General features: G+C 48.2%; 17 protein-coding genes across 17 annotated transcripts in view; 10 read left to right on the forward strand and 7 right to left on the reverse strand.

Annotated features, from left to right (window-relative positions):
- H6S33_003034 (uncharacterized protein) overlaps positions 1-329 on the reverse strand; it is a gene marked incomplete at both ends in the record, with an annotated part of 2,313 nt that extends 1,984 nt beyond the window's left edge. Inside the window, 2 exons of the mRNA XM_044834380.1 lie at positions 1-14; positions 131-329. The exon at positions 1-14 is cut by the window's left edge and continues 135 nt beyond it. Of these exons, the coding sequence (XP_044692241.1) occupies positions 1-14; positions 131-329 (213 nt within the window). The remainder of the gene's footprint in view (positions 15-130) is intronic.
- A 1,346-nt stretch (positions 330-1,675) lies between these two features.
- H6S33_003035 (uncharacterized protein) lies at positions 1,676-3,824 on the forward strand (the record flags this gene model as incomplete). The annotated part of the gene is made up of 6 exons (XM_044834381.1): positions 1,676-2,113; positions 2,570-2,664; positions 2,724-2,843; positions 2,899-3,147; positions 3,218-3,512; positions 3,570-3,824. 6 exons carry the CDS (start codon positions 1,676-1,678, stop codon positions 3,822-3,824), a joined length of 1,452 nt encoding a protein of 483 aa, XP_044692242.1.
- Positions 3,825-8,740: 4,916 nt separating this feature from the next.
- H6S33_003036 (uncharacterized protein) lies at positions 8,741-9,274 on the reverse strand (the record flags this gene model as incomplete). The annotated part of the gene is made up of 4 exons (XM_044834382.1): positions 8,741-8,826; positions 8,891-9,027; positions 9,083-9,156; positions 9,230-9,274. 4 exons carry the CDS (start codon positions 9,272-9,274, stop codon positions 8,741-8,743), a joined length of 342 nt encoding a protein of 113 aa, XP_044692243.1.
- A 2,967-nt stretch (positions 9,275-12,241) lies between these two features.
- Positions 12,242-14,126, forward strand: H6S33_003037 (uncharacterized protein; the record flags this gene model as incomplete). The annotated part of the gene is made up of 4 exons (XM_044834383.1): positions 12,242-12,518; positions 12,579-12,941; positions 13,006-13,545; positions 13,771-14,126. The coding sequence occupies 4 exons, from the start codon at positions 12,242-12,244 to the stop codon at positions 14,124-14,126; spliced, it is 1,536 nt and encodes a 511-aa protein (XP_044692244.1).
- A 1,246-nt stretch (positions 14,127-15,372) lies between these two features.
- Positions 15,373-16,495, reverse strand: H6S33_003038 (uncharacterized protein; the record flags this gene model as incomplete). The annotated part of the gene is made up of 5 exons (XM_044834384.1): positions 15,373-15,478; positions 15,545-15,640; positions 15,986-16,065; positions 16,159-16,412; positions 16,480-16,495. 5 exons carry the CDS (start codon positions 16,493-16,495, stop codon positions 15,373-15,375), a joined length of 552 nt encoding a protein of 183 aa, XP_044692245.1.
- A 1,466-nt stretch (positions 16,496-17,961) lies between these two features.
- On the forward strand, positions 17,962-19,332 carry H6S33_003039 (uncharacterized protein; the record flags this gene model as incomplete). The annotated part of the gene is made up of 1 exon (XM_044834385.1): positions 17,962-19,332. The coding sequence occupies one exon, from the start codon at positions 17,962-17,964 to the stop codon at positions 19,330-19,332; it is 1,371 nt and encodes a 456-aa protein (XP_044692246.1).
- A 1,067-nt stretch (positions 19,333-20,399) lies between these two features.
- On the reverse strand, positions 20,400-22,758 carry H6S33_003040 (uncharacterized protein; the record flags this gene model as incomplete). Its single annotated transcript, XM_044834386.1, has 4 exons — positions 20,400-20,543; positions 20,805-22,283; positions 22,331-22,596; positions 22,659-22,758. 4 exons carry the CDS (start codon positions 22,756-22,758, stop codon positions 20,400-20,402), a joined length of 1,989 nt encoding a protein of 662 aa, XP_044692247.1.
- Positions 22,759-24,130: 1,372 nt separating this feature from the next.
- Positions 24,131-25,469, forward strand: H6S33_003041 (uncharacterized protein; the record flags this gene model as incomplete). The annotated part of the gene is made up of 4 exons (XM_044834387.1): positions 24,131-24,489; positions 24,545-24,805; positions 24,863-24,989; positions 25,251-25,469. 4 exons carry the CDS (start codon positions 24,131-24,133, stop codon positions 25,467-25,469), a joined length of 966 nt encoding a protein of 321 aa, XP_044692248.1.
- A 986-nt stretch (positions 25,470-26,455) lies between these two features.
- Positions 26,456-27,038, forward strand: H6S33_003042 (uncharacterized protein; the record flags this gene model as incomplete). The annotated part of the gene is made up of 6 exons (XM_044834388.1): positions 26,456-26,573; positions 26,650-26,699; positions 26,762-26,780; positions 26,825-26,829; positions 26,886-26,978; positions 27,036-27,038. 6 exons carry the CDS (start codon positions 26,456-26,458, stop codon positions 27,036-27,038), a joined length of 288 nt encoding a protein of 95 aa, XP_044692249.1.
- A 241-nt stretch (positions 27,039-27,279) lies between these two features.
- H6S33_003043 (uncharacterized protein) lies at positions 27,280-29,473 on the forward strand (the record flags this gene model as incomplete). The annotated part of the gene is made up of 7 exons (XM_044834389.1): positions 27,280-27,293; positions 27,359-27,409; positions 27,465-27,623; positions 27,683-27,719; positions 27,779-27,822; positions 27,877-27,931; positions 28,550-29,473. 7 exons carry the CDS (start codon positions 27,280-27,282, stop codon positions 29,471-29,473), a joined length of 1,284 nt encoding a protein of 427 aa, XP_044692250.1.
- A 931-nt stretch (positions 29,474-30,404) lies between these two features.
- On the reverse strand, positions 30,405-31,783 carry H6S33_003044 (uncharacterized protein; the record flags this gene model as incomplete). Its single annotated transcript, XM_044834391.1, has 2 exons — positions 30,405-30,826; positions 30,892-31,783. 2 exons carry the CDS (start codon positions 31,781-31,783, stop codon positions 30,405-30,407), a joined length of 1,314 nt encoding a protein of 437 aa, XP_044692251.1.
- A 913-nt stretch (positions 31,784-32,696) lies between these two features.
- H6S33_003045 (uncharacterized protein) lies at positions 32,697-33,237 on the reverse strand (the record flags this gene model as incomplete). Its single annotated transcript, XM_044834392.1, has 3 exons — positions 32,697-32,854; positions 32,960-33,058; positions 33,180-33,237. 3 exons carry the CDS (start codon positions 33,235-33,237, stop codon positions 32,697-32,699), a joined length of 315 nt encoding a protein of 104 aa, XP_044692252.1.
- A 3,034-nt stretch (positions 33,238-36,271) lies between these two features.
- On the forward strand, positions 36,272-37,523 carry H6S33_003046 (uncharacterized protein; the record flags this gene model as incomplete). The annotated part of the gene is made up of 2 exons (XM_044834393.1): positions 36,272-36,665; positions 36,754-37,523. The coding sequence occupies 2 exons, from the start codon at positions 36,272-36,274 to the stop codon at positions 37,521-37,523; spliced, it is 1,164 nt and encodes a 387-aa protein (XP_044692253.1).
- Positions 37,524-39,078: 1,555 nt separating this feature from the next.
- Positions 39,079-39,934, forward strand: H6S33_003047 (uncharacterized protein; the record flags this gene model as incomplete). The annotated part of the gene is made up of 6 exons (XM_044834394.1): positions 39,079-39,131; positions 39,229-39,244; positions 39,306-39,405; positions 39,469-39,538; positions 39,597-39,610; positions 39,801-39,934. The coding sequence occupies 6 exons, from the start codon at positions 39,079-39,081 to the stop codon at positions 39,932-39,934; spliced, it is 387 nt and encodes a 128-aa protein (XP_044692254.1).
- Positions 39,935-43,362: 3,428 nt separating this feature from the next.
- On the forward strand, positions 43,363-45,607 carry H6S33_003048 (uncharacterized protein; the record flags this gene model as incomplete). Its single annotated transcript, XM_044834395.1, has 3 exons — positions 43,363-43,461; positions 43,572-45,377; positions 45,440-45,607. The coding sequence occupies 3 exons, from the start codon at positions 43,363-43,365 to the stop codon at positions 45,605-45,607; spliced, it is 2,073 nt and encodes a 690-aa protein (XP_044692255.1).
- Positions 45,608-53,730: 8,123 nt separating this feature from the next.
- H6S33_003049 (uncharacterized protein) lies at positions 53,731-54,543 on the forward strand (the record flags this gene model as incomplete). Its single annotated transcript, XM_044834396.1, has 5 exons — positions 53,731-53,799; positions 53,917-53,970; positions 54,064-54,208; positions 54,269-54,432; positions 54,505-54,543. The coding sequence occupies 5 exons, from the start codon at positions 53,731-53,733 to the stop codon at positions 54,541-54,543; spliced, it is 471 nt and encodes a 156-aa protein (XP_044692256.1).
- A 2,207-nt stretch (positions 54,544-56,750) lies between these two features.
- On the reverse strand, positions 56,751-58,822 carry H6S33_003050 (uncharacterized protein; the record flags this gene model as incomplete). Its single annotated transcript, XM_044834397.1, has 5 exons — positions 56,751-56,914; positions 56,975-57,127; positions 57,186-57,645; positions 57,709-58,630; positions 58,698-58,822. 5 exons carry the CDS (start codon positions 58,820-58,822, stop codon positions 56,751-56,753), a joined length of 1,824 nt encoding a protein of 607 aa, XP_044692257.1.
- Positions 58,823-60,948: the final 2,126 nt, after the last annotated feature.

Consider the following 60,948-nt stretch of genomic DNA (forward strand, 5'->3'; position numbering starts at 1 on the left):
GGTTGAACGCTTGCCTATCGAGTGAAACAGTGTAAGAATATTTCTCCATCAACTGCAGCGCTGAAAATGATAGAAAACCATCTCAATTCATCATGTGCACTAAGCTATTCATCAAGGTTAGGACACCTACAAATAAAGTCGAAATCCAGCATTCCCTGGCATGCTTTGGGCTGCAGTCCATAGACAAAAGCACGAGTTTTGGGGTGGAAAAGAGTGTGCTCTGCTTGGGGAGATCTCGGACGGGAGGGAGCGGTGAAACGGCGAATGTTGTCATTTGCAGAGGCTTGCTTGCCATCAGCAGAGGGGGGAGCGAGAGTTGCAGCAGACATCTCGAAAGCTCAAATCTTAAGATTGGAAGGGTCAGCAAAATCAATGGCGAAGGTTGAAGAGATGAATTGAAGCTTGGTGTAGATAATGGATGGAATTGAAAAAGAGCAAGCAATGGTGAGAAATAGGAGTGAGGTGGGGGGAATAGCAAGGTCAATCTAGCGCGCAATTGCAACCAGAAAGAACACCCAATGCAAGTACAACAATGCACTGCATACACACACACTCTTCTTTACTCCTCGAGCTTTCCAGCTGAACCCCTCACTTGGTCTCATGCAAGTCCGACACCTCACAGAAAACTCAAACGGGGAAGCGGGGAGATTCTCAACTTACCAATTCAATTCGTTTTAACAAGTCAAAGAAGGAGGTGGGAATGATGGGGTGGTGTGAAGAATTAGATAGTAGACTGGTTGTAGCCTCGAAGTCAGTGAAGGTGCGGGGAGGAAGTGGATGGGGTTTTGAATGCCAGAACTCACAAGATGTATGCCAGGACAACGAGGTGGAGAAAGACGAGGGGCGAGATGAGAAGAAGAGTAGGATGGAGAATGGAGTGAATGGAAAGAACGGAGAAATAGGAACGAGGTCGGGGACGTGAAGGAGTCTTTCTTCTTTTTTCGGCTGTTGAATCCAAGCCCAGATCGTTGGGGACATTGGACCCGGAGCGTCTGGCCCGTTGGTCGCGAACCTGGACCTGCAAGGCATGCGCTACATTCCAAAAATCACTGTGTTCTGTTGGGACCCGTAAAACACCCTGAGCCAAACGACGAATAACTCGTTTTGGTGATAACGCGGGGGTTCTATCGTGGCGTAGGTGTGGCTTTAACGCACTAGGATGTCGATCCTAGCCCAAAATAGCTATAGTGGGGTAGCAGGGTCCGAGGTGGGCTAATAGTGGGCTTACTCGGGGTTGGTACACCAGACCCATATGAGCATAAGTTTACCCCGAAATGGGAACATACCGAGACCCAGCTTAATTATCTGACCAAAGTAGGGGGATAGTTTCCCTGTCCCCAACTTGTTCAATTTGGGGGGCCGCGAAAAAAAAACTCGAAGCCCAACGAATTGAATCGGCGTAACTGCAGTTTGCTGTCTCTGCAGCTCTCAACCGAAGTCCCGTATTTCTCCCAGGGTAGGCTGTTGCTTCACACCCCTCCCGTTTTCTCAAAGACTCAAGACCAGCCCGCCAACCCCACACCTCTCCTGAACTTCATCAATTGACCTGTTTCCTCCTCCTCTTCTTCCCCCTCTTCAATCTCCAATTCAATTCCATCACCTCCATTTCCATCTCCATCTCCATCTCCATCTTTCTCTTTCCCGTTGCTTTTGACATTTTATCCACCACTTCACAATGTCTGCTAAATCCATCCACGAGGCCGACGGGAAGGCCATCCTCAACTACCACCTCACCCGTTCTGCTGTCATTGCTCCATCAACTCTCCCTCCTCCCCCTCACAATGCTCCACCAAAGCTTGCTTCTCTGTTCTTTGGTGAGGGATCATCCCCCTCCGCTGTCTGCGATGCCGCCGAGCAGCAGTACCCATGGCTTCTTGAGCAGGGTGCCAAATTCGTCGCGAAGCCAGATCAGCTTATCAAGAGACGTGGAAAGGCCGGATTGTTGACTTTGAACAAGACTTGGGCTGAGGCACGTGCTTGGATTGAGGAGAAGGCCGGGAAAGAGGTTCAGGTCGAGACTGTCAAGGGCTACCTAAGGACATTCTTGGTTGAGCCATTCTGCCCACACAAGTCTGAAGAGGAATACTACATCAACATTCACTCAGTTAGAGAGGTTAGTTTTTAGTTCTCCCCTTGTTCCGTTATTCCTACAACCAAGCACCGTCCTTTCCGTTCTCTTTTTCGTATATAGCATGGCGTCGTATTTCGTGTTTTGCATGTTTTGTTGTTGGTGGTGGTCGGGTTGCCGTTGGATCGCGGGAGCTTAAAAGCTTTATGTACTCTCGGTCGAGCGGATGTCTCCCTTCCAACGGCGATTTCTTCGGAAGGCTGCACCATCACTTCCCTGTATAAGACCCTGCATTGCAGCCGTTTTCTCGCTTATCGGGCTTCTTTCAGTTTAATTACCCGACATAAATGGCCTCGATCTGCATTTTTATATATTTGTCTTTTCCTCATTTGTCTTGTTTTCTAGAAGCTTTTTGGTGGCTTTCTGTTGCTAAAAAGTGGTGATGATTTATTATCATGCCCGAAACAAACAACTAAACAACCACTAACATGCGTTATATAGGGTGACTGGATCCTCTTTACTCACGAGGGAGGTGTAGATGTTGGTGATGTCGACGAGAAGGCCGAGAAGCTTTTGATTCCTGTTGATCTGTCACAGTCAGTTTTACTACCAGAGTCTGCACATTATCTTTATTTTTACTAACTCATTGTTCTAGATACCCATCAAATGAGGTTATTGCTCAGACCCTCTTGAAGAACGTTCCTTCAGGTGTGCACAACGTCCTTGTAGACTTCATTACAAGACTTTATGCTGTCTATGTCGACTGCCAGTTTACGTCAGTTCCCTTGCACTCTCAGACTATTGATATAATTCTAAACTGAACTTTATAGTTACCTTGAGATCAACCCCTTGGTCGTTATTCCCAACGAGGATAAAACCTCCGCCCAGGTCCACTTCTTGGACTTGGCGGCAAAACTTGATCAGACTGCCGAGTTTGAGTGCGGTGCCAAATGGGCTATTGCCAGAAGCCCTGCTGCTTTGGGACTGAGGCCTGTTGGGAGCGACACTGTTTCTATCGATGCTGGTCCACCAATGGAGTTCCCGGCTCCCTTCGGCCGTGAGCTGACCAAGGAGGAAGCGTAAGTCATTGTCCACTTTGAAATCTAAATATGATTAAAATCAGACAATGGAGATTAACTTGTTCATTAGTTACATTGCATCCCTTGATGCTAAGACCGGTGCTTCCCTTAAGCTGACCGTCCTTAACCCGGTCGGACGAGTGTGGACTCTCGTTGCCGGTGGTGGTGCATCAGTCGTTTACGCCGACGCCATTGCCTCATCTGGTTTCTCCAGTGAGTTGGCTAACTACGGAGAGTACTCTGGTGCCCCCACTGAGGGACAGACATACCTCTATGCCCGCACTGTCTTTGATCTTATGTTGCGCGCACCTATCCACCCCGAAGGCCGTGTTCTCTTTATTGGTGGTGGTATTGCCAACTTCACAGTAAGCCTTCTCCTATGTTCCGGTAACCTTTTGCAAAGCTAACATTTTTTACTATAGAACGTTGCATCTACTTTCAAGGGTGTTATTCGCGCTCTTCGTGAATTTGCTCCCGTGTTCATTGAGCACAAGGTTCAGATCTGGGTCCGTCGTGCTGGTCCCAACTACCAGGAGGGATTGAAGAACATCAAGGCTGTTGGACAGGAGCTGAAACTGGACATGCATGTCTATGGACCAGAGTGCCACGTTTCTGGTATCGTGCCCATGGCTCTCCTTGGCAAGAACATTGGAAACATTCAGGAGTACAGCGGTTAAATCAGGTGTTTTCTTTGGACTATTGGGAGAAAAATAAATATAGTTAAATCGGATCATTAGAGAAAAAATATCCTGGCTTTCTTTTTTCAAGCGAATATGGAATTCATGGTTTCTTTCATTATTCAGAACTAGTGATGGTTTATGACAGATTAGGGGAACTATCACCCTCAATTAGATACATGTAGCTTTAAGATACCCAAAGATACCATGCCTTCGAATTATTGCTACTTCTACCGGTTGTAATACTGGTAGATGGTTAGCTTCATGGATTATCACCCGCTGTTGATAGATAGTTGAGGTCTATTAAGGTAACATGACGTCTTTCGGCTACGATCTTATTATAAAGATTTTCTTATGTTGACAACACGCCCGAAGTGGTGTATTAGGCTATATTACTTACGCTCATCGTCTTGGCACCAAACCTTAGCTCACACATAAATATGACGTTCACATATATCTCATTGTTAGATATACAGCTAGCCTTGGCATTGATTTTAAGACAAACTTCAAGATCTCGAAAGAGGACAATAGCGCATCTAGCCATAACCCATTTAACACATGTACATACAAAACCTTCACGTTCACACCTTGTACCACCGCGCAATGTCTCTATCCCGCATCTGGATATCCCTCTACCCCCACCCCTTAAAAAAAAGGCCTCATTTCCATTGCATTCCATCCCATTCCGATACAGTCACCCGTGTAGATAAGGTAAAAAGACGGTCAAGAAGCTCACCAGCCACAGTTGGTATTAACTCGGGGTTTTTATTATTTTATTATTCTCAACACCGGGTGACATCCCTCGGGCCTCGGTCCACCTGAATACTCCGATCCTACACGAGTTCATCGGGAATAGGGCGGGTGCTGGCGAGCTGACTGAGGACAGAGTAAGTACATGAGGGTACTTTGGTACATGTGAAACCTTGGCGTTCACCGGTTGGTTGATGTATGTTTCGTTTCGGCCCGGTCATGGGTGGTCACTCGGGGTAATTTCAGCTCGTGATGTAAGTCAGGTATTTTAGATACAGGAACAAGGAACAACGGGTATGATATAAACATGGGGACCATCCCTCATTTCTTTCGCGCTATTCTACTCTATCAAACTACCGATCTTGAATTGTGTGTCTTTTCCAAAAATGCGGTTCGCCGATCACCTCAACCATCAACCACCAACGATTTCCTCCGGGCAAAAGTCTATCAATAACATCCCCCATACCAACCCTCAAGGAAAAGGTTATGGAGATGCGGGGAATCGAATCCCGGACTGCTTCTATGCTAAAGAAGCATTATACCCTAAACCACATCCCCATTGAAACAAACCGGCAATATATCAAACTTCAACTTTTTTCAAACAAACCTCGAAGAATTTTAAGCATAAAATCCGTCAATGGAGCCCTCATAGATTCTCATACACGATTGCAGCACCCGAATTACTAATTTCTTAAAAGTCTTGGCACAAAGAATACTGAGTAATGTCTATTATTAGACGAATATTACCGCATGCGGATATAATGTCGGGATCCATGTCTTTCTCGTATTCATCAAAGGAATTAAGATAACTGTAGCATGCCGTGTTGGATGTTACTAAACATTCACCACGACCGTATGATAGTCGAAATTAACGTGGTACAGAGCCAGCTCGACTTTCGAGGGTGGGGACTCAGATGTTGGATGAAAGGCCCGTGAGCTCGTGCCAAGGTCAATGATTGGAATGCAGAATATTTGGTGTAGGATGCAACAAATGCGTAAGTACAGACCCGAGTGATCAAAAAAGCCGTCCAATTGGACAAAATAGTTTGAATTACGTTTGCCGTTGCATTGCGGCGATGATGATGACGGTATTGTGGTTTCGAAGGCGCCTTGAGGTGGGATAGTGGGGTTCGTAGATCGTTCGTAGATCACTCGTCTCATCCTATATATAAGTGGATCAAAATGCATAAGGTGTTAAATGATACACTTAGACTTGTGTATTTAAATATTTCAATGTCCAGTGAAAATTGAGGATTTATATGATGATGTTTTAATGTGGTACACGGAGCCGGGGGGGAGGCAAAAGAGGCTGCCTCGAGGTGCGTCCGATTCAAGGAAAAACCTTGCTCTATTCAAGAAAAGAGGGGTGATTCTTTGAGCGCTGAAAGCTTTCAAAGCAGATATAAACTATCTATAGGGCAGCTAGTGATCTATAATTACTGTTATAGAAGCCACCACCCCGAGTTTATCAAAGCATCGATGCATCCAGTGTACAACGATAAGATGCATGACCCCCGTGACTTGACATATGTCATAGGTGTTTTATATCGTGGCGATGCATATGCGTCGGGAAAGCTAAGAGGATTTCGAGTTGTCCAATTCTTATTATAGTGCGTAATTTGAGGTTTTTGTTGGAAATATAACTCGAGACCCGGGGGTGATCATATATTCTCAGTACTTAGAAGAGTGTCGTGCGTGTCACAGAAGTTTATGCGCAAGCCGGCTAACACTTGTTTGTAGTGCGTTCTCCCCCTGAGACAGAGGCACCTTAGAGATGTAGTTAACATGTTGCATTTAAATACGTATACATAAGAGCCACGCGGCCTCATGGACCACTGTGCAGACCAACCGATAATCCGGATCTCTAATTATCTCCCTCTCCATATTCACTCCCGATAAGTCACCCGGCCCCACTCTAATCTCCAATACACAGCTGCATGCTATCCAACCACAGAGATAAAACAATACCGAATACCGTGAATTCTCGGCCCGGCCCACAGACAACACTGGTCTGAGCTGATTCTAGCTTAGATTCAAAACGACCTGCCCGACCCCCTACAGCTGCTCAACGGGCTATTAATGAATTAAACAAAAAAAAAAAGGCTGCTCAACGGGCCGAAATTGGCAAGCACCACATCCCGCCGCATCGACATATCGATCAAGATGACAAATAAGCTTCCACTTCGGTTTGCAGTTGTGGGCTTTTTAATTTAACGAGTTACTGGTTCGTTATTCTATATTATCGAGTGAGCGGTAGAGATGTTGACCGAGTAGTTCTAGCTGTCCGATAATTTTAACGTTTGATCGTTTTACAAGTAGCTAGCCTCAACTTTTGTAACTTCAATATCCAACATTAACACCTCAAGAATTACATAAGTTTATCCTCTTTCAAGACCAGGCCAAAGCAGACACCAAAGTCTCAAAATGCCGCCAAATGTCTGAAATAGCGAGACATCGTCTACTAAAAATCTAAACCCTCCCGAATCACAAAATATCAACCTCAGCGTCGGGACCCTATTTTTAGACACCCATGATCTCATAGAGCCTAGAAATCCCAGATATTCTATATCGTGTCGATACTCTAAATTAAAATCATATAGAGTAGGTGTATGCCATCAATTTCCATAGTCTCGTGGGTCGTACCTGCCTCGAGTTGAATTATTTAAGTTGGGCTCATACGGCAAAACAGGTATGCAGCCTGCACATAGCCTGCATCGGTGAGCAAGAGCTAGAGAACATGGCGCATCGACCATGCGATGCCACGAGACTCTACACCCGTTTCCTCGTTCGCTCTCGAAAATCAAGATATTTAGAGCAGTATGTGGCGGCACTAGTCTTAAATAGACTAGCTAGACTTGCGGTGCTCACCTGAAGGGGCGCAACTTGCAAGCCATCGACGCCCTCGATCGATCCAGGGCTACCCTATCTTTCTAGAATTCGAGCTAGAGTCTAGAAAATTGATAATATCATGATTGATTCGTGAGGCGATGACGAGGCATAAAAAACATGGTCAGCGGGGATGGGGATATGAAGAAAGAGTAAATGAGCGGAGGGGATGGAAACGTTTTTCTAGAGCACAAACAACGTGAAAGAGAAGAAGACCTAGCAACGAGGCTTAGATATACTAATTCGCATGGAAAACCGGCCACTTCTGCACCATTCGCATGACGCGCGTATAATGACGACACGGGGTCATCTTTGTCAATGGACAGAGATTCGTTCGTAAACGATCTGTTTAACGACCCCAAAGCCTCTCGTGGAGCCATCGGCGATAAGGGGGGCTAATGATTGATTCGCGGACATCATGATTAACCACTACGAGTGATGATCCGTGATCAGTGCTGCCAAACATTCATGGACAGTCACTCGCACCTGATCCGAACGGAGTGGTGGGGGTGTGTGGTGAGACTGTCTAAGCTTTTTTCTGTCTATGGCCGGATAACTACCACCACCGACGCGAGGGAGGTCTTTCTTTCCGTCGGTCCATGAAAAAATATACCAGGTGTCTCCGAACACAGGTACGATCAACAACCCTACCTTCCAAAACCGCAGTGCTTCCGGGTCATGTCTCCCTCCCCGCACGCCCGCCCGGAGAAAGAGCCCGAAATCGATCTTCTTTTCTTCTTTCTTTCAACGATGGGATGGAAAAGGTGAAGTGTATTATTGTATTTATAGGCGGCTCGAGATCGACGAAGGAACATACATAGTCACACCTTTAGTAGGTTCGCATGCAGGAGCGGAGATATCCGTGTCTATTGATATGATGACGAGCTCCACATGAGTGCGATGTACTCTAGTTTGTAGAGTACCTACTCTAGATACATACAGAAGACGAGTCGATCGGTCTTCGAGGAGTTTGGGAGATTTTTCTTGTAATGACAACATGTATGTAGCTTATTGGGTTTGGCAGTTCCGGGATACGGAGGTGCGGAGTAGAGTAGAGAGATAAGGCTGGCCAGCGAGTGAGCTATTCGTGGCTCTGGGTTCCTATGCCCGCTTAGGCAGAGTAAACCGTAGATACTTGTGCTCTAGAGTGGCCAAAGTACTCTTCTGCAGCGGCGAGGTGAGAAGATACTCTACCTCTCCTGTACGAGACAAGACATGTACAGTGGTTCCCGCTGGGTACACACATCCAGTTATCTTTTGTCTTGTCGCGTCACCAGATCTCAGCCCTCGATCAGGTCAGGTACCCACTCCACCATTTTCACTATCTTATCTGCATCCCGAATGAAAAGTGCACTTTGACAAGTTGCTACAGCAATCATTACCCAGCTACCCAAACTCAGCAGTGGGGATGGCATGTAGGTACAACATACATACATACATGTACTCCAATTCACACATCGTCACTCGCCTCCCTCGCTCGCCATGCTGAACCGAACCGAAAACGAACACCAACCCCCTGTTTCGAAATGTCTTACGCGCCCGCATTCGGCCGAGGAGCGCGCCCAATCTAGCCGAAACGAAGCGAGGGCGTCCTCTAAAGGTCTCACGACCCGACCACTCACTGCTGCTGCTGCAGCAGGATGGTAGTTTTTATTGAAACACGGAAACAATCTGATTCTTTGTCTTCGAGAAACCTCTATGCGAGCGAGGCAGAGTTAGAGTAGGCATGTAGAGTTGTAGATAGGGCGCCCAGGTGCAAAAAAAGGTACCTTCCTGTTTCTATGGAACAGGGGAAGGGTTGGTGTTCCTTGCATTGCGGCCGGCAACGGACGGAGGTTTCAAGGGCAAAAGCGGGTTTGGTTTGGTTTGGTTTGGTTTGGTTTGGTTTCTTGAGTAACGGGACCTTACTTGAGGCTCGGTATCGACTTGCAATTGGCTGAGGGGGCGGAATTGGCAACAAGAGTGGTGGACGAGTGAGGATGTGAGGAATGAATGGATGGAGAGTAAGATGTACTAGTTAGCTACTAATTACTTTGCCACTCAGGGGACGTTAATGAGCAAAAAGAAGATGAATCTCAAGTACGTAGCAAACGTTCATAAGTGCAGGTAGGATATCGGTACTGTTTGTAGCTGACTGCAATATGCATTGAATTCATGGGCCATGGCTGGCTGATTTCCTCGCTCGATACGCAACCGCAGACTCGATGCGGACTGGGCGGCCAGGGGTGGTGCTTTTGGGAGCGTCGTTAGCGCCAAAAGTTTAATGAACGAGAAAAAAAATCTATTTTCGAACACACACCACCCTCAACCACACATCCCAGGGGGATTGTGCTGCTGCACACACACACCACACACGTCGCCGCGCGCAGAGGAAATTGCGATTGGGCGAGCGCTATCCCGGGTGCGGTGCGGAGGTGGCTTGCAGGTGAGTGGATGGTAGGTGCATAATAATGGACGAGCCAGAGCAAAAGATCAAAGATAGATAAATAAATTTTGAACGGTGTACCGTACGTACCTAGACAGGTAGCTGGGTTTTAACGACATCAGTATCTAGACGTACTCAAGAGTAAAGTAAAGGCGTAAACGAGTACTTCTAGAGGCACATGCACCTGTTGCTGCTACGCACGGTGCCGCCTATAGGGAATTTCAAAATCTGTGTACAGCCAGAGATACATAGAGTAAGTACTCTATTCTACGAGTCTACGAGGGTAGAGTACATGTAGGCTACATGATTGTACCTACATACCTGAGGTGCAATCTAAGGAACATTATCAATGAGCCTACTACTTGACATGGGGAACGGTCGGTTCGTCTCAATCTTGAATGGAGAGAGTACTAACTCCTATTTCATGCCTCATGCGTTCCCTTCCACCCCCCAAATCCCAGGCACTCAGCCGTCATCGATCATAGGCAATTGAAAGGATTACATATTTATTACAGAGTGACAACGGATGATCGCGGCCGCAAAAGAAAACGCTAAATTTCCAACCCAATTAATTACATGTATTATTGACGAGACCGGCTTCAGCCCAACAAGAAAGACAGGATTTGTGTAGATTTTCCCCACACTCGCAGCAGGTACAGATAGACACGTTAAAAGTTTGAGACCCCCCAGTAACTGCATTGTCTTGTTTGACAAAGGTTTCTTAAGAACATAGTCTTCTATAAAGTTGTGGTATTTCGAAATTCCGTTTCTTCGGGCTCTCGATCTCCATTCTGGTTTAATTTTGGCTCTGTAGTAGAGTTACGTAGACCGACTCTAAATACATTGGGACGGGTCGCTGCTTGCGTCGTTCAAGAACAACAAACACCACGGTCACAGTCTCTCCTCCCTGACTTAGCATAGCAAGCATAGCAAGTAGCAAGTAAGCAAGCAAGCAAGCACAGGCATACAGTGCACGGCAGCAGTATCAACAGCAGCACCAATTGCCCCCTGTCCAGAGGCTCCCCCCCCCCCCCCCCCCCGGACTATCTTTTTTCGTCCCATCTCCTGCCTGTCCCTGTCCCTGTCGCCGTCACGCTGCTGCTGCTTGTTCACACTCCGTCTGGTGCTCCCCCCCCGCTGGTACGTTCGTTCGTTCTCTCCCGCTCACTCGTTACAACCTACTCACTTCTCTCACCACCCTTTCTAACATATTTGCTTGTTAACTTACTCACCCCCCCTCCACCCCCCCCTCATCCCCTCCTCTCTTCTTTTTCTCCCTCCTCCTCCCTCGTTTTTTTCGCTTCCTTTCGCTCGCTTCATATCCCAGGTGACCGTCCATTACGGGGGCTTCTGTCCGGTACAAGGAGATCGGGTGTTTGTGATAGACCTCAGAGAAGGACTCACTGCCAGCCACGCTGTCGGATAAGCCTCTCAGCCTCTCTTTTTAACTCAACTCAACTTAGGGCCCCTTCCCGCCCAGCAGCCCCCATACCATACCATACCAATACCCTTTCACTGGATTGCATTGTACGTACATGCATCGCCAATTCACGGTTCGTTGCCAATACCACCCGCTTGCTGCTAATGCATCCCGCTCTGCATCATTATTATCCTCTCTTCTCTTTCTCTCTCCTACTACCTACCTACTACCTACATACTACTGCCCTCCAGGTCAGAGCCCACTGACAAGGTTCACGTTCGCTTTTTCTATTGTCCAACAGCTAGTTCCCGGCAGCCAAAAGGAAACAACCCGTTCACTCTTTTCGAATTCCAACTACTGCAACTCAAAACATAACCATTCGACATCGTACCGGAGTACCGACTCGGATATCACAGCGACCTCGCGCCCGCTCCTAGGCACTTGCAAATAACTACCTACCCGCTACTACAACTATCACTCGGGGGAAAAAAATAAGACGCCAATTTTACTAAAGAATAATTCATTTATTTTTTTTGATAATCAACTATTTCTGTCTTATCTACTGCTACTACTACCCAACACAAAAAAAAGGAAGATCAACTATTCAACTTTTAGTTTTCTTCACTCTCTGTTCTTTATTCTTGCTGATTGCCAACTCAATTATTCTGTGTGTATTGTATCTTATTCGGCAAAAAAGTCTTACAACTTTCTTAGGGGGGAGGCGCTACTGGAACAACGCTTCATCTTAATTTAGCCATTAATAATAGAATCTGGTTGGGGAACTTTTGGGGAACTTTTGGGGATCAATAATCGGTTTGACGGAAATCACGAATACAAACGACTTTTTTTTCCAAAAAAAATCATTCCCCGTCGGTCGGCAATCTGTGTCCCAGTTCTCGTACGAGGTTACATTTGTTTAAGGCTGGGGGAAAGGAGATGGGGGTTTCAGCTGGGAGGGTTACGGTGGATGACGGAGAGGGCATGGGCGGGATCGGCATAAGAGCTGGGAAAACTACAGATGACGATGAGGATTTGCGACTGGATTATGGGGACCACGGCGGAGGAGGAGAAGGAGGATTGTTGGAAGGGGAGTTGGAATATCACCAAGCAATTGAGAAAATCAGGATTATTGAACAGGTTCGGGAAAACTTGGCCTACACACGACCCTCACGACTGCAACCCCGACAAGTGGAGAGTGGTTCATCATCAATAGGTGCGGTGGCTGTAGGACTTCTAGATTCCGTGTTTTCGAAATTTTCTGACATTCTGGAAGGGGCCTCCGATGCTTCAATAGTTTCGAACTCGATAGTAGTGTCGACAACCCTAAATTCGATAGGGTCATCAACAAGCGCTTTGTTGGATACTTCCTTGACTTCGGTCCCATTAACGAGCCTCCTTACAGATGTAACATCCTCGACTACGCTGCTGACAATCTCGAGTACGAATTCTCCTCCTCCGTCGCCAGCGGAAACATCCGCTGGGATGTCCATCCCACCTACAACAAGTTTAACGTCATCATTATCATCATCAATTACACCTCGGCCTCAAAATACAGGTTCCTCAACTACCCGGTCTTATACGACGATCACTTCCTACTTGACGTCGCAAACATCAAGAAATAATGGAACTACAACAAGTAAGTCAACGGGACATTGCATAGGCCCTATTGTTTTGAGGAGGTTCTAATGTTATTTTTGTAGGTAATACTAGGTCCACAGGTTCAACGACCCTTACCTCATCACAGCCTAGTGCGTCAACAGTTACTGTTGATGGCACTGTTATTGTTTACACGTATTCAACAAGCACGCAAGAATTGAGTTCTTCCTCAAGCACTGGTAACAGCTCCACCCGAACATCCACATCTTCCGTCTCATCAAGTAGCTTGAACAGCACAGCCACTTCAACCACTTCTTCCGAGTCGCTCGCGACGTCTTTACTAGGATCCGGGACTGACATAGCTGAAGGTGGAGGTGGTGGTGGATATGTAGCACCGACAAGTAGTACTTCTGCATCCGCAGTTCCGACATCAACAACTACACCTTCTGATAATAGCCCCCCTGTAAGCCCAAGTCTTCTTGGAGGCGTTCTGGGGGGTGTAGCAGGAATTGCGTTCATACTGGTGGCCATATTATATTTAGTACGACGACACAAGAGAGCGGTTGCTGCACAACAAAGAGATGATGCAGGGTATGGTGGCCCGCTAGAAGGGGCCGAGGGGGATCAGATGATGCAAAGGTCAGGTGTGGCTCCTTTTGCCCTAGCTGGGTCATTTTTCAGGAACCCACGAACACCTCGTGTCAGTCAATCTTCCGACACACCCACAGTACCCTCAACGTCAGAAGTGGGCTTCTATAAGGTCTCTGGCAGGAAATTGGCACCGGTCCTTGGTGGTCCACGCCCTGGATATGGCTCCACGCGGTCTGCGGGAGGATCTTCATATTACCCTGATGATGATGGAATAACAGTAGCTTCGACACCCAGTGTAATAGGACCCTCGAGATATTCGTCAATGACGGCTAGCTCAACGTCACCAACCGGCTCAACTGCTCCTATGAACTTTTCTTCAGCGGTACCACCTGCACCACCATCAACTCATATGCCGCCACATATTGGCAGCTCGATGGCGCCTCCGCCACCTCGAATACAGGAAGAGGCCGTGGAGAGTGATAATGAATCTACAGACAAGCTTCCTAGACCACCGCCATTCCCCAGACAATTGAGTGCAGTCAGTGTCGGGAGTGTTGGCAAGGATGGAGTGGGTAGATCATTGCCATCACATGATGGTTCACGAGCCTCGCGGTTTACTGAGGATATCGTGTAATAAGGTACCTTTTTTTGTATCGTCTAATGTTGAAAAGTTAGCTGGCAGGTTGGGGAAATGCATGGAAGAATTTGTGTCCCGATTGCGAATGTCCTTCGAGTGTTATTTTTTCTTTTTATCTTTCTCTCTTTCTTTTATGATACCTTTTTCGATTTGCCTGTAGAGTCCAACCTTCTTGGATAGGCCAGTACTGCTACCATCTTTTTTACTATAGTTATGTAACCTTTAATGTCTTCAGAATTCGGCGTCACGTTTTTTTCTTCTTTCTTCGGATTCCCCCATTCATACTTCGTTGTACATTTTTGAGGTCTTTGTTACTGTCTTGCTTGCGCCTACACAGCCTACAGAGAGCAACTAGCCCTGGGCCTGTATGTCACTTTTTATTATTATTGCATCTTTCTCTTCATCTTCGTGTTATAGGTTTCTTTTTTTTGGCTTCTCGGTCAAGTCAGTCATTTTTCTTTCATTAATATGCGATCTGGAGTTTGTTGATCTTGTACTACTACTACTACCCACACCCACCTTTTTTTCTAGATATGTAGCTAGCTCATGGCCACCAATATCTCTCTTTCTTTTTTCTTTTCTTTCTAGCTACAGTTTTTTCTTTCCTTCTTTCCTTGTTTCTCCCCCCACTTTGGGTTTTGGATTCCTCGTAGGATTCTTAACATGTCATTGTGCACGTGTGGGGGAGCTAGCTGTTACTAAAAGCTTAAGTTAAGCTAGCTAGCTACATGTACTTGCTATAGGCCCAGCAGGCATGCCCTCTTCTTTTTTTTTGATCAAAAAGTATAAAGCATGCTATTTTTATTTTTTGACATTTATTGTGCATTGGGGTTTCTATTTTTATTGTTTTTTTGCTTGCTGTGAGATGTGCTATAGCCCTTTTATATATATATACCCATAGGTGCGTGTTTGTGTTGTACTTTATGGTTTTTGGGTTTCGAGAAGAAGAGGTGGAATTTGTAATCCTGTGATTAAAAAGATTTTGGGGACATATCGTATGTACACAACTTGTGTTCTTTTCTTTTTTTCTTTTTTGTTTTGCTTGAAATTATGGTGCTGGAAGGATGCATATATAGGGAATACAGGACAGGACAGGATATCAGGATATTAGGATTTAAGGACATTAGGATCATTAGGATAGGTCATTTAAGGCATGATTGGGCTGGATAGAATATCATCATGCATCTTTGAATTTCGTGGGGAAGGGAGTGTTTATTGGCCCATTGGTCAGTTTCTGCCTAACTCACCTTAAATTTGTCCTTCCGGAGAGGGAAGGTGGATATGATGTTGTGAAGTACATTGCGACGGTCAACCAGGTGACTGAAATTTGGCAATACCAGAGGGAATACCTATGGGAAACCTCCAACTGGTTATTTCACCGGAGGAGCATACAGTTATGGGCTCGCCGGACCTACATATGTCGTTCAATATCACTAGGGCTTCTTCTCGTTAGAAGATTCGTACCCGTTATTTCCAATTGGCCCAGGCAGTACTGAGTAGGTAGATTGAAGCTGAAGCACCGACAATCAATCCATCCGTCCATGGACCATCCATCCATATAATCCATCCGCACTCCACAAAATTGCAAGGTCATCCCAAACCATGAGAACTCAGTTGGACAAGCAAGCGATTATGTACGTTTAGTTTAGTGCCCGGGGAAAGCTAGAGGCCCGCTTGACGATAAGAACAAGGATTTAATGTAATCGATCGTGTGCCGTTTCCTCGGGCATCCTGAGTGGTTCGAAGGGTAAGTGATAGTGCATGCCCGGTGGTGGAGGTGGTGGTGGTGCGCCTTGTCCAGCACGTGTGTGTATGTACATGTCGATTGCAACCGCCCCAGACGTTGGCGAGCCAACACATTAATTCTGCTTGTGCAATTAAGTTCGTTGAGGAATGTATTGCTGCAGTTATTGTAATAATGATCAATGTGGATTTGCTGGCAGGGCTATTTTCAGAACTATTGTTGGGCGGTTGGGGAGGAGGAATATGAGCATGAGGAGGGGGGAGGGGAGAAAAAGAACTACTGTGCCTTTTGCTTTGGTCGCGATATTCGTCGGGAGTGATAGAGAGATCGATGTCCGTTTAGACTGAATTCTTCTTTGGTTTCTTTTGCCGGGCGAGTGAAGAGCTTTGACTGGTGCTGGATGATGGGAAATGACGTGTGGGCCCATGCTGCGGTTTCCTTTTCCCTAGGATGTGGGCGTTTGGCGGGTTGTGGGATGTTGGTTGGTGGTGGTATATCTAGTGGCTTGAAGTACTGCATAGTGCTTATTGAAGAGATATCTGTTAGGTATTCATTATGTTTAGTTTAGATCTATGTAGTCAAACGTTTAGTGGTCAAAGAGAATACTCTCGGCCGATGTCATTATCATCAAATGGTAGAAGATGTCATTCCACCGACATAAGAGCCATTGCCAAGCGTGTCCGCCTCATCTTTTATGCGCCGCCTATCAATGAGACCACGGGCCCAAAGATGGAGACGAGGTTTAAGGAAACGGATACTTACCTGAGTGGCTTGATATCGCCGCAAGGAAACACAGGTTTCATCCACATAGAAACAACGGAGGAGAGCCAAGAGCATCACCGAAGTTGATCTACAACTGGTGGATTTAATCTTATTTGTAGATGCAGTGCCATGGCCTATATGCTGTGATCCGGCGCCCTTGCAGCATATTATTATTCACGTCATGACTGTAACCCTTGGCCAGATGTGCGCACATTGGAGCATTAGAGTTGATTGGATAGTCACTGTCATGATTGAGCACTTTTTGTGTTTTGTCAGCCTATCGGAAGAACGGTCTGTGAATCACGAGAGGTACTTTGCATATTCACCAGTTGTCACTCGACACCGCCACACAAATCGATCCAAACAAAGGATTTCATTTTTTTATGCTTTACATATATATGATGTATTCCAATTATAGAAACGAATTAAACTCTATACCGGCTGTATAAATCCCGGCCAAGTACTAACTAGCGGATCAGGATTATTGAAGCCGGGATATTTGCTGGTTGGATTGGCGAGGGTTGCGGGTGATAGATGGTGAAATGATTACAAAGCAGCATCTCGCTACTGTATACCCGGGTCCCTGATGTTCCGATAAGGCCTCGGCGGGTACAACTACATGTAGGTAACTAGTTAATTTGATGTTAACAATGCATATTAATTGAGTATGGCATCTCACTCGAGATTATTTCATTCAGAAAAAGCCATGTTTTCATTATCTTAAGCCATTACTCACAGAAAGAAGAGATTGCGGCCGTCCTCCGATATGATACCACACTCACGCGCGCAACGAAGACAGAATATGTGTAGGCTTGGCCTATCACACAATTTAGATCGGATTAGCTAGGTATTGCCTAAGTTTCCAATGGTCCCGTCTCGAGTTTGCTGATGATGAGGCAAAAATATTGTAGGAAATGTATGTACGGTTGGAAAATCAGTACAGGAGTAGGGGGTTTTAACTTTGTCCACGCTAGGTGGGCGTGGGGTCCTGTGGATACTGCTGGGTCTATATACCCAGGGGACAATTTTCATCAGAATCGCACCAATATTTGCAGCTAAAGCATTTCTATGGAGCAGGAAGGCCTTTGCGTCGGGGGGTGACGATTCGTTCAAAGGGTGCTGAAAGGCCGAGAGTATGAGTTAAAGACTCCAATTGTGACCTTAAAGATAAGTACTAGTATTACGTGTTCTGATGGTCTTCTATGCCATTTTCATGTGAGTAAAAAAACAAGTGGCCTTACGTGAAGAAATAATATAATGTTCTAAGCGAGTACCAGTCTTATTGCTTTCTTCCTCGTACTACATACCCACCATATTCCACGCAACATGTCGTTCAGTGAACTCCCCAATGAGCTCGTTATCGAGATTGCTCTTCTTTTATCTACTGCTGGTGATTTCAAGCGGTTTGCCTGCGTTAACCGTAGCCTATTCATACTTCTAAAGCCGATTCTCTTCAAGAAATTTGCCCGGACGGGTGGAAACCTTATCATAGCTCTCTATTTATCAGCTATTACTCGGAACGTAGAGAATATCTGTATATTGCTCGAAGATCAGCGCTCTGAGATCCAATATCCGTATACTAATGGTCAAGACTCAAGGCTAAATGAACTTCTTACTAAGACCGCAAATATAGATAGGGTCGCAGCCTTCTTCATAAAATATCACCGTCGTACCGTTATAGTTGACAGTGCTTACGGACGTTCGCCACTATTCTGGGCGATGGTTGAGGAGCGTGATGATCTATTCACCAAATTTTTAAAGATGGGAATAGGGATTGATGTTGGAGACCACATGGGACAAACGCCACTCGCCTGGGCGGTGAGGAAGGGGCCGTTTGAAACATGTCGACGCCTTCTAAATGCTGGAGCGATTATGAGTAGAAAGGAAGTTCAGAACCGATTCACGCCGCTCCACGCTGCCGTATATTATCGCTCAATAGATATGGTCAGAATGGTCCTCGGGTTTGGTCCTAATGTGAACGCTCGATCGCGAGTCGGTCGAAGCCGAGCGGGTTATAGGGAATTCTCACCGCTCTTCATAGCTGTACAGAAAGGCAGGAAGGATATGACAAAACTCCTCCTGGAAAATGGCGCTGATCCACACAGTTTCACCACCGAGCCGGCTGCTCTGGATCTACTATTTGAGTGTGGTACAGATGCATATACAAGTTCTGGGTTGATAGGATACATGCCCAGCCCTCTTAGGTATGCCATAATTGAACGAAAAGTTGACATCATCGAGATGCTTTTGGGTGGTCAAGTCGATAGCCTGGATTATATCGGGGCGACTTCACTCCAGCATGCAGCTTGTGACGATGACCCAACTGTAGTCGTCTTTCTATTGAATATTGGTGCGGATCCGGACTATATGGGATGGCGAGGCTACACTGCACTTAAGCAGGCCACTATTGGTGGCTGTTTCCTTACAATTATGGCCCTGTTGCAGGCAGGAGCAAACATAAACGCACGCTGTAAACGGCGTGGGCGAACCGCACTTCACTGGGCTGTAATCAAAAGCGGTAATGCTGAGCCAAGTATCGGAGTGTTGTTGGAGAGAGGCATTGACACTGGTATTCGGGACTTTCGTGGGATGACAGCTATAGACTATGCAATGGAAATGAGGTATTACAGGGCGTTTTTAAAGATTGATGTTGCTGAAGGTCTCAGAGAGCGGGCGAAACGCTATGGCCTTACCTGAGAAGCAGGTCTATAGTATACGTACTGGTTTTGTATACTTGCACAATAGCATTCTAGTGCCATTTTGTATCTGGTACGGGCAGAAACCTCATGCGTTGTCTGTAGGGCCTGTAGTCAGAGGTATTCTTATGGCAATGATGTATTGGTTTATGGATATTCAATGCCACTAATTCTTTGTACTTGTGAAAGTCTAAGTACTTTTCAACAGCTTATGTACTGGTACTTGTATTCAGAAGGCTCACGTAAACATTCGTGGGGCTTGATATGGATGGCGTTTTACAATCCCTTGTGTTCATTTCCTCCTTTTTTGCATTCAGATTTCCTCTCCAGTGCAAAAACTATCAGAAAGAGCCCACGGCCAGATAAACCCCCCCCCCCCCCCCCCCCCCCCCTTCCGGATCGATTACTAGTCCCAACATCGCACCCGCCCAAATAGCCAGTCATACATTCTCACTCGCCCACCCCAATTACTCATTGAAAAAAAGCCCCAGCCCACCCGAGAAGATATCAGTAGAAGTAAGTCAAGGACAGCATCAAGCCATCATCAATCAACCCATCCACCCCCCCACACTCAGAAAGAAAGAAAGAAAGAAAAAGAAGTAGATAATACACAGATCAAAAAAAATAAGATATAAAGAACCTAAACCCTTACCATAGCGAAAAAAAAGAATGGCAAAGAACTGACCCATTACCCATTCCCGTAGAAGAAACGAAAAAAAAAGAAAAAAACCGAAACCTCGTCCTTGAAAATAAAAATAAAAATAAAATAAAAAACAACACACCAATGTCCAGTTGTGAAGTCCTAACAAAAGCAAGAGAGAGAAAAAAGGTCCAGTGCTACACGTAAAGTAGCATGAAAAGTCGAAGATAGGGATATGTAAAAGAAGTCCAGGGGGGATTAGAAGTCGGATCAAAGTAACAAAGTCCGGAGTCCGGAGGTCGTGGCCAAAGTAGTAGGGACCACAGCCAGAGAGTAGTAGGAGTGAAATAGGAGTAACATAGGGGGGCTAAGAAGAGGAAGGGGGGTAAAGGATAATACAATTAGATCCCGCCCAATGACCTAAACGATCAAACCTTCTTGCCCGTTCTCCTCTTCCCAGCACCCCGCTTTCCGGTAGTTTCAGAGCAGAGGGGACAGAACCACTTCGCCTTTGTGGTCGCCTCTTCTTCTTTCAGGCCGACGCACTCGATATGGAACCAGACTTTCGGACACTACGGGTGCGAGCCCCTGCTGTTAGTTTTCCTCCTTTTGATAACTCTCAGGTAGAGTGCGGTGGTAAACAAGTACGCACGCAATGTGTGGTGTAGTGTGGTATCATGCTCAGGGCTGATATGTGTGTAGGGCCAAGGCTAAAGGGAGGGGGGGGGGGGGAAGGGGAGGAGTGGTATCATTGATAGTAGCAGGGGAGAGTTGGCTGGGTACGCAAGAAGGAGATAAAAAAGCACGAAATAAATCAACACCACAAAACTAACCTGAGAGTTCTCGCAAGCGACCATAGTCCCTCTCGAAACCTCATCGCAGAGACAATACCTATTAAGATCTTCTTCGTCGTCATCCACCCATTCCTCCTCGGCCCCACCCTCGTCTCCGGGGGTAGTGGGCTTCTTCCTTCCCCTTCCCATAAGGCCCTTTTTTCTCGCCGTTGTGGGAGCGGCTGCAGGTGCAGGCGCGGCCAGGTCGCGTTTTGACCGTTTGGGGTCCGCTCCGGCGGGAGTGGTGGTTGATGCCGCACGCTTATGGCCAGGTTTGAACGTGGGAGGGTTCTTCGGGGGGCGGCCAAGGCGCCGTGGCGGGGGTGCGTCGGCATCCACATCGGGCATGTCCTCGTCTGCATCCTCGGTGGAGGAGGCCTCTACAGACGCAGTAGTGGTGGACGTAGAGGCTGTGGTCCCAGTGCTAATAGATGCGCTACGCATCTTGCGGCTGCTGGCGGCCACGATGGCGGCGGCACGTTCTTTTTCTTTGACCGCTGCCTTCTCACGGGCCTTTTCCTCGCGGAGCTTTTCCTCTCGGGCTTCACGGGCAAGACGCTCTCTTTCAACTGCCGCAGCAGCGGCGGCGGCCTCCCGTTCTGCGGCTTCGCGGGCGGCACGCTCACGAGCTTCTCTCATAATGCGTTCTTTCTCCTTGCGCTCTTCCTCTTCGGCCTTTCTGACATTTTCTGCTTCTACTTCGCGCTCTTGGCGCTCTCGTTCCGCCTCGCGTTCCTTTTCCTTTCGTTCCTCTTCCCGTTTTCGTTTTTTTGCGCGGTTGAGGCGCATGCCCTTATTCTCGCGAACGCCCTCGCCGTCGTCGGGTGCGATCTTTTCGGGGTCCCCGATTCCACCGTCTTCGGGTCCATAGATCTTTAGGAAGTCCTCGCCGAGGCGGCCTTCCGTCTGATCTGTGAACATATCCTTGTGCTTTGGCCCTCTGCCCAGTGACTCAAGCTCGCGAATGATCATAGTGACACTGGGTGTCCAGCCGGCATTCTTCTTCATGCGTTTCCGCAGGCGCGCCAATTCCTCATTGGTGAGTCTGTTCCAGGGGAGAAGATGGCTTGGGATTGGAGTGCCATCTTCGTACCGTGCCTGTGCGCCACCAGAGAATGGAGGGTCGGTAGGAGGTTTAGGGCCACGTTTGATAGTACCAGAGGTAGGCTTCTTCTTTTTTGGTTTGGCGATAGTGTCTGGCATATCCTCCCAGTCATCTTCGTTATTGGTGGGAGTCGGGGGTGGTTGTCGCGAGCGTGGGGTGGGATTGTAGCTGCGGCGACGTCCTCCACCCCCGCGTGCTGTCGGAGCTGGTGTACGCTCGTTGTTGAGGCGGAGTGTGATCTTGTAGTGTTGATCATCGGGCTTTTCCTTGACTCGGGGCTTCCGCGGCGACACGGGGGTGGGGTCGCGGGAAGGTATCGTGATCTCGTCTAATTTGGATCGTATCGCGACGGCTCGGGAGTAGTGGCGGTCGACCTAGATGGAATCAGTAGAGCTCAGCAGGGGAAGGGGGGGATGTGTACGTTCTGGTGCATTTTTGTAGCCTCCGCTGCGCTCTCCTGACGCGCTCGGAGGGCGGCGTTCATGGCGCGGGAGATCCTCAGTCGCAACTCCAGCTCCTTGTCCGTTACCGTGCGAGCAAAGCCATTGGATACGGGAAGCTCCGCCTGGAGGGTCCTGAACTCCTTTGTGAGTGTTTGGAGTTGGGCCGTGTAGTAGTCATATTGTTCGTGGAGGGAGTTGATGAGTTCGAGGGAGCGGCGAATGTCGCTGGGAAGGTATTCCGTGTCTAGTCCACTGGTTAGCGGAGGTTAGAAGAAGAGAGGCGAATTGACGAGAGGTGAGGATTACAGTCGACGAATTCTCGGGCCGTTGCATTTGTTTCTGGATCCTCTTCCGTGTCCTCGGATTCGTGGGGGAGCAATGCTACCACGGAACCAACGTCTGACATATCTGAATGAGAGATGGAGTGGAGGGCGTAAGAATGTGGGGGGGGTGAGTATTTATGTGTATGTGTGTATGTGTGTGTGTGTGTGGGGTGGGGGGGGTGGGGAGAAAGGAGTAAAGGCTGGGAAAGGTGAATAAGAATATCCTCAGTTGATGGGCTGTCCTGTCTTCAGTCTGTGCCTGAGCTGCAGCGCGGGGTAAAGGCTCGAGATTAGGGCCGAGTCCGTCGGGAGAGACGTGATGGCTGCTGCGGTTGTTGATGTGTGAACGATGTGGTGGGAATTGCCTAGCCCGAACAGGCCTTAGGGCGTGGGGGCGCTGGGCGGGGTTAGGGTTGTGGACAGGCTGCTGCTGCTGCTGCTGCTGCACGAACTGTCACTCGCGGGCAACACCAAGACCAAGGGGGAGGAGTCCCCTGGCAGTGGCAGTTGTGAGCAGTGAAATAGAGTCAGTGGCAGTGGCTGGAGATGGGAGGGGGACGGTGTAATGTTGTTTGGTCGTGTGTCGATACGAGGTTAGACTCCGTGTCTGTCTGCGTACTGCATCACAAGACTGTGTTGCGTCTTTCAGAACCAAGCCTAATTTCTCTTGCTTGCCCTTTTGCTTTGAAACAAGGCGCAACAACCGATGGAGTCACCAGCCATCAATTGAGGCTGTATCGGTGGTGGTGTGACGTCTGAGGAGACGGTAACAAGACGTCTTGATGGAGACAGAGAAATTTCTCCTTCTCTGCTATGGTGTTATCCAAACCAGGTATGCACGCAGATTCTCTCTGAATATTGATATCCCTCTGGTATTCCTGAGACCTATATGCATGTAGGTAGGGTAGCCAATACTCTCCAGTTCTTAGGTGCCTTATGATATTCCACAGGATAATCCAATTTCGTGATAGCAGCAGGGGCGCACAAAAAACTTGTTGAGAACATGAGCAGTAGGATCCTGAACCCGATCAGCAAGTTGGCGGCGCAGACGAGGTTTCTGCACCGATCGTTGGTTAATTATTCTCCGTCTGTAGCGTCTTGTCGTTTCTTGGCCACTCTTTTGAGGCAGATGAGCCAGAGTTGTTACTTTTGGCCCACCCAATTGTTGCTGCTCTCGGACATGCAGAAGCACCCGCTTCTTGGCCTTGGATTCTGTCGCGCAAATAAGGAGGTTCTGCGGGGTGTATGGGATCGATGGGTGAGAGCGTGTGCAACCCCCCCAGTTCCTTTTCATGCACGCGACGCCCTGTGCCTGCATGAACCCTAACCCGCGTGGCGTAAGCTCTCCCACCACCAAGCCGGGTAACAAAGAGGCCACCTCGTCGGCAGCTCCCCTCGCAGACGTCACAGTTCCCCAACATCTCAGTTTCGTTTCTTTGATCAATATCACCAATCATGAGGTTCTGGTCAACCTCTCCCGCGCTGTTTGCGCTATTTTCAGCACTCGTCCAAGTTTCAGCAGCTGCAGATGCACCGACAGCCCCCGAGACACCTGGAAACAGCGACCCCCCATGCACCGCGACGTCGCCCACCTCCGGGAACTTCTTCGATCTCCGTCCACTGATCCGGACTACGGAGAAAAAGACTCCGGATACGGACTGGGTGGCTAAAGGCCTTGACTACAACGCCAATTTCACAATCAATATTTGCGCACCGGTGCTGGCAGACGTGACGCAGGTGGAAGGCATCAAGGGAGATGCGAAGAAGAACGTTAGTGCGTTCTATGAGAAGGACGGAGAGATGTATTCCATCGGGTTTGTCCTGCACGATCTCGCTTATCTGGAGGTATGTCTCAGCTGACGTCACTAGGAGCGTATCCACAGACCTCCACTTCAGAGGGAGGAAGCTCGTTATCGAATATACCGACGGCTCGCCCTGTCCTGATGCCCCGAAGCTACGGAAGTCGACGTTGATGAGCTTGATGTGCGACCGGGATATGCTGCAGAAAGCAGCTGTCTCGTTTGTGGGTCAAGCGAATGAGTGTGCGTATTTCTTCGAGGTCAGGACGGCAAGCGCGTGCCCGACAGTGAAGATCCAGGCGCTGGGGCCAGTTAGTGTATTCGGGATCATGTGAGTTTTGTGTTTACCCGCTAGAGATGGGGGTTGGTAACTAACGGTTTTTGGTAGCGGAATGGTTGCGGCAATAGTCTATTGCGCAGGTGGTTGTATGTATCAGAGAAGTGTGATGCATGCGCGAGGATGGAGACAGATACCGCACTATCATGCGTGGGCGGGCGCTATTGGGTTCATATGGGTGCGTTTCTTGATACCATTCAATGTCTTGCATTTGTTTTCCGCGACGCCTCCGCAGCCGAGTGGGACGTTGCCCAGGTAGAGCTGCTGGATAGCTTTACTTTTCCTTTTTTGCATAGATATCACTATATATTTCACACATAGACTCGTAGCTCTTTTTTTGTTTTGTTTTTTGTTTTGCATTGATTTTCATAACTGCATACTGCTTTTTCCTATATCAATCATCAGCAATGTACACTCGCTAATAATACATCTCCTATAGAGCACAGCCAACACAATCTGGACCAAATTCATCGAATGCCTCCCCCTACCATCATCCTTCCGGCGCTCGCGCTCAAACTCTGGATACGGCCGTGTAGGCGGCAGTGGCTTTGGCGCACGGACCGTCGCCGGTGATCGGATTGGCGGCGGCAGGAGTTCAGTAGACGATGAAAACCAGCTTATCGATGAGCTGGATGAAGACTGGGGTGATGAGCCTTAGATCAAATTGGACGTGTGGGTTGTATATCGGTTAGTATGGTTCGGACTTGGGTTTCTTTTTGTTATTGGCAATTGGCGTTCCTTTTTTGTGTTTGATGTTTTTTTGTTTTAAGGGAAATACCAGTGTTTGGCTTGCGCGTAAATTTGTTGCGCAGAGAGTATATGGAAGCTTCAAAGGTTAGAGAGAACAGGAACTGTACTGTAGATCAGGTCGGTTAGGTCGAAATTGAGCATTTGAAACATTCATGGGCTCTCACTCGGTGCTGGTGTCACGACGCTTGGCTAGACCGCTTATCCACAATGAGTGGTGCTAGCTAACCAGGGTTCTATAGATTGACCGGAACCCTATTCACACTGCCCGTACGTACATGATTGGGTTTATTGTAGTAGGTCACATTCAATTGCGTAAGTGCATGAGTGCGTGCTCATGATGAGGAATACGTAACCGAGTGGGACATGGTGATCCCGCTAGTATTCACAATAAATATACTTCATAGCGAGCTCCCTACACTTTCTCTCCCTTTCTCTCTTCATGATCGCTATCTTCTATCTGGGAATCTACATGTAGTGGTATTAAAATACACACTCCATCGATCCCCCCCAAACCCTAGGACTCGCTTGAGCCCAACCTCTTTACCCCCCAATCTCCTAGTTCCGCAAAAGGCGTCGGAGGAGAAGCAAGAACATTGCTACTTCTACAAAACAACTCGAATATCTCGGGCTGTTTGCTCCTCCCGCCTATCCTCCTTTCTTCTTCTTCCTCTCCTCGCGTTCCTTCTCTCATTTCCCCCCGCTTTCCACTGCAAGATCTCCGGACGAAACATGGCACCACCAGGATCGAAAGGAAGGCATGGTCTGCTTGCGCTGGTACAGCACATAAGAAGTGGGTGTTTTTTTCTTTCCCGATTATAACAAAGTAATTAGTTACTGATGAGAATTTCATCGTGGCTATTAAGACCAGCTTCGACTCCGCATCAGACCATTTCGATGGCACTGCTGAAACCCAGATCACAATCAACGTTGGATTCTGTTCGCGGGGGCGTCCTTGGGAGCATTATGGTTTTGGTAAAAGAAATGCTAGTCAGGGGGTTTGTCCGAGCGAATAGTGAGTTTGGTTCTATGGTGAACATTGATTTTCGGCAGGTGATTATGGTGATGCTAATCAGAGTTCCATCGATTAGGAGAGAACTTAACTTATCCTATTGCAGTGACCAGCTTGGGAAGCAATTATGTAAGTTACAATTATATTCAAAGTCAAAACGAAATCGAAAGGGTTTGCTAAATAGTTGACAGGTGCTAGATAAGAAACATAGTCAACGCGGTCTACATCGCTGGAGGCCCTTGTACCGGGTCGAGGGTTGGTAAGTATAATCGTTAGTGCAGCTTTGGTGTTGATTTGCTAACAATTAAAACATAGAGCTCATGCCACCAACGTCTCCACGAATACTTCCAAATTGAGCCACGCGATTGGCTGGGGGGGTTGGCTGGCGGCCCATTAATGTCCATTCCTGTTAGTATATCTATGTTATTAGTGGCCACAAAGTGCTGGTACTAATCGTTTTTCTAGTGATTGTGAAAATGTCATGACACCACTGCAACCTCCACAACAGAGAGCATTTGCAGTCCGGCCCATTGCTGCCGGCCCTCGGTACACATGCAACATGTGACTATATCGGGCTCAATCGTACTCGGTATCTTTGTTTGCTCTCCGCAAATTAGAGAGATTTGAGTTGTCTCCCCATCATCACCCTGGCCTATTGGAAACGTGCCGAGAAGGGGATGCAGCGGTTGAAAATTCCCAAGAGGTAGAGATGTTTCCCATCCTGTAGGTGATGTAGATATTACAAATGTTAAAGCAAATAAGCAATTGAGCTGACACTAGTATTATAGGCGTGCAGCCATAAGAACGCGGCCTGTGATGGCGGAACCCCAGGATTTCAAGTAAGGGAGACATGAGTTGTCTAGGCCTTTCCTTCTGGGAGGCCTCGTCGACTAGGAGGGCTAGCTACCTCCGAGGTATGCTCCTCCGGCATACCGAGGACGTCAGTGAAGAGTTCATTGGTGTGGCTCTCGGTGGGCGGGCAATCGCCACACTCACAAATGTCGGGTTTTTCAGTATCGGAATTCTTCCTGTGTTGGTGGGCGGGGGATTAAAGTAAGACAACAACTCTCTTATCTAGTCATGGTTATAAATATGGCTAACCAGTAGCTCAGAGGTTATTCGATGCAGCGTATTGGACTCAAAAAGTCTGTCATAGGGCGTCAATTTCAGCGGTGAGAGTATTCTTTGGTTCTGGCGTGATTTCCAAGCAATCTCTACGCCGAGTGGAAATCAATAAATTGACGTGTAAAATGTACGTTCTTTTGTATGCCTTTCCCTGTGACTTTTGAAACTGACAATCCCGCAGGTCCCATTTACGTCCCCTTTACTGCGGTTTCTCAATCGCCGAGTTTAATATTCTCGTGTACTTATTAAGTGAGCAATGCATTTACTTGCAATTGCCCGCCAAATTTAATTCTTCTCTCAGCCAAATTTAAGCTTTCGATGATGCATTTCCTGATGCATTTCCACTCGTAGTAGAGCACGTGTAGTGGAAGAGCATGGCCGGTCTGCCTGCCTGTCTGCCATTCCTGTGCCTGTCTGTCTGCCATTCCTGTGCCTGCCTGTCTGCCATTTCTGTGTCTGCCTGTCTGCCTGTTTCCTCTCTCGCTCACCCCTGCACCCCGATCCCTAACCCACGTCCCGTCGTGGCCTAGCTCCGCGCAAACGCGCGGGAAAAGAAAGAAAACACCTCTCCTCTCGTGTGCGTGCAGCTGGCAGAAAAACACTCGCGGACGGGAAACAACGTAGCCTCTCGCACACAACACCATCATCATCATCATCATCATCATCATCATCATCATCATCGGCATCCATCACAGAAAGCCCCCCACCCCCCACCCCCCACTCACTACTCACCACACACCCTCTCACTCTCTCTTACGCTTGCCCTTACTCTTATCATCTCTCACTCTTACCCACTCTCACACACTCTCCTCCTCCTCCTCACCACCAAGCTGGCGTCCTCAACCCCTCTCCAGTCCCTCCTCTCCCCCTACCTTGGTCATCTGGATCCCCTCGACCACCTCCTCACCTCCCTCCAGCTCACGCTCCAGCCCAACAGCCCCCCCAAACCCCTGCACGACCTCCTTCCGCAGCTCCTCGTCGGCCTCGGTCTCACCTCGACCCTCCTCCTCCTCCTCATCATGCGCCGCTTCTTTGCCCGCGTCGCCGGCGGCGGCGCCACGCCCATCATCTCCGGCGACGCCTCCCCGGACCCCAACCGCACCTCCGACACCATCACAATCAAGCACGGCAAGGACGAGTTCACGCTCACGTACGCCGCCACCGCCATCACGGGCGGCACCCTCACGGTCGGCGACCTCCGCACCGACTGCAGCAACCACATCACCGCAGATCCAACGCGCATCTCGCTCCTCTGCGCCGGAAAGAACCTCAAAGACGACGCGGCAACGCTCGCCTCGCTCGGCATCTCCACCGCCGCGAAGATCCTCTGCATGGGCTCCTCCGCGCCCATCCCCGCCGCTGCCGCCACCGAGGCAGACTCGGGCACCGCGGAAAAGTCGAAGAAGAAGAAGAAGAAGTCGGGCGCCAAGGCCCGCGGCGGCAGCGGCGCGGTGACGCCGGAGGTGCAGAAGGTCGTGGTGCTGACGCCCATGCAGAAGATTGATGCCGTGTGGGACGGCATCGTGGCGAACCTGCTGCCGCTCACGGAGGACTTTGTGAATAGCCCGCCGGCGGACGCGGCGAAGCGCGCGGACATGCATCGGCGGCTGTCGGAGACGATGATGGGCGAGCTGCTGAAGCTCGACTCGGTGGAGAGTAGTGAGCCAGAGGTGAGGGCGCGCAGGAAGGGCGTTGTTAAGGATATTCAGAGGGTGCTGGATGGGCTGGATAGGGTGCCGAAGGCGCAGGGCGAGGTGGGGGATTTTGATCTGGATTAGAGGTGGGGGAGGTACTAGAGGGTAGAGGAGGGGCTCCTCGGGGTGAGTTGAGCCTGGGGTAATATATATGTTTTTTGTCTTTTAAAATATTCCTATTAATTGGGGATTGTTGTGTGTGTGTGCGTGTGTGTTTTTGTGTTCTCTTCTCACGATTATGTTTTTTGCTGGCGGTCTGTCTCTTTCTTCTGCTTTTTTTTCACTCTAGGGATTAGGGCATCATAGATGGTCGGTCGATTGGGGGAAATTCTAAAAGGGAGCAAAAGGCGGGAAGGGGAAAAACAGATGCAATGAGTTTTATGGAAAGTCTGGAGTAGAGTAATGAGAATAGAGACTAGTTGAGATATTCTGATACAGATGTCCTTGTGACGGTGGTGGTGGGGTGTCAATGATCAACTGTTGACTTCCGGCGGTGTGTACAGTAGTCTTTACAGATATAATAGTATTCAATAGTTCTTGATATATAATGGTATCTGATTGATGATATCACACTATAGTGTCTCTGGCTGTAAATACGTTCCCTAGAGGGATATAAAAGATGCGGTCTACAGCTAGCCCCAACCCCCCGAGACCCAAAAAGTTAAAAATGGAGATCATAAAAATAGGTAGCTACGGGTATGTGGTCGCGTCGGGAGTCATTGATAGGCCTTGGGCTCTTGTTGTGGATGGTTTTTGCTCAGTTTGTGGTTGGGTGCCGGCAATGATTGATTGACTGGAAATGATTGACGTTACAACTACAGCTACCATGCAGGGCAGTAAACTACAACAATTTCACGGTCCATGTTTTTACACACACGCCCAAAAGAACATCCGCCCAATTACAGTCTCCCACCATCAATTCTTCGCACCAATGCTGGAATGGAAGTATACCTTCTCCAGCCCTGCCTCCCTACAAAATAAAACAAAGCGAAAAAAAAGCACCCCCACCCCCCCCTTACGCCATAGCACTCCCCACAGTCCCCACCGGCCTCTCCACCAGCGTCACCAACCCCTCCACCACGCTCCTCCTCGCGGGCTCACTCGCCACCTTCCCCGCGCCAACATAGCACATCCACAGCGCCGTCGACAGCCTCGGATCAGCCACGCTGCCCAGCACCACAACGTGGTCCTTCTCGGCGTCGCCGTCGCCGCCGACGCGCCCGTCGTTGCGCCCCGTGGGGTCGAACAGGCACTCGAGCGCGCCGTTTGCGTCGCGCACGAGGAGCAGCGTCTTCTGCTTGGGCACGGATTTCTTCTGCCCGAATGCTTGCTTGAACGAGGTCAGCGCGTGCGAGAAGGCTTCGTCGTCGTAGGCCGCGTTCTTGCTGGTGCGCGATTGGATGCCGCGGATCCAGCCGTCGCGGAGGTGCTGGTAGTCTGCCGTCTAGCTGTTAGCACACCTGCCCCCCCCCCTTTCCCTCCCATCTGGGATGAACACATACCGGTATTCCTCGTCGGCACAATCCTCAGCACGGACCTAACCCCCGCCCCCTCCGGCCCCAACAACCCCTCCCAGAACGCCTCCCCCTCCACCGCCAACTCCCCCCTCAGCACGTCCCTCTCCCCCGCCGTCGCCGCCGTCACCCCCTCGCCCACGCGCCGCGCCAGCGCCGCCTGCACCTTCGCTAGGTCGTCGGCTGCCACATACAAGCCCACGACATACACCTCGATGCCCAGGAAGCTGACGGTTCTGATCCCCAGGCCAACCAGCGCATACTCCGTCCCGCCCAGCCTCAGCGTCTTCGGGAACGCCGGGACACTGGTCGTGCCGCTGGGGACCAGCTCCACGCCGGCCGCCTTCTCGGCGGCGCTGTGCAGGATCGCGGGGGTGCCGGGCTTGATGGGGGTGGTGGTGGTGGTGGTGCCGGGGGGCGACTCGGCCTTGTGCTCGATGTCGATGGAGGTGGCGAGGAACCAGAGGGCGCCCATGGACAGCGTTGCGCAGACGATGAGGGTGGTTTGGCGCCGCTTCTGGGCGGCGAGGGCGGAGCGGGTGGCGGTGGGGGTGGTGTAGGTGTGTGTGGTGGGGGGGCGGTGGGGCGCGGTGGTGAGGGTGCGCGGGAGGGGGGTGAGGCGGAGGTTGCGGGGGAGGGTGCGGGGGAGGGCGCGGAGGAGGAGGGGGCGTGGGGTGAACATGCTTGTGGGTATCGTGAGGGTTTCAATTGTGGTGTGGATGGATGGTGGAGAGTTGAGGTGAAGAGGAAGAGAGGCGGTGGTGGTGAGTGGAGCCTTGGCGTGCATCATACGATGGCGGGGACCTGTGGCCTGAGAACTGGCTTCTCTACAGGACAGACAGCCGCTTCCGGGGTCAATGATAGCTGAGTTTTCCCGCATCTTGAGCGACTCCAATTCTCATTCAACACCCAAAATGACCGTTCGGAGGTGTCACTCATTGGCACAGGCACATCCACTAGAACCGACCAACTACTGGCCACTTGAAGATTTACAAAGCAATTGAGAAGAATTACAGATACTATGTGCCAGCTAATATCGAGACGCCTGCAGGTTTCTCTACGGCGGTAACACACAGAGCGCTGTGAAATGTGGTGGTGGGAACCATTGACCAAAACCTCACAGGCAAAATATGGCAGCCCTCATATATCGACACTCTACTAGTACAGTACACACCCCATTTACCTACTAATCTGAATCATGAACCAATTCAAAACAGCAATGATTCTATTCCGGTAAGATCACAATATCAGGGTGTAAATAAACATAGGTGCTCCACAGTTAGCCATGCCGGGACTTCTCATATAACTGTTTCTATTCCGCAAAGTTGGTTTCTGGATCGGGTTACTAGAATTCTCTCTCTAACAAGGCCGGCATGGGATCCCGATGACTACTTTGCTCTGATACTTGACTATTGCCGTGTCTGCTCTCGTTCCACAAGATGTCTCCAAATAATCCTCCTGAAGCCTCCGGATGTGTCTGTTTCCACAAACCTTAGTAGAGGGTTCGCTCGAAATGGGTGTAAGTGGTCGACATGATCATTGACATCCCACAAGCAACAACTATATCACTGGCAACCACCCGGGTGTGTCTACTGTAGCCATCAGTGATACCATGACGACATAGCTCCCAACCCCCGCACTCCCCAGCTCTCTACAAATCTAACTTATCACAATCAAATCACAATCAAATCACTCGAACAACTCATTCCTCATAAGGAAGCAAGTAATTTCTTTCAATTCCAATCAAGCCACCACAAAGCTATCTATCCAAAAAAGAAAAAGAAACCCATCATCTAAATAGCGCCAGCATCCTTCAACAGCTTCGGCAGCTCGCTCTTACGAGCATCCAGGTCCGAGTTACCACCGATGAAGTTCTGCCCGATGAAGTTCTGCGGGACGGTGCGCTGGCCGTATAACTCCTGGAGGGCATCCTGGATCTCGGCTCCGTCGTCTGCAGTTGATTAGTATGATAGTTCTTTCTCTGAGCGGATGAGGGGAGGAGTGGTGAGGGGATGAGAGCAGTGGAGGGTGGGGGGTGGGGGTGAGGGAGGCATACCAATCTGGTCGAGCTCAAGAACATAGAACTTTGCGCCGAGGCCGCTGAGGGTTTCCTTTGAGGCTTTACAGTAGGGGCAGTATGATTTACTGAACACGGCTGTATTATCCTCGGGTAAGCAACGATATCTCCCAACCCAAAAAAGACCAAAAACATCGGAAAGGCAGAGATGGAGCAGGAGGTAGAGAGGGAAAGAAAGAGATGGAGGGAAGAAGCATACCAACAGGGTTGCTATCGATGATGCCCTGCACCTTCTGCTTGGTAGCTGCGGAAACCATTGTCGGCTGCGAGCTTCCGAAAAGACGTCTGAATATCGAAGTTATTTTGAAGAGCGTGTGTGCGGCGAGTGTTCGAGCAGGAAGAACTGGTCGAACTCTCTATTTAGTGGGGGATGATGATGATGTTGGGTATATATGTGGGATGAAGATGAGTAATGGAAGGCAATGTGGTTGTAGAGGCTGGTTTTTATGAGATTCGGCAACGACGGCGATGGATGACGTTTTTGGTGGTGGGGGAGCTGATTATGTCAGGCAGTGCTAGTGGGGTTCTTGTGTGTTCGGCGTCTCTGGGTGCTTTGGGCCTTCCGTCGGGGGCCTAGGCCCTGTTTTCCCTGCCCACAAACGTCCTCGCCGATGGGAGACGCACGCACCCCAGAGGCGCTCGCCGATGTGCGTGGGTGGCTAGGTCGGTTGGCTTGTTCGGGATAGCCCTTTAGTACTGAGGTATATGCAGGGGTGCGCAGTTTGTGGTATGGATGGTAATGCGAATGTTCTTACATGTAGTCGCTAACTTCCTCGGCGCGGTTGGCTCTACATACTCGAATAGCCGAGTCCCGCGCAGATTTACTCGTGATACCTGGCTTACATGCATGTGGATAATTAATCTTACAGGCAAGGTTGATGATTTCTAATAAATCTGAATTTTAAATACTGACATGACGTGTCGGAGCAAGCTCTTGGTCGGATATAACCTATATACACACATGCATGTATTAGAAGGTATAGCTAGTGATCTATAAAGACATGTGGAGCTCTCTAGAGGTAAGCACAACAACAGCGGCCGCGGAGCTTTCTGCGGGACTTCAGATGGCACCATGGACGAAACCGAGTGACAACACATGATTGATGCTACGTCCCAGCGTTTCGCCAAGACAACACGACAGTCATAAAATGCTGCTCAAGAAACAACCGTGTGAGGTTCAGAGACGACACAAACTTGGGGAAGCTTCACCATGATCGAATTAACCCGGGATTGGGGATGGCCGTTGTGTCCTGCTCCTGTAGGGGCCTCCTTGGTGAGGTTTCAAACCCTCGCGAACTATAAAGACTGTACGGTACCGGTGGAATGCCCACACACGTGTGTAGAGCATCTTGGTAATCTGTCTGTGCTCCAGATAGACCGCTCTACAGGATGGGGTTTCATAGAGTAGGTAATATCCCAGTGCTCTACAAGCACAACAGCTGCTGTCAACCCAGTACTGGTCTGCCAAGCCCCAAGTAACAGGTCTACATACCATAGAGTTGTAGAGGCTTACGCACATGGCTCCAACCCTACTCGCCCCAAGAGCTGAAAAGCAAAAAAGCATGCCTCCCCGGATAAAACAGAATCTAGAGTAGATTCCTTAGAGCATTATGCAGGTCGTGGTGGTACATAACAACAAAGGCCGTAGACCGGGGGGCCAAACAGCGGGATGTACCGCGATCGGCGTTCTGGATGAAACAAAAAGAAAGCTTAAATGGACCTTACACCGAGGGACGTGGGGGAGGGGGGTTTAAACGTGTTATGTTTTTTTTCCAGCTGTGATAAGTATATTTTATGAAACTGTTTGATGGAATCGATGACGTGCTTCTCAATTTTACCTACCTACATTTCCTCCGACGTCATGATGGTTGTGAAGCGTGTGTATGTGGCTGGTTGCGCATTCAACGACGTTCGTAGAAAATCAGACATCTTCGAATATGACAAGGTTCCTAATTGGAGGATCGAGACCCGGCACTCTGAATAGAGTAGGGCACGCCATGGAATACCAATTGTAGGAGTTGAATCAAAGGTAAAACCCCCAAAATCTGAGGACAGCGAGAGAAGATGCGTAATCCTGCAACCAGGTCATCTCAACTTCAGCTGTTCCATGACCTTTTCTTTCGGGGCAATCAGTGGTGAGCTGGTCTCGTTCATTGATTTAATAGTATGAGACGACGTCTTCCCCGTAGATCATTTCCATCTCCAGGAGGTGGAATTCAATGTATCATTTGGAATTTTTAGTTCCGGGAATGTGGTTCTTGGTAGGAATTTAGTTTGAAGATAAGGGACAACTTGGTTAGGGCCCCCATGTGAAACCTGATTTTTTCTCGGATCTGAGGATCCAGCCAGCCAGCCAGCCAGGTCGGGGCTTTGCGAGATCCCGCCTTCCAGAAAACAAGCCGACGATCATGATCTGCAACGGTTCTGGGGGTGCTTGTTTTTAAGCTTCGTCCATCAACAAAGGGCCGTATGTGCTGGAGGGAGGGAGGGAGTGTGTGTGTGTGGGATGTGAGGGAGGGTGGGCATTCGGACATCAGGTGACCCAGAAGACACCAAAGCTCTGACGGATGCGGGATGTAATTGTGGGCATCCCAACGGACCTGTGCGAACAGAACGAATAGAGGGCTCGATAGCCATTGCAATCTCTAGGCCAGGTATTCGTGATATGTATGCAGGTGGTTACAGCAATCGACCTATGATGTTGGGTTCGTGAGCTGTCTGGGCCGTCCTGTGGCACCTATCCCTACCACTGCTTGGCAGCGGATGTCGATTTACTAAGCCCAAAAAGCAATCTGATTGGTCAATTTAGTCGTTTCAAGTGCTTTCTCCAAGCGAAACACCCTTGTACTCGTAGGGTGAATTATGGGTTGGCAGCAGTTATTTTTTTTTTTTTTCCTCTTTCTCTCTCTCACTCCCTCGCCTACGCATCCGCTAGCTAACTAGACCATCTTCCCACATTTGGTTTTCTTCCTCTTCTCTCCTTCCCTCTCACCCCTCCACTCCTCTTCACCCACTTTCATCATCTCGATCTCCACCAAAAAACAACCCCACCATCCATCTCTCCCATCTCTCCCACCTCTCCTCTCCTCTCCTCTCCCCTCTCCCCTCCACCTGCTCCTCCTCTCCCCTCCACCTGCTCCTCCTCCTCCTCCTCTTTTCCGTTTCTTCAACCCCACCCCCCACCCCTCTACCCTCTACTCCCCCCACCTCCACCTAGCCTCCGTCATCCATCCAATTACCTCTTGCCCCACCTTACCTCTTCAACAAGCAGCAACCCCGCATTGACCAACTATGTCTAACGAGGATAGAGAAGCTACTGGTGCCGATGATTCTCTCTTTGAGAACTCCTTCCGCGACCTCAACGTGAACGATGACGATGACGAAGGAAGGATCCGTACCGAGGACGAGTACGCCCAGGAAACATTAACTCTCCGCGCCATCGTTTCCTCTAAAGAAGCCGGTGTCATCATCGGCAAGGCTGGGAAGCACGTTGCTGATCTCAGAGATGAGACTGGTGTGAAAGCTGGTGTCAGCAAGGTGGTGCCTGGTGTCCATGACAGAGTTCTTACTGTCACTGGAGCACTGGAGGGAGTTTCCAGGGCGTATGCCATGGTTGCTGCCACTTTGTTGGAGAGCCCATTGAGCAACACGATGAGCAGCACCTCTGTGCCTTCTGGACAGCATCGTATGTTTTGACCCCTTCCTTTAAACATTCCTCTAGTCAGGAACAAACATTTTACCCCTGGAAAACACTGACAAAGAACTCTCTGTAGCCATCCGTCTGCTTATTTCTCACAACCACATGGGCACCATCATCGGTCAGAAGGGTTTCAAAATCAAGCACATCCAAGATGTTTCTGGTGCGCGCATGGTTGCGTCAAAGGAAATGCTCCCACAATCAACTGAGCGTATCGTCGAAGTCCAGGGTGACGCCAACTCTATCCGTCTCGCAATCTGGGAAATCGGAAAGTGCCTCGTCGACGACTGGCAAAGAGGGAATGGAACAATTTTGTACGATCCCCTGGTGCGTTCTCAAGGCACCGAGCTCGAAGGAAGCACCGGTACTGGAGGACGGATGAGATCCGGCAACGGTGGTATGGGAGGTGATAGGTACCAGGAGCGCGGAAGCAGAGGCTCTTACACTCGCACCGGAAACGGCGCCGACTTCTCGGACCACACCAGCAGCTCTTTCCGCCGCACTGGAGCCCCCACATCTATGCGTACCTCGGACCGCTCTCCCTCAGCGCCCGGCCAACCTATGATTTCTGAGGATGGAGAAGAGTATCAAACTCAGAACATCTCCATCCCTGCTGATATGGTTGGTTGCATCATTGGTCGTGCAGGATCCAGGATCCAGGAGATCCGCAGGAGTTCTGGATCAAAGATCAGCATTGCTAAAGCCGCCCACGACGAGACTGGCGAGAGGCTGTTCACACTCATTGGAACCCCTGCCGCGAATGAAAAAGCTCTTTACCTGCTTTACGAGAACTTGGAGGCCGAGAAGATTAGGAGGTCTAGCCAGGGAAGCCCTGGTCACGAATAGGCGTTTTTTTGATTTTTCAAAGTTGGGGGTAAAAATATTGGGGATTGAATTAACTTAGTTCACTGTCTCTTTTCTAGCTATTTTCTGGGCAATAAAGTGTCCATTGCCATTATTATATCTGACAGTATGGGTTCGAAAACCACAGTAATGTTTTTATCCGGTTTTCATAACCTGCATACCTAGGTCTTAATGTGTCAGTGTGTACCGGTGGTTGGAAACGATATTTTTTTCTCTTTTTTGCGATTCGGGGGTTTCGGGCTGCTTTTTTTTACTTTTTTTTTTTTTTTTAACTGGGAAAATACAGGCGAAAGTGTCTACGGACAGTTATGGAACCAAAAATTATCACTTTTAAAGCCCTTATTCTCTTCTCAGTTTAACCTACATTTTTTCCATGTGGTGTTTTCTCTCTCTCACTCTCTTCTCTCTCCTCTTTAAATGGAAAATTGCTTAGCTTTCTTTTATATTGTTTAAAGAGCTAGGGCTATTAGGGACCGAGCCGATTGTAAAGGCGAGGAAGTGAGGAAATGATGTGGGGTGTTTGTCATTCCTATGATGCAATTCTTTTATTTTTATGGCTATGGGAAACATGTGATTTACGGGTGTTTATTCCTTGAAGTACAACTATCTAATCATTCTTCCCCCCTCCCTACCACCTCCTCTTTGTCTCATTTTTCACCTTTATCGATTAGGGGGACACACGTGCTTCTGTGCTTTTCTGTTGGGACCTATAAGTGAAATCGTTTGATGGTGCCGGCGGAGTTCGATGGTGGTAGAGCAGGTGTGTGGTGGTGGGGTTTATTTTATCAGGCAGACCATCACCTGCCCTGTCAAACAGCAGCAGCTGTGCGTTTAACACATGTGGGAAATACATGTGTTGACCCGCCTGCCGGCCTCCCCCTCCTGACTGAGTGAAAAAAAGAAGATCTGCCACTCTTCCTCCTTAATATAGTTTGTAGCCATGTGTCTCCCCGGGTTCAATGCTAGTATAACCCCAAAGGGGGGGAAGGTGGTTCGGGGGGAAACCCACGATCGCTGCCCCGCCTTTGTTTCCCACTCACGCATTCGTGTATGGGCCAGTGACACAAACGGGCGGCGGCAGATGACAGGGCATGCGCAGAGTGGAATCCGATGGGCGGCATCATCATCTTATCAGTTGGTTAGAACGGCCACCCACGGGGGGAAGGTGATAGAGTGCTCCAGAGATAAATTACCGAAAAGCGGGAGCGGGAACGGGGGATGGGATGTCCGATGAGGGGGACGTCAGAAAAGAATTTTCCGTTTTACGACGTGTTCTTTTCAGGAAGCAGCACCAGGCAGCAGCAACAGTAGCAGCAGCCAGAAACAAGAGGGCGGAATTTAAATGCCATGTCAGGATTTGAGTTGGACCCTGCAGCGGCATGCGGGCCGATTGTAGATTTATGAGGCTCTATATCGGAATAGGCGCATAGGGGGGCGATGATCAGTCCCTCAAAATCTCTCGGACAGACCCCGCCTGTTAGACTGGAGTACTACCTCGCGGGGAGAACCTTTGGGAAACAGATGGATACATGACCGGATGGACTTGGTGGAGTTGGACGCACACTGCTCGTGGGGATGGCAGATACATGGGTAGATTTCCCATGTTTGGTAACTCTGTAGCAAGCGCTTCGATCGCCGATATTCGCTTCGCCGCGATAGACAATCGGTAATAACGTTCAACGCCTAGGTTGATAATCGGTGAAGTGTGTCGAACCCATTTGGGAGCCTAAGGCTGCTATCGTTTATGTATTAACGGATTGGTAGGTCTTTTGTTCAAAGTGGTTTCTAAGAGCGTCTCCAAGGTGCTATAAGGAATCCATTGAACACAGATGGGAAGCGGGAAATCTTGGTTTTGATGTTAGACGTAAGTAGACTATGGTCGGGCGGAACTTAACTGGGGTTCTACGGGCCGCCCCCGGTTAGTTAGCGCAAGTTCCGTGCGGAGCTGTAGACATCGGGGCGGGCCGTTCTGACTTCCGGACTCGGAATCTCAAGAGGTCACTCGGTTATTTGTGGATGGTTCGTGCACATATGATGGCTTATCGATAATGATAGGATTTTATCGCGGAGTAGGTTTTTTCTCATATTTATCTGAGTTGTTCTGTCATGCACGATCACTCGGTGATTCCCATATGACACTTCTTGTAGAGTGACCAGCAAGGTTGAAAAAACGACAATTAAACGTATCCTGAGATACATTGAGGCGGGTATAAAGACTCGAATTAAGTGAGTCCTGTAACGGGAATTAACTTTTTGTAGAAATTTGTAGTTTCCTAAGCCAGAACCAGAATGCGGCACCACCTTCGCCTGATGCGACATATTGCCCTCCACGGGTGTTATCGATAATCAAGAAAGAGATCGAGTTGCCTGTAAAATTACCCCTGTATTGGTAATAAGGTTTTGAAAATTTGGATTTGTGAACACGGGTGTGCTACATCACATCAGCCTTTAGCCTTGCTGGAACCTACAGCTAGCTGGTTGATTTGTCGTAGCTTGGCTGCTTTCTTGAAATACTGCCACTTCGCTAGATAATAACTTAAAAATAAAGCTGAAGTAGAACTCCTCGCCAACTAAATTTTTCGTCGTTGCCCCACCGTCGCATTGACTGTGTTAGGGTGCGTAATTTCCCTTATACAGACTCGATTGCTCCAAGGACGGCAACCATATAGCAAGGTCGCAAGGAGACACCTTTATTCGAAGTTATTTCTACTCGGGAAACTTGTAATTGATATGTTTCTGTGTAGAGGTAAATAATAGCGAATATCAAATATCGTATGCTCTTGAATAGTAGAATCGAGTGATATTGAATGACTCCAATAGTACCGATGAACTATGAACAGACTCGTAAAGATTAAAGCTCATAGCTCGTTCGATAGAATAGAAAACAATAGGGGAGATAAATTCTATGCCACGAATGCTTTCGCTAACTATCCGAAGCGCTATTCCAAAATAATGATTTTCATAAACATAACCTCAGGAAGCCTTGAGTGTGGCCAGGCTTTGTTCGGGTCCTAAACGATAGCCAAACATCGTAATCGGGTTTGAAGCTCGTAAGATTGATAGTCCTGATTGAGTTTATCGTTTCTAGTTCCCTCTAGTAGATATGCTTTCCAAATAGCTCTATTTGTTTATGTCTTATCAACCATCAATTGATGTGAATCAATGAGATTTATTAGGTAACGTAAAGTTGAAAACATTCTAGATAGAAATATGAGTAGTGATAAATAAATGGGCCATTTGTGCCCTGCCTCATATTGCTGTATCGTCGGAGATGGTTGAAACTTCTTATTGCAATAGTTGATTCCCAGAATTTCAATGCATAGCTCCCTCGATAGATGAAAGAGTGATGATGGTAAATGCATATATGCATACTTCAAGCCAATGCGCTGAGCTTGAATTTAGCGATGGACAGTTGATCGAGAGGTTGCTGATATGGCACAAAATGCAAGCCACGAATGTCACACGTTTCTGTGGCTGTATTCAACGTTTTTATCTGTAATCATGTTAAGAAGAATTTCAAACATGGAAATGATAGGTAGTTCTGTTCCGTGCCAATATGTGTGGCGACGGTAGGAGTCTTATCTCCTTCGGCATATGGGTCGTATCGTATTTGTTTCTGCGACATCAAAATCAAACGCCATTCCACTACCCGATACCCCTTCCAACGTAATAAGATTAAACCTCAATCGCCATATACTAATACAGCTGGGAGTGATGTTGGTGCGTCGATCTTCGTGCCTTGAACATTTATTTTTGTCTCCTCGTGGCTTTCACAGTCCTTCAAAAGAATTTCGGCCAACTCTTTATGATTTATATTCTCCTTCTGGGTGAACTTGATTCGAATATTTGTGTCGTGAGTAAAAGTTTGATCGAAATTTCTTAGCGCTCCTGGTGATCTGTTTCATGGGAGCGCTTCCAATAATATCCTTGCAACTTCGGATGTAATTTACCAAGAAATGTCCTCGTGCCCTCTTGCCATCATGCAACTATCTAGCGAGAACATCCCGGAGATTCCTTTCCAGGGAAATGATACTGGATACGAATCCTTTTAATATTCGTCTGGAGAGAGCTGTGTATGTATTAAAGTTTGTAAGCACCATGAGTATTGAGCAAAGAGCCCGAAGGTGGTGTTTTAGAGAGGGAAGAGGTGCTTATTTATCCAACGACAGCCCTGCTTGCCTCTAAGCCACTGAAAGAGACGCCAGAGATCATCAGAGATCACTCGCTCCTTTCCATCTAAGCGGTGTAACTGACTGTGGCTCGAGATCTCCCGTCTATTGGGAAGACACAGTACCAGATAGATGGGATGGATCCATATTCGGTTTGATGATAGATGCCAGATGAACGATAGAGACAAAAGGATTGGATGATGGATGAAGTTGACTCATTTATCTGGATCAACCTCGCTGGATAAGAGTGCCAGAAATTTGAAATTGGGGATTCTGCACACCACACTGCCCGATAAGTGTATTGCTTGGTAGTGGGGCTGATGTTTCAGGACCACCAAGAAACATGCGTTGAAAAACCAGAGGCTGGTCAAAGACACTTGTCTTTTCTTTAGTACGTGCATGATACACACGTCAGGGCGGTGCAGTTCAACAAGTAGGATGTTGAGTTTGTTGAACATACATGGAGTAGTTAAGCCGGAAAACCTGGGGGTGCGGGACGCCGTTAACTACCATTACGGGTTTACCAGTTTACCAGCCACTCTCACTGATGCCCTGGTGCCCTCTGATGCTGCCCTGATGCCTGATATGAAGAGTGTCTGACAACAAACGCACAGACCCCACAAATTCACCCATAACCCCACACCAGGGCAAAACCGGGTTAGTAAGCGCTGATGTGAAATCTGATTGGCCAAAACAGGGCTAAGACGACCGCGGTGATTGGCACCAACAGGCGGCGGGCACTGGCACTTGAGAACGGGGGTCGTGGGAAACCCTGCAGCTGAGCCTTCCTTGAACTTCCATCCCCATTCGTTGTTGGGCACCTCGCATCGTGCAGCCCCAAAAGCCTTGCAACTCGCGACACACTCAAGACTAGGACAAGCAAAGCAAGATCTAGGTTACGGTAGTACCTGTTCATTTCTGTTCGTTCTATTCGTTTGCGGACTCCCTTTCTCCCCTTGTGGTTCTGAACGCCGCTCCACTTGCAGCCTTTGCCTTCCGCTGCTGCTGCTGCTCGGCTTTCGTTCTGTGGCTCTCACCCGCACGTTTCCTTTCGTTCGATTCCTATTTTAATTCTCTGCCCCATCACATACGGTACATTACATATTTTATTTTATTTTTCTGATATCTATTTTCCGGCAAGATCTTTGGGTGATTGCGTGAGTAGTAGAGCCACTGGCTATCGTTGGTTGTTCTGTTATTGTACGTTTATTATTCTTGCGGTGCTCGGATTTTGGAGTTTTGGAGTTCCACTTCCAGTTGTAGTTTGAATCGTATTCAGGCTACTGCTACTTCTACTACTGCTTGTTCACGACAACTTCTTTCTTAACTCCCTCCCTCTGTGTTCATTTCCTTTTCTCGCTCGCATCTCCGTCCCACATAACTGCAGCCAGTCAGTTAGTTGTCCAGCCAGTCAGTGTATCGGAGTCCTCCACCCCCAGCTAATGCCATAGCCAAATTCCCCCCGTTCCTCCTACTATTCTCTCGTCCGCCTCATTTTCATACCCCCCCATCTTTCCCCTCCGATATCTCTCACTTTCCCGCTCCCCGCATACGCCTTCTCCTTCGCCCCCAGTCTTGATTTCTCTGGGATTCCCCCCCATCTCCTTCTGCAGCCCCTGTGCTGGGTCTGCAGAGAATAGTTCGCTCTCATAATGGCTGCTGTGTCTACCGCCACCCTGACTCCCCCTTCGTCATCCCATGGCAGGTCAGCTCTAGGGGGTGACTGGGACTTTAGTGTTCCTATAGATGGGGTACGTCTCCTGCCGCTTCCCTCCTCCCTGAGGACGACCGAAACGAAACACGCGTTGGTTTTCGTGTTTTTTTCTCCCCAACCCAGCCCACTGATATATTTTTTCTACAGGCCGATACTCCGGATCTCACGTTCCGAGGAAGTTCAGCAAGCTCTTCAATGCCTCATCGAACCGGTTCCGATGATCACTTTATGAATGGTCGGCCAATAAATGACTACGATCACGTGCAGCAGGCTAAGTCTTTCTTGCCTGTTGATGTACATTCGTCCTCTGCGCAGAATCACGTCAACGATTACCGGTATATGCAGCAGCAGTCCCCATCACGAGGCGAAGGCTACAGCAGATCCGCAACTCCCGATCTATTATCAGCCACAAATGGGCCAATGTTGAAACGCCAGGGTTCAACCATTTCGTCGAATCATGACGGCGATTCGGTGTATGATCTCTATGGTGGAGGAGGCGGCGGTAATGGAAGAATGACGACACCCGGCGCAGTAAGCCCTGACTCGTTTGAACCACAGAGAGGGGCTGAACTGTTTCCAAGGTTTGTCAGTGGGGGAGCGTTCGATGAGCCTGATTCTTCCAAGTGGATCCACAAGGATAAGTTGGAAAAGAGGGAAAAGAAGGAGAAGAATGAGAAGAAAGAGAAGAAAGGCAAGAAGGAGAAGAAGGAACGGGAATCAAAGTGGATTCATAGGGACAAGTTGGAAAGGGACAATCCAGAATCTTCGAAATGGATCAATAGTGATACGCTGGACAAAGACGACCCAGATTCTTCAAAGTGGATTGATAGAGACAAACTTGCCAAGATAGAGGCGACTGACGCAGGCGGACGGACTGCCTACAACTCAAAGGTAGATTCTGGGACTTCGCGGTGGATTGACAAGGACAAGCTTGAGAAGATAGAAAACCAAGAGCTGCAGCGAGCCGGCATAACCGTTTCACGCTCTAGGGCATCAAGCAGCACAGCTCAACGGGGCAACGAGAACGAAAGTTCTAGGGACCAAAAGAAGCAACGAATCTCATCGCCCCCACCCATCGAAGACGAGGATGAACACATCTACAACAACCCCAACGAAGTCAGCAACGATCTAAGAACACCTGAAGAACAAGCCGCCGACCGTGCTTTTCAACAAGAAATGTCACCTCACCGCCAGTTCTGTCGAGGCGCTTCGCACTCACGAATACCGGTACCGACTTCCTCTCCTTTCCCTATACCTCAGCAGTTTTTGGAACGTAGCGCTCCTCTATTGCGAAACTCGACACCGAACGGATCCGATGATGAAAGAGCTAGCCTCACAAACACCTTCATCCGTTCCCGCAAACGGTCTCACTCTGCAGGATCAGCTTTCTTGCTCGATGACCCGATGACAGCGTTGCCGCAACCTGGAACAATTTCGAACCCCAAGAACTCCTCCCGCAACCCCACATCGCCTGGCGGCTCACCCCGCAAGGCTCGTAACAACTCTTCGCTTAAACAGAGAACTCGATCGAATCCACAGCTATTCAATCGTCCTGGCACAGCGGCATCGTATTCTACGCACCTCGGCAATGGCGGTACGGGAGAGTCGACTAGGAAACATCATCCCGAAGGGCCGCCACCTTGGTCGTTACAGTCGTACAAACCCGATCCAAGTCTACCTCCAGATCAACAGATCATCCCAACTGTTGCAAAGCGGATGCAGCAGGAGCAATGGGAAAGAGATGGTGCGACTGCAGATGTTTATGATAGAGATCTGAGACCACTGAGGGTTCATGGGAACGAAGAGGTCGAGAGAGCTCGGCACAGACGTACAATCTCCCAAGAAGATTCTCTAGAGCAGAAGAAGGAGGAGTGGCCATTAAAGGCACCTACTCCTCCAGTGGATGAACCCAAGAATAACCGGCAGGATGCCGGTTACAAAGCGATGCCTAGTGTGAGTGCTTTCTGGATAGTGTTACACCCGGAACTTGAACTTAGATTATTGACATTAATTAGGTTAACGGCAACGCACAACAATCAACTGGCTTTTCAAGTGCAGTGTCCTCGCACCAAGTACCGGAACAGTCGTCAACGACTACAACCAACGACCTGGAGCGAGAAAAGAAAGAAGAGAAGCGGAAGAGGAAGAAGGAGAAGAGCCCTTTGTGCTGTGTCATCTGCTAATTAAGCAATCCCTGGTTGCATCACTGTGTGAAGAGTGCTTGAGAAGACCTTGCATACGTTGGGATAGCGTATTTGTTGATAGACCTGGGGTTCGTAGGTGCTTTTCCATTCAACTACAATTTTTTCCTATTTCCTTTCTTTCATTTTGGGGCACCGGTTAGGGGTTTTGTTTTATCATTTTCCAGGGTTGAAGGAGCAATTTCTTTTTACACGTCGAGCTATTTTGTTCACATCATGAGGGCGAGGGACTTTTATTTTTACTTTTTTCCACAGATACTCATTATAGTTTAGTGAGTATGTCTACCTCCCTCTCCCGTCCTCCCTCTCAATCCTTTTTTTATATCTCATTTGTTGTCATTACTTTTCTCTATTTGATAGCGGCGAATTTGAAGCGAGATGGGGCATAATGGCGATTTTTTCGAGCTGGTTTTGTTTAACCTACTTTGATCTTGATGGTTGTGTTTTCTCTTTTTTTTTCTTTAAAAAAAATCTTAGCTACTTGCTGCTGGTTTGTTGTACTTCTTTTTTTTCTTTCCCGTCTTTTTATCAGCGTTGATTTTTTTTTCTGCATTCTGTTTCTTCATGGCCGGTTTTTTGTTATTTGGCAGTCTTTATTTCAACCCAGTACGGTTGGTTTTTTATGATATGTACTGGGCTTCATATATCCTTTGCTTTTTTCTGTATTTTTTGTACGAGAGCGTCGCTTTCTTAGTATCTTTCCTTAAGTGGAGGGAGAAGACCTGGTGCTTTTGAGTGGTGGGGTAGATTGACGACAGGGCGGAGCGAGGCGGGGGGCGATCGAAGGAGGTGGAGAGGTAAAAATAGTATACACAAACTTGGGATGACTACTGGTTTGTAGAAGAGCTGTAGTACACCATGTTACGATATAAAAAAATAGTTCCTTGTTTGTCAAAAGCCATAATTTATGATGTTTATGATCTATCTAGTGGAGCACTTACTGTTTATCCTTACACGTGACTCGCATATTGAGGGAGGCGCGCGAACGCGTTGACTTACTTTCAGAGGTTCAACGTTTCCTGCGTTGACGGCTGAGGCTACTCGACTGGGGCATGGTTGATGGTTCGCTGGTTATCCGGCATTAGGTTGTTCCAGAACACCCTGCAGCAGCATCAGCCAGGAACAGCGGTTTTTCGACAGAAGAGAAGAGCAGGCTGCAAGGCTTCCCCCCAGTTCTCCCAGCCCTTTTAGTAATTGGTCGGGGATCCTCTTCCCCCGCGGCCGCAATACATACGCCCGCAGTTACATAAACAGCATAAAACGCACGAGGAAGAGTTTTCGTTTTTACCCTTTCCGAGCCGTGCCCTCCAGGGCGAGTTTATTGCATGCATGCAAAATAAGGTACATAAGTACACATTGTAAAGGTATGTGTTGTTTATTATCGCTGCACAATAAAGGGGGGGCTGGAGAGATAGAGAAGAAATTTTTTTGCGAACATTCTCCGAGAGGTTGCCAGAAAGAAAAAACCGATGTCGCGATATGCTGATGGCGAGGAGAGGAGGCGGCCCATGCTCCCCTTCCCGATGGGGAATGAGTAACGCTGGTATCGTCTTTTCTTTTTTCTTTTTTGCTTCTTTCGACCTCGCTGTCAGGGCGCCATCGGCCCAAGTCAGTGAGCGAGTGATGCGATGGGAAAGACAAGACATCTCGGTTCCAGAACCAGTAACTCCAGATGCGAATGGATGACGTGGGGCCGGTATGCATCTGCTTCCAGAGCACATACCTACTCTAGACTCTTGCCAGAGGGGGGATAGTTGGCGGGGAGAATCCTTGTACAACTGTGCATATATGGCTTTAATATTCGAGATTGATTGCGGTTAGACGCATAGAAAATAGCTGGATTAGAGCTTTTGGCAACAGCACTTTTCCCAAAATTTGAGTTCTTGGCTCTACACTGCTACAAGCATTTACAAGTGGATCTTCCAGGATCTGTTGCGATTTCACACCAAAGAAGCAACGGAATCGCTTCTAGCGGCGCAGAGCCAAGAACTCAAATTTTGACCTAGAAATTTGGAAAAGTGCCGTTGCCAAAACGCTCTATTGAGCCGGCTAAATAATTATTTGAAGCGAGTGACTGGAGATGATTGCTTCCTTTGGCTGGCTAGCCCTAACCCTGGAGATAGTTTAATTGTGCTTAGAGATGGTGTAGTTCGTAGCATGCCGGATTCGAATCGATGTATGTACGGTGACTGTATCGCCGGATTGGTGATTCGCAGTCAATGTATGTGCAGTCGATCCTGTTGGTTTCCTATCAAGCTTCAAGGTCAGAAGACCCCCGTGGGAGAAAATCTGTTATATTCTCCGGAAAGATATATTTATCTGGTATCCTTTCATAATATCTCACTCGGATTTTCACTCCCCTAGTCTCTATACTTAGATCTCTTCCAGGGAGGAATACGCTTCCCTACTGATCTTTTGCACTTTGGGTACAGTCAGGAGGATCATAGTTGGCCTAAAATAAGATCATGTGCAGAAACTCATGGGATAGCTCTCAACATCTAGAGTGACAAAAGTAGAAACCTGAGTAGTATCGTGATAGGTACCCGGTGTAATAAAATTATGCTCGTATTATACCGGATCAATTCGCAACTGTAAATCTCAAGCCTTCGGTTCTTGAGACCCCACGATGGGTGGGATATCTATTAACAGATTCTGCTTAGGTATATTTATAATGGTCAAGTTGTAAATTGGTAGGTAGAATGTAGATAAAATGGTATCGCCTGGCGGGCCAAAACATGCTCAGAATCTGGTGCTCTGCATATTGTACAAACTCGGCGCTTGCCTTGCCATATAGGGTAATGATACAATTGAGATTTCAACAAGAAATTCTCATAAACAGTAATCTTCGGCGCCAAGTTACCGAGCCTGTACTCTAGAGCACCAGGTTCTGAGTAGGTCTCGGCCTACCAGGCGATAGTATAACGCAAGCCAGGTAAAGTATCATGCAAATCCAGGTAGTGTAGTGTAAGTTAGGTAAAGTATAACGTAGAGGCAATATTTATATGGAAAGAATGTGTAAGTCGGTAGGTGTAATGTATCCTGAGGTCTTGGTAAGTTGGTAAGTAAGGTAAAAGAAACCTCTAATTCTGTTTCTTTTTGCTAAAACGGTTTGTTTCAACAGATACCTCGGCCATCTAGACTGTTTTCATCAGCAGGTATGACTGCTATATTCCTATAAACGCCCTCCCGGTACCAAGAACTAGGCACTCCGGCGGTTCTGTTTGTATACAGGCGCTCTCTATTATTTATATATACCATAGCAATTATAATTTTCTACTGGTTAATGGAGATTGATAGAAATGCTTCTTGAAGAGGGCGAGGATGGTGAGGAGGGTGAGGAATATTATGCTGTTTATGATAGATGCCCTTCTCAAGTCTTTGTCCTGAGGGAAGAATCAAAAGCCGCACTAAGTGCTTGGGCCTGCGGGATAATTAGTCCCCGAGAGCCTCGTTCTTAATCAATTGAACCTCTCGATTGACAGCCACATTAAAGCCACGGGTAGAGGAAGTTGAAATGGAGTTCCAGGTAGGAATTGAAGGTCTAGGATATTAACCCATGAAAGTATAAAGCTGGAGTATAGTCATCCACGGCCAAACTCTAATAACCAGAAATCATATGTTTTCAGATACTCAATAGATGGACAGTTATTGATGATCTCCGGTTTCTATCTCCCTACGCTGGGAACGCTGGGAACGCTTGGCTACTACTTTTGGACAAGTTTTATCGAGAGCCAATAGAATTATTATGAGTGTAACGTGAAATATCTGATACCGCCTGGGTATATTGTGTATTTGGGAACGTGTTTGCAGCAAATATAGGTTAAACCATGTGCCTCTTTGTTGAAATATAATTCTAGCCGTAGTTATTCGGCGATAATTTTTACAGATGGCGCGCACGCACCCTCTATATCCAAAGATTGGCGAAAAAAGACGCGGTTGATAGATAGGCCGCTATAGTAACACATAACTAGGGGGTCCATCCACCTCGCGACCGCAAGTTGTTACTTTTGATATCCCCAGTTGGTCCCAGCTCCTCTGCCAGCTTCTTTGCCAGCCTCTTTGCCAGTCTCTTTGCCATCTCCTCTCACTGTTTCTCTTCCAGCTTTCTCCCAGCTCCCTTCCCATTTCCCTCTAATTCCCTCTCCCTCTACACTTACGGGGCCTTCGGCCCCCCCTCTATGTACGGCTTGCTCTCCTTAATTATTTGCGGTGTAGATACATGTAGACATGTCGATTCTGGTGGGGGGCTGGTTGCCATGGGGGTTAGGGTTCCTCGCTCTCGACCAATCATAAACCCTGCAGCGCGCGCGCAAATGGAGCTTTTACAGTACATATTAGATTGATTGATGCTATTATCAATCAAAATACGACGGAATCGGTAGATTGCCTAAGTGATAGCGATCACTCTCTGTACCATATTCCTATATGAACTGGATAATGCGTCAACGTCCTCAAGCTGAAGACTCATACATATGACCAGCTCCTCACAAATTGTTTTGACCAAATTTGTTTGTCCGAGGAGCTTCTTGGATAAGGCTAGAATAACGTTTGCGACTCATGCGGGGAGCCAAGCCTTGCGTAGGTGTGTAGAGTGAAGTATCGATCGACCACATATCTGGCAGCAGGTTTGGCGCGATAGATATCCCAAATATTATTCCTCACGCTGTGACCATATTATACCAGCGGGGATAATAGCCAATCGCGTAGTGAAAACAAGTGTAGCCCAACCTCGTTCCATGTACCCTTCATGAAAGATTCTAGATCCAGAGAAATGTATCTACTATATATGAAGTCTTTTGACTTCTCCCCTCTTATAAAGAGATAAGTGTTCTTCCTCTGCGCCAGTTGTCCGTACCAAGAAATTGTATTCGCGTCAGAAGCCTCAATTTGAGTCCCTAGGTATCAATTAGTCCATTGATACAAGGTGCCAAAATAACACAGTGAATTCCATTGTCATGTGATCATGTGATGCGATCCTAGAGTGTTTGAGGGAAACGAATTTCTTGTTAGTTTTAATCATGAAATATCACTCGGTAGCTTTCGAGGAGTTAATATTTCCAGCAAACCGGCGCATGCCTGTCTTTTTTTCAACTGAGACGGTAGAGCACACTATCTCGTGAAAAGTAATGCACCATCTCTTGTGACGTATCATCGTCTCGAGACTGCTGACTGAACAGCCCGGATATGAGGAGAGCTAAAATATCGAGGTTCAGCAGAATAAGGGCCATATGGCTATGCCTTCCATTCGATATAAGTAGGAATAAGCCTGGCAGGTATTTAGACCGTATCAGAAAAGGAGCGGAACAGACAGAAATATTCTATCTCTAGCTCAGGTAAGAGAGAGGATGGTGCTTCCCCTCTGATGAAGTTAGTCCCCGGCCAGGCACACGTTTGTCATTTATAGATGACGATCAATCATAAATCCATCTACCAGTTAGTAATTTGGGCCGGGATTTGCGCCAATTGGCCGTTTTCTCAGAGTAATTGTTTGTGTGTACCTTCAATCTAGAGCATGGAATATCACTCGGGGTATGTTCTCTTCTGGTGTGTAGGGGGTTAGTTCTGTATTATTTGAAACGTATGGAGTTGAGTGCTTATAGCACCTTTGTTGAATAATTTAAATTGTGTGCTGGACTGACGCGGGATGTGGGCTCGCGGTAGAGGATTGGCAAGATTTGGCAAGTTGCATCGTTGCGTGTAGCGGCCCGGCCACAGATGAAAATATCACGAGTCCGCATATACATGAGACTCAGCGATAATCCCACAGTTATACGTCTTTAAGCGACAGAAAGGGGCAGGACAGCGCTAAAGATTAATCATGACGATAGAGATTAGCCATTGGGGAAAAAAAGAGAAGAAAAGAAAATATGAGAGTTGGGAGACCACAAACCTTCAAACAAAGCCCTCCTCCAAGTCTCTCGGTGTGAACACCCCAAGATCCACGGGGAAAGGCAAGAAAAAAATCACCAAACTAGTGATGTTGAGGGGACGGGGAACTCCCATGAACACAATTTCTTTTCTCAGTCCCTCGGTCCAAACAACCGGAGCCCGAGGAGAAAGAAAACGTGCAGAGACAAAAACTTAAGGGAATTTTGATGGAGGGATAGGGGATGAGAAACTGGAGGAACTCTCTCATACAGCCTTTTTCTCGGGCCCTTGTGCAAACACATAGGGTCGGATACGAGGGAGAAAGGAAGGAAACAGGGAACAAACTTGTTAAGGGAAGGTGGGGTGAGAAGGGGTATTATCAGAGATTGTGGAGCCATTGGACACTCCTAATAACGCATCTTCCACGTGAAGGTGAGAGCGGGGGGGAGCAAGGTGTGCGTGTAGTGGAAAAAGAGAAGGAAAAAGGCGGGAAGCGATGCTTGGATAGCTGGCGTGTGGGTGTTATGGTTCGCAGAGACAAGCTGTGTGAAAGAGTAGAAGCCTACATGTACTGTTAGTGTGGTGGGCACGGAGATAATTCTTTTGTTACCCGCTCCTTACTAGTTGATTACCCGCCGATGTCCTGCTACGTGCTCTGAACATCTCCAGTATGGAGACCAGCGAGGTAACTGATCAGCATCAATCATCAAGCAGCAAGTAGAGCTCCGTTACTACCGGCTATTGGCTCACCGTAAGCAGCAGCAGCTATTAACCATCAGAATTCCCCCGAATCTACATAAAGGGGATAACCCTGCGCTGCCCACTGTTGATTAAGCTACTTTATCACATGTATAGTGGTGGCTTGCTAGCAACTCCCCACAGACACCACCAGGCGCCGAGAATCTTTTTTTTACTTTCTTTACAGTGCCTACCTCCCCTCTTTGACCATTATCCCGTTCTCGAACGGATAGGGTATGATAGCCCCGACGGTGGAGAGCACCCGTCCCACGCGTCTCAACAGGCCAATCAATGATTATGAGAGGCGATAATACCCCAGGGCCTCTTCGGTTCTCGCCAACACTCCCTTTAATTGCTTCGGACCATTTTCATTGATCTTTGGATACTTCATCGAGAGATCGATGAAATTTGAATGGTTGACTTGTCTGGCCCTGGTATCTGAGGTCTGGGGAGAGACCTTCCTTGCCATACTAGCTAGGCCCTTTCAGAGGCTATCCTGCGCGATGGTTAATGTCATGAAGAATAACTAATGTGGGCTAGATAAGTAAATAAGTCTTTCTTGTAAAGATCTTGAGCTCTTGACTGCATAGTGGTAGAGGTTACAATCACGGCTACTAGGTAATTTTACTAGAACCCTTCAGAACGTCCTTTTCACCTGGGGGTGGGGGGTGGAATTTCAGTGTACTTTATCAAAGATTCGAAGACTCCTCAGTTGCACCTTCGTTTGTGTACATTACTTTTATTTAAATTACTTACTTGTCCAGATTAGACAGTAGCTTTGGAACGATTCGTCAATTTCTGATAGTATATATCTTTGGATGGATGTGGTTTTTTCGGATGTTGCGAAAACACGAGCTCTGGATTCAGTCGAGTGATAATCTATGAATCAAATACATTACAGGTTAGGTCTCATAGGAAGGACTAGAAAGGTTGCTACGAGTTTCGTGGCAGTATTCACAAGATAATTCAGTGCGTAGAAAAAAGAAAAACGAGAATGATATTAATTTTTCGAGGCATTTATGGTGTATTTGTGAATTGCAATTGCTCGCTCTCCAATATTACGATAATCCTCAAAACCCAAGTGTTCCCACCCTTAATTGAAGTGATAGCAAAGCCACTGTAGTAGTAGTCCACTTGCCTATCTGTATTTGTATCTACACACTTGTCACAACCATAAATCCATAAACCCCAAAACAAGATCTACAAAATATATCCCGTAACCACCACTCCTACAGTACCGCTCATCCCACACGCGTATTTCCCATCCCGCCCCGCCAACCCGGCGCATTCCTGCCCCTCCTCGGCTAACACCCAGGATCGCCGCCAAGCCCGCAACCGCCATCATTTTTTCAGGCAAAGCTTTATTCCGCAGCCTCTCTCTCTCTCCCAACGACACCTCCGATAGAAACCTCTTTCCGCCGACGCCGCCGAGAGCAATACACCCCCGACAGCTATATAACTAGATTTTTTAATTTGTTTTTTGATATCTACAAATCGCCATGGATCACACTCGCGACCCGTGCCCGTGGGTTATTCTCAATGACTTTGGAGGCGCTTTTTCGATGGGTGTATGTTCTCTCTCATTCTCTACCACTCACTACCTACTACCCACTACCGGTGCATTCGAGGGATCTTGGCTTTGGTTTTGGGGTTATGAATACTAACAGGCTTTGCGCGGGATGTAGGCAGTCGGTGGTGCTATCTGGCACGGTGTAAAGGGTTTCCGGAATTCGCCAACCGTATGTCCTCTCCCATCCCATCCTCCTCTTCTCTCCCCCGGAGAAGGAAGGGCCAGTGGCGATCAATTCAATCCCCCATACTAACAGACACAGGGCGAACGCCGCATCGGCGCCCTCACCGCAATCAAGGCCCGCGCCCCCGTGCTCGGCGGTAACTTTGGTGTCTGGGGAGGACTGTTCTCGACATTTGATTGTGCCGTCAAAGGCGTGCGGCAGAAGGAGGACCCTTACAACGCCAGTATGTGTTAATTGCTATATGGTGCCTTTTTGTTTGTGCAGTGTTCTGATTGTGTGGTAGTCATTGCGGGATTCTTCACGGGAGGCGCACTGGCCGTGAGAGGCGGTGTCAAGGCGGCGAGGAACTCGGCGATTGGGTGTGCTTGCTTGCTCGCGGTGATTGAGGGTGTTGGTATCGGATTGAACAGAGTCATGGCTGGGAACAACCAGCCGCAGAACCCGCCGGTTTGTTGATCCTGTCCCTGCTGGTTTTGGAGAGGAATGCCTGCTGACTGGTGATGTGTGTGATGTGTGTAGTTGCCGGCAGATAGCTCGAAGGTTGCGCTGCCCGCATAGATGTAGGACCCGGGCCGATAATAGTAATTATCAAAAAGATGTTTCCCCCCTCCGGCTTGATCTTGTTTGGCTCTGGTGGTTCTGGTTCTGGTTCTGGTTCTGGTTCTGGCTGGCTTGGTGTTTTGTTCCCCGCCGCTTCGTACCATATCAGTGGTTACCTAGATCTTGAAAAAAAAGTTTCATTTCTACCCCCATCTCTAACTAAATGTACCCCCCCCTCTCTCTCTCCTATCTGTTCATCTCTCTTTGGCTGTAGCGTACTCCGGGTTGGATTGTATATATACGTATTCTCTTTTTTTTCTTCTTCTCACCCTGCGTCTACGTTTACAATATTGCACTGTGGCGGTAGTTGTGGTTGGCGGTTTGGCAGTTTTCCAGACATCACTTGATCACAACCTTTCCTGCCGGGTCCAGGGCCGGGGGTGCACAATCGCAATACCAGAAACCAGGACAGAAACCGCATCATGAGCGTGGCAATCCCAATCCCAATCTGCCCACCCGCCGGATCCCAGCGCCACCTCATGACACCCATACCACCCCTATCCCTGGTCTGGGCGACAGGATGATGCCCGCCCGACGGTGGCTCATCGCCTTCTGTCAGCATTTCCAAGCTGCCACACGGGCCATGCAAACCATGCAAACAAAGCCTTTACATTTCACTTAATGTTTAACTTCCCTGGTTTGATGAGTAATTGTAAACAAGGTCTTGTGGTTGCCGAAGAGGAGTGATATTCCGTGGTTACTACTACACTACTACGCACGTTCCGGCCGCTGGCTGCGCGGCCGGTGAGACACCGATAATAGAAGTGTTTACCAAAAGTAAAAGTCAAAGTGTAAGTATTGTACACCGTTGAAACAACGCTAGCTATCGGGGTAATTCGGTTCAGATGATTGTAGCAGGCTGATATGCTGATATGATATGATTAGATTATAATTATTAAAAACCCCCATCGGGCTAACTCTTACGTGATGTATTGATACCTACATGTACCAGACCAAACCTTCTAGAAAAAATAGCTAACCAACCTCCCCACTCTACATCTGCAAACCACCTTAATCTACGCGCCCCCTCCCCTTCATACAATCAATCAAAAGAAACACATTGACTACCCCCGAGCCGAGCACCCACAACCCCATAAAGTGCCTAATCTCGGCGACCCTATATCTACATCCTCCACCCCAGCAATCCCTGCCACCCCGCGGCCGAGCCGAGAAAGAAAAAAACAAGACAGAAAAAAACTTATTCCGAAACGCTGGCCTAGCTATCTGAGCCTGCGATTAATCTTTTTTCCCCTCCTTCGGGTTTCTCCTTATATGGACGGAAAAGCTTGGTTGATCGGGAAGGTGATTAGTATTTATTTCCCCCCCTCGCTGGGGATATATTATTTGGGGAAAAGAGGTACAGTGCATGCAGGGCATTCCTAACGAGTGTAAAGTAGAGTAAAATTTCTTCTTCTTTCTAGGTCTTTCTTTCTCGCGTGCTTCATGATAGGGGCCGGCCGTCTATCTGGGGTAAGGGGGAAGGAATTAATTGCTACATGGATATTGAGTTCAGCACATGCTTTTCCTAGCTAGTAGAACACTCCGAGCTGATAAGTAAGTATCCCGAAATTCTAATTCCGCTGCTATCTACTCTATATAAACATGAAAAAAAAGGGGGGGAACCAGGTCAGTTGGGGGTGATGCGTAGTCCTTTTTTTCTCGTGTAAAAGTTTAAACTAGAAACCCCGACGTAACTGTGTCCCCCCTTCTTGATGATTCTCAAATAAACAATCCGCCCACCCTATAATGCCCAGAGAGAGAAGAACATGAAGAAATGACAGTGGTATATCAAAACCACCGATCGTAACAGAAGATGCTGCACTAGCGCTGTGTGATTTTATATGTAGAAAAGATTGAAAAGAAGAAAATGACAGAGAAAAAAAATGACAGGAAGAAACAAAAAATTTAATACAGAGAATAGGTTTAATGGTGGGAATATATGAGTACAATACGGTTAGAAGAAATGTAAATGTACACACAAAGACTCAAAACCCCCAGCCCAGCCCAAATCATTACGCCCCGAAAAAAAAGGAGTGTAAAGGGTTTAAAATGTAAAAAATAGAATAAAAAGAAGAAAAAAGGAAAGCAGATCCGCACCAGCGAAAAAGAAAATGGAGAAAATCACACCATAGATATCTTTCTGCCTCCCCAGAATATGCCAGCTTTTACCAAGAGAAGGCCTCTTCGATAAAATCGATATTGGCGATATCCATCTTTGCACGTACAGCTCTGCGGACGTCGTCGCTCAGCGAGCCACTTCCGCAGACTGTTACACCCATTGTGCCCATGCGGCGGTCGATCTCACGATCGAGGATAGTGTCGATGTTGGCTAAAAAAAAAGAATGTTAGCATCTATTGAGAAGAAAAGCACGATATAAGGGAAGCTTACGTCTGCCTGGGAACATCTGTACAGTTGCCGAAGGGCTGTGGATAGCCTTAGTTGAGCTTGGTCTGGTGACGAATAGCTGGATCTCAAGGACCTCGCGGCGTCTTTCCATCGCAAGGATATCTGTCATCCAGGGACGAATCCACTCCAGATGCTCTGCAACGCAAGTCAGTAACGAGTGACAACGCATGCTCCACCACACAAAAAGACTTACCAGGACTCTGAACAACCCACACCAAAACAATCCTCTTAGTCGCTACAGTGCCCTTCGCATATCCCTCCACCAAATCTCTGATATGAGGAACGGGGTGTGTAATTCCGACTCCTCCGGCAACCAAAACCACCGTCCCGTAACTCGCAAGACTATCCACCTTTCCGTAGGGCCCCTCAGCCAGTGCCTTCAGCGTTATAACCTTGTTTGGCGTTGCGTCCGCCTTATTAAAAAGTGCATTTGTGAACCCCGTTCTCCTACGAATTACCAGTGACATTGTCTTCTCGCCAATATGCATCAGGTCCTGTCTATGGAATGAGAGACGCTCATCATCCATCTTGTGATTCTGCTGGAGCTGCTCGCCCCATGCGATCGTGAAGGGGTGCGAGGTCCAAAGGCCGACTGAGGGGACATAGAGGTATACATGTTGACCGGGGCGGAATTTCCACGGGCGGGCGAGTTTCTGTAGATGTGTTGTTAGCGGATGGAAATGATACTTTGGAAGGTATTTAGGGGGGGAGCTTACGAGAGTGACACGGATGGCCTCGCCAGGTAGAATCTCAACGGTGGCAGTGGTAATACGCTTTCCGATGTTGCGGTAGATAATTCTGAAGAGACGGACACTGCGGTCAAATACCCAGAGGGCGATGGCAATCTTGACGTATACGAGCCATCTGTACTTCTTGTAGTCGAGATGCATCCACAATCCACCCAATGCCACGGCAGCTGCAACAATATGCAAGAACAAGAAGGTCTCGTAGAATGCATGACGAAGTGACGAGGGTGAGTGGCACATCAGGAAGACGAACGCACAAGTTCCGACGAATCCCATCTGGATGAACACACTCCCTTGAATTGCCGCACCGACTGGTGCCCAACCACCCTTCATAACCTTAGCGGCAGCCCAGCACGCCGAATGTGCGAATGCCTCCGTTACCACGATCCTACCAAGCCATCTGTGTACCAAGTTGTATGTGTCGAATGAGATGCCCATCAACTGAATCAACGGGTTGTTCCTCCCAGCCAGCAAAAAAAGCGGTACCAAGTTGATGGTCGATAGCACACCTGTCCTGTTCCTGATCTCACCAAGGATGGCAGTTGTCTCGCTGTCCCAGTCGATCTTGTGCAGCGAGAAGACAATGTTGCCGACCACATATCCAATCAAAAAGAACGACTCGAACCTAGTTGGGAGAGTACCAATGTCGAGAGCTCGTGAAATCTGTAGTTCTCTGTTGTGTCGGTTCTTCCAGAAGGGGGCGTAGAGGATGTTAATCTTGAGCCAGGAGACCCATTCGTGCTTGTGGCTGGAGAAGTAGGTTTGATTTTCGAGACCCAGTGAGGCCATGAGACGAATCTGGCAATATATCACGGATACGAGACGGTAGATCAATGGAATTCCGGCGAAAGCCCCGAGGGCTACGAGCATCCATTTTCCGAATTCGATATTTCTGTTTAACGTTTGTGTGGTTAGAAAACCTCTATATGTGGGGGCCTATATCTGGGATGAGAACGTACACAAGCTCCCCGCTATCTTCGCCAGCTGGAGGAACTCCTGCTGAAGATGCCATGGTAGCTGATGCAAACAGTAGTCCGGAAGCTGCAAGAGCCCCAAAAGATCGAAGAACAAAGTTGTTAATCATGTTTGCCAGCAAAGTAGTAATGAATCGATCAAGTTATATGGGCGGACCAGCTGCAAAAACAGGATAAGGATAAGAGAATATAGATAATAAAAAAAGAGTGAATGTTAATGCGCCCCGCGCCGACTTGAACTGCTGGTTAAGTAAGCCGTAAAGGTTTAATTCTCCACAAGTGAAGGTGAACGAGAGCAAGTGGTGAGAAGAAAAGAAGAAAAGGGAAGGGACGAGAGAGGGAAAGACACGGTAATAAGTCAGACTCTTGAGCTGGGGGGGGGGGGGGGACCAAAGCCGCGAGTGCTGTGAGTGAGTGTAGTAAGATATAGATTAATTGGGCGGCCAGTAGTACATGTGCATAGTGGACGTCAAGAAGTTTGCTACGACTAACATATAACTGGGACCGGGGGGAGCAAGCAACCTTTGGTTTGCAGGGATTCACTACCGTCCCGGGGTGCGGTGAAGCAAGCCAACCAAGTACCGGTCAGTAAGAAACTGCAGTTATTAGGCGCAGCCCTGACCACTATACTTACCACTTGCCATAAAAAAAGGCGTGGGTATTACTTTACTGGTTCATTACGCTCTCATTGATTTGGCCATAAATAAACTCCCACCAGGGTATGTAAGTACATGTGGTTTCATTCGCAAGAGAGGACCTCAAGCTTTACGTTCACTTTGATATTCTGAATCTGCACTCTGGGGGTAAAGGTACATAACAATGTGCCTGCAGTTGTTAAACCGCGGATCCCCATTGGGGCGGATAGTAGTGGTTGGTGGTGTGCATGCGATTAACAACGTGAGAGGAAGCGAAGTATTACTTTTTGCATGTTCGGGAACTCCAGAGCTCCAGAGTAGAACATCAAACTTTGAGCTGGGTATGGGTACCTACGACGTACGCAATCTACCACCCATCCTTCTGCAAAAGGAATCGAAGAAGAAGGCCCTGCGAATGGCCGTCGGTTCCCAGCATTTCCAAACACTAGCGAGACGCCTGGCTGCCTACAACCCTGCTTTGGCTGCTCGATGGTGTGGCTTGCCTGCTTGCTATTAGCCTCTTCGGATAGGCAGTAGACAATCAATCTGATTAATTGGACGAGCTGTCATTACCAGTCCGTCTGGATGAAACTTGGCTGCTGCAGCCAGTAGAGTAGAGTGGTGTTAAAGATCTGAGCATCTCCACTCTCCCCCCCCCCCCCCCCCCCAATTAATTCGAAACCAAGCGGAAAAAACCATACACCACACAACCTCCATGTAAGGTACCGAGATAACCGAACCGAACCAGTCAAGTCACTTGGCGCCCGCAGTTTCGGAATTCTAGACAGACACCAGCACTCTTGAGAATGTGGATTTTGCGCATTCTATGTCGTCAGCGCGTTAGAGCCACCACCTTATTGGAAGCCTTGTTTATTTTCCGAAACACTTGCAAGCTGATGAAGCGTGTGTATGGCAGTAAGCGATTTGCTTCTTGCTAATGTTCTCTTCGGTCAAAGCCTTCCATCCGCCCATCCGCCATCTTCCATCGTGCTACCGGTAGGTATGTTGACCGGTATGTGCCTGAGCACGATCTTCCTGTACTTATTTTGAACTACCGAAATAGCACCCGCAATTTTTGCCTTTCCTTCTATAAGAAGAACTGAAGATCTTCTTTGCAGATAAAAAAAAGGTTTTTAGCCTACTGTATCACTAAAGATGAGTAGGGAGAGTCGATCAATGACCAAAGCAGTACCAGGCGAAGGAGGGTGGAGGGAAGGATGTGATACAAGACCTACAGCGTTTCGTTCGGCAGCTTCCGAGCGTCGCAGATCTCTCAGTAACTCTTAAACCTACCGGAAAAGACACAACTTTCGTTCATTCCTTTGGCAGTGATAAACGGTCGCCATGTTCTACCTGACGGACACCGTCCCGAGGCACGATGAGATAGATCTACTAATGTCTCACTCCTAATCCTCCTCCTCCTTCCCCCTGGACCGCGCGGCTGTCAAGAGTCCCTGCCAGGCGCATCAATCACCAACCATCGTGCCGGGTATCCGACCCACTCTTCTTCGGCTACGAAATAAGAGTTGCATGTCGAGACGGGGTATATCTAGTTACGTGGAGAGGTAATTTCTGGCGGTATGTATCAGGGATTGGAAACG

This window comes from Morchella sextelata (assembly GCF_020137385.1).
Source record: "Morchella sextelata strain SCLS chromosome Unknown scls_14, whole genome shotgun sequence".
Lineage (NCBI taxonomy): Eukaryota > Fungi > Ascomycota > Pezizomycetes > Pezizales > Morchellaceae > Morchella > Morchella sextelata.